The sequence below is a fragment of the Pristiophorus japonicus genome, unplaced genomic scaffold, assembly GCF_044704955.1.
Source record: "Pristiophorus japonicus isolate sPriJap1 unplaced genomic scaffold, sPriJap1.hap1 HAP1_SCAFFOLD_81, whole genome shotgun sequence".
Taxonomy (NCBI): domain Eukaryota; kingdom Metazoa; phylum Chordata; class Chondrichthyes; family Pristiophoridae; genus Pristiophorus; species Pristiophorus japonicus.
The window spans coordinates 2,622,159-2,694,247 of NW_027254729.1; the positions used below are offsets into that span (position 1 = coordinate 2,622,159).

At 43.7% G+C, this 72,089-nt stretch overlaps 4 non-coding genes across 4 annotated transcripts; all 4 read left to right on the forward strand.

Moving 5' to 3' along the window:
• Positions 1-17,240: 17,240 nt before the first annotated feature.
• Positions 17,241-17,323, forward strand: trnas-uga (transfer RNA serine (anticodon UGA)). The gene has a single exon. It is a non-coding gene; the product is annotated as a tRNA-Ser (tRNA).
• Positions 17,324-35,198: 17,875 nt separating this feature from the next.
• trnas-gcu (transfer RNA serine (anticodon GCU)) lies at positions 35,199-35,282 on the forward strand. Its single transcript has one exon. It is a non-coding gene; the product is annotated as a tRNA-Ser (tRNA).
• A 2,662-nt stretch (positions 35,283-37,944) lies between these two features.
• trnar-ucg (transfer RNA arginine (anticodon UCG)) lies at positions 37,945-38,033 on the forward strand. Its single transcript is given in 2 exon segments — positions 37,945-37,981; positions 37,998-38,033. It is a non-coding gene; the product is annotated as a tRNA-Arg (tRNA).
• A 245-nt stretch (positions 38,034-38,278) lies between these two features.
• trnas-gcu (transfer RNA serine (anticodon GCU)) lies at positions 38,279-38,362 on the forward strand. The gene has a single exon. It is a non-coding gene; the product is annotated as a tRNA-Ser (tRNA).
• The last annotated feature ends 33,727 nt before the right edge of the window (positions 38,363-72,089 follow it).

Below are 72,089 nucleotides of genomic sequence, written 5' to 3' on the forward strand. Positions count from 1 at the left end.
GAGCGGATACATTGTTGTTGATATATTTCCAGCGAATTGAGGTGCCTTCTGTGTATCGTGCATGCCTCAGACCCATACAGGATGGCGGATATTACTACAGCCCCATAAACCATGAGTTTGGTGGTAGATTTTAGGGCCTGGTCTTGAAACACTCTTTTCCGCAGGTGGCCAAAAGCTGCACTGGCGCACTGGAGGCAATGCTGAATCTCCGCATCAATGTCTGCCTTTGTTGATAAGAGGCTCCCGAGATATGGAAATTATCCACGTTATCCAAGGCCGTGCCTTGGACCTTGATGACTGGAGGGCAGTGCTGTGCTGTGATGACAGACGTTTGACTTACGGATGTTGAGCGTAAGGCGCATGCTTTCATATGCCTCCGTGAATACATTGATTATATCCTGGAGTTCAGCAAGTGAATGTGCACAGACGCAGGCATCGTCCACATAGAGCAATTCAATGACAGAGGTTGGGGTGAACTTGGACCTGCTCTGGAGGCGGCGTTGTTGAAACAGCTTCCGACTGGTTCTGTAGTGTAAGTGGGGAGCTTGTTGATTATGAGTTGGAGCATGGCGGCGAGGAAAATTGTGATACCCAAATGAGGGAGAAGGGAATAGAAAATCATGCTGATAGAGTTGACGAGGAAGGACAGGATAACAGCATTTTGATTCAAGATGTGTTTAATGAACTCAATTCATACTCCACAGCTGCCATGTTTGTATGTGTACACATGCCTCTGAATTACTGAACCAGTAACATAACCACTGTGCAACCCGAGTCTTAACTTCATCCTATACCTGTGCAACTGGATTAAGTGGATAAATAGCCTCATTCAACTCCTATGTTACAGGCTTGAGTGGCTGAATGGCCTGCTTCGTTTCCTAAATACAAGGGTCGAGGGCTTGAATCGCCTCCTCCTCGATTGACTGGTCTTATATTCATTTGGAATTTTGAAGAATGGGAGAGGATCTCATAGAAACATGTACAATTCTGACGGGATTGGACAGGTTAAATGCAGGAAGAATGATCCCGATATTGGGGAAATCCAGAACCAGGGGTCACAGTCTAAGGATAAAGGGTACTCCATTTAGGACCGAGATGAGGAGAAACTTCTTCACTCAGAGAATTGTGAGCCTGTGGCATTCTCTACCACAGAAAGTTGTTGTGACCAGTTCGTTAGATATATTCAAAAGAGAGTTCGCTGTGCCGCTTACAGCTAAAGGGATCAAGTGTTATGGAGAGAAAGTAGGAATTGTGTACTGATTTTGCATGATCAGCCGTCATCATATGAATGGTGGTGCAGACTCGAAGGGCCGAATGGCCGACTCCTGCACCTATTTTCTATATTTCTATGATTCTATGTATACTGTTGATGTCTTATAGGCTGAACGGGATTTAATCGGCCCCTTCTATTCCAATGTGTGTGTTTTAAGGGTCCGAATAGTTTGCTTCTGTGTAACAATTTATAGGGGCTGAATGACGTCCTCTTGTTCCACTGCTACAGGCTCGAAGGACGGAATCGCTTCTACCCGTTCCAGCGAAACAGGCTCAAGTGGCTGAATGCCCTCCTCCTGGTCTTGTGTAACAAGATTGAGGGAGTCAATTAACTCCTCCTGTTCCTGATTAACCAGCCTCTGTGGGTTAAATATTCTGCTCCTGTTCCGATGTAACCAGCTCGGGGGTTTGAATGTCCTGCTCCTTTTTTGGTCTATGAGCATCTATGGGCTTATTGGCATCCTCCTGTACCTATGCAACAGATTCGAGGGGCAGAATTGCCTTTTATTATTCCTATAAAGCTGTCTGGAAAGTGCTGAATGACCCGCCTCCAGTTCTTATGTAACATGTTTAAGGTGATGAATAGCCTGCTCCTGTGTAAAAGGTACAAGGTCCTGAAAGGCTTATTCCTGTGCAATAGCCTCACATCATCATCCCCATCAAATAGGCAGTCCCTCGGAATCGAGGAAGACTTGCTTCCACTCTTAGCGTGAGTTGGTAGGTGCCTGCACAATTTAATACGAGAACCACAGCCTCGGTCACAAGTGGGACAGGGAGTGGTTGAAGTAAAGGGTGGGCCGGGAGTCTGGTTTGCTGCACGCTATTTCTGCTGCCTGTGCTTGATGTCTGCATGCTCTCGGGGATGAGAATCGAGCAGCTCAGTGGCCTCTCGGATACAGTTCCTCCACTTAGGGTGGTCTTGGGCCAGGGATTCCAAAGTGTCAGTGGGAATGTCACACTTCATCAGGGAGGCTTTAGGGTGTCTTTGTAACGTTTCCATTGCCCACCTTTGGCTCGTTTGCCCTGGACGCGTTCCGAGTAGAGCGCTTGCTTTAGGTGTCTCGTATCTGGCATGCGAACTTTGTGGCCTGCCCAACGCAACTGATCATGTGTGGTCAGTGCTACAATGCTGGCTATGTTGGCCTGGGCGAGGATATTAAATTTGGTTTGTCTGTCCTCCCAAGGGATTTGTAGCATCTTTCGGACAAATCGTTGGTGGTATTTCTCCAGCGACTTGAAGTGTCTACTTTTCATGTTCCACATCTCTGAGCAGTACAGAAGGGCGGGTATTACTACGGCCTGTCAACCATGAGCTTGGTGAAAGTATTGAGGACCTGGTCTTCAAATACACTTTTCCACAGGTGGCCGAAGGCTGCACTGGCGAACTGGAGGTGTTGTTGGACCTTGTCGTCAATGCCAGCTCTTGTTGATGTGAGTATCCCGAAATAAGGGAAGTGGTCCACGTTGTCCAGGGCCGTACCATGGATTTTGATGACTGGGGACAGTGCCTTGCGGCGAGGACAGGTTAGTGGAGAATCGTAGTCTTACTGATGTTTAGCGCAAGCCCCATGCTTTCGCGCGTCTAGTTAAATACCTCGACTGTGTCCTGCAGTTGAGATTCTGTGTTTGCACAGACGCAGGCATCATACGCGTGCTGTAGCTCGCGACATAGGTTGGGATGGTGGAGCATAGCAGCGAGGAAGATTGAAATGATGGTTGGAGCGTTGACGCAGCCCTGCTTGATCCTGGTCGGGTAAGGATCACAGCCTGCATGTCGTTGTGGAGCAGGCGGAGGATGGTGAGGTACGTTTGGTGGCGTCCAAAAGAACACAAGAACATAAGAAATTAAGAACATAAGAATTAGGAACAGGAGTAGGTCATCTAGCCCTCCAGCCTGCTCCGCCATTCAATAAGATCATGGCTGATCTGGCCGTGGACTCAGCTCCACTTACCCGACCGCTCCCCATAACCCTTAATTCCCTGATTGGTTAAAAATATATCTATCTGTGATTTGAATACATTCAATGAGTTAGCCTCAACTGCTTCCTTGGGCAGAGCATTCCACTGATTCACAACCCTCTGGGAGAAGAAATTATTTCTCAAATCGGTTTTAAATTGGCTCCCCCGTATTTTGAGGCTGTGCCCCCTAGTTCTAGTCTCCCCGACCAGTGGAAACAACCTCTCTGCCTTTATCCTGTCTATCCCTTTCATAATTTTAAATGTTTCTATAAGATCACCCCTCATCCTTCTGAACTCCAACGAGTAAAGACCCAGTCTACTCAATCTATCATCATAAGGAAACCCCCTCATCTCCGGAATCAGCCGAGTGAATCGTCTCCGTACCCCCTCCAATGCCACGATATCCTTCCTTAAGTAAGGTGACCAAAACTGCACGCAATACTCCAGGTGCGGCGATAACAATACCATATACAGTTGCAGAAGGACCTCACTGCTTTTGTACTCCATCCCTCCGAAGTGGAGGATGACGCTCCTGAGGCTCTCGTGGTTGAGAGTGTGAAAGGCATTTGTTAGTTTAAGAAGGCCATGGTACCTGCATTTTTCCTGCAGCTGTCGCGCTGCAAAAAATCACGTCCGTTGTGCCCCGGAGGGGACGAAATCCGCTCTGCAAGCTGTAAGGAGCTCCTCGCCCACATGGAGAAGTCAGTTGAGGAAGAGGCCAGCGACGACTTTCCCAGTGGTTGATAGCAGGGGGATTTCCCTGTAGTTGCTGCAATCGGACTTACCGCCTTGTAAATGATGTTCACGATCACTGCCTCTCTAAGATCTCCCGGCATGCCCTCCTCCCTCCAAATGAGATAGAGGAGGTGATGTATTCGCCCCAGCAGTGCCTCACCGCCATACCTCAGTGCCTCAGCAAGGATTCCGTCCACCCTCGTAGCCTTGTTATTTTTTTAGCTTTCTTATTGCGTTTTCTACCTTGTGCAGTGTTGGGGTCTCATTGAGATGGTGGCGGGTAACATGCTGCGGAAGGAGTTAAGTGCACTCGTGTCAAACATCATTGGATTACATCGGATATACAGCACTGAAACAGGCCATTCGCCCCAGCAAGTCTTTTATGTTCCACTGGAGCCTCCACTCAACGTTCCTGAACAGCCTAATGCTCTATTCCCTTCTCTCTTATATGCCTGTCGAGCCCCTCCTTAAGTACTTCCATACTATTCGGTTCAACCAGTCTCTGTAATACCGAGTTCCACAATCTCACCACGCTTTCGGTAAATAAGTTTCTTCCGAATTCCCTATTTTGATTTCATGGTGACTATCTAACATTGATAGCGTCTAGATATTCTGTTCCCCGCAAGTTGAAACATTCTAACTATATCCACTCCATCAAATTCGATCATAACTTTAAATGTCTGTATCAGGTCACGCCTCAGCCTTCCTTTTTCAAGAGAAAAGAGACACTGCCTGTTCATCATTTCCTGATTTGTATATGCTGGCTGTTCTGGTATCATCCTTGTAAATCTTCTCTGCATCCTCTGAAATGCCTCTATGTACCTCGAACTTAAAGCGTGATCTAATGAAGGTTAAATAGAGGTTTAGCATAATGTCGCTGCTTTTCAATTCTGTATGTCTAGAAATAAATCAGCCTGTTTGGTTTGTTTTTTATGGCCTTGCTAATTTATGCCGTTATTTTTTAGAGTTTTTGTACTTGTACTCCGATATCCCTTTGTTCCTGTACACCACCCAGACTGGCAACTTCCAATAACATGTCTCCGACCGAAATGTAACACCTCACATTTATATGATTTGAAATTCATTTGCCAATTATATGTCCATTCTGCAAGTTTATTAATGTCCTCTGTTAAGTTGTTGCAGTGTTCCTCAGTATTGACTATCCCTCCTAATTTGGTGTCACCCGCACATTTAGAAATATTGTTTTTGATTCCTATGTCTAAATCTTTAATATAAATTGTGAACAAGAGTGGTCCCAGCACCGATCCTTGTGGAACACCACTACCCGCCTTCTGTGGCTAAGAAACGCTAACTTTTACACCTACTCTTTGATTTCTGTCTTGAAGCCAGCTAGCTAACCATTCTGCTAGTTGTCACCTGACTCCGCATTCTCTGACCTAGCTGGAGGCTCTTCTTGTTCCTATGTAACAATCTATTTTGTTTTATTTTATTCATTCAAGCATGTCGACATCGCTAGCAAGGGCCGGATTTGTTGCCCATCTCCATCTGCCCTTGTGAAGTTGGTCGTGAGTCACTTTACGCAACCGACTGGCTCGCCAGGCCTTTTCAGAGGTAAGTTAAGAACCAACGACATTGCTGTGGGTTTGGTGTCACATGTAGGCCCAGACCGGTAAGGACGGCAGAATTCTTTCCCGAAAGGAGACAAGTGAACCAGGTGAGGAGTTTGTTACAATGGTTATCATTATTGATACTTTTAAAATTCCACATTTACTTAATTGAATTTAAATTTCCCCACTCTCGTGGTGGGCTATGATTTCTTCTCTCTGGATTATTAGTCCAGTGACATAACCATCATGCTACTATGATTGACTTCCATCTGTGTAATGCGTTCAAGGGGCTAAATGACTCCTCCTATTCTTTTGCAACAGGTTGAGGGAAGGAATGGTGTGTCCTGTTCCTACGCAACAGGATCGGGAGATTGATTAGCCTCCTCCTGTTCCTGTATAACAGGTTCCTGAGTCGCAAATGCCTCATCCTCAGCCTTTCGAATGGCTAAATTGGACTTCTACTCTTCTTATAGATACGTCTCAAGGAGCTGAATGGCTTCCGCCAGTCGTCTGCCTCAGGCTCCAGGGGTTAATTGCCTTCCCCTGTCCTTCTGCAACAGACTGGAGAGGCTCAATGGCATCCTCCTATTTATGCTCAACAGCTTCGTTGGTTTGGCATTGCCTTCTGGTCAACTATGCGAAAGGTGCGAGCGACCGAATGGAGTTCGACATTTCTTGTAAAACAGGCGCACACAGCTGAATGGCTACCTCCTGCCCTTTGCAATGGGTTTGAGGGGTTAAGTGACTCATTGGCCTCCACCTGCCCCTGTGTAACAGGCTCGATTGCTTGCATCTGTTACTGTGCAAAATATTCAGAGGATAATTGGGAAGGACTGGAGCCACTGGCGCAACAGGAAGTGCAGGGACCACAGTTAGCCTTCTCTGAAGTATTGCTTTGATGCAAAGTTCAATGTGCGGCCCAGGCTCAAATCCTGACTCTGGTGGGAGTCGAGCCCAAAAACTTTGAATGTTTAATATGCCAAGAATTAGAAAAACAACGTGCTATCCATTGCATCGCAGAGTCGCCAAATTGTGCATCAATACAAAAGTAAAATAGTGTTGATGCGTAATCTGAGCTAAAAAAAAATCTGGAAACACTCAGCAGATGAGGCAGAATCTGCGTAGAGAGAAACAGAGTGAATGTTTCAAGTCAATGAACTTTCATCGCCACTGGATCAATATCCGCCGTCTAAAACGGATGCCCTGTCAGACCCGAATCTTCATGTTTCTGTTTGAAAGGGATGTTTTGTCATGAACTCGTAGAACCTTTCAGCACGGAAGGAGGCCACTTCGGCCCAGCGTGTCCGCACCGTCCGAAAATTGTTATTCCTCCTAATCCCACTTTCCAACTCTTCTTGCAACCATGAAAAAATCTATTTTTTTATTTTATTCATTCAAGCATGTTGACATCGCTAGCAAGCGATTAATGGCCTTCTCCTGTTCTTGTGTAACAGACTGGAGAGGCTCAATTGCCTTCTACTATTTCTGTGCAACAGGTTTTTTGGTTTGCCATTGCATTCTCCTCATCTATGCAACAGGTTCGCGCGACCGAATTTGTTGCAGTCATCCTCAGTATTGAATATCCAACTAATTTGGCGTCATCCGCAAATTAAGAAATTGTGTTTTTGATTCCCTGGTAGAAGTCATTAATATAAATTGTAAACAACAGTGGTCCCAGCACCGATCCTTGTGGAACAGCACGACCCACCTTCTGCCACTCTAGAAAGCTAACTTTTACCCCTACTCTCTGCTTTCTGTCTCAAAGCCAGCGAGCTATGCATTTATCTAGTTGTCACCAGACTCCACATTCTTTGACCTCTCTTGCGGTTCTTCTTTTTCCTGTGCAACAATCTAGAGATGCTTTTGTTTCTTTTATTCATTCTAGCATGTGGACAATGTTAGCAAGGGCAGCCTTTGTTGCACTTCCCTAATTGCCCTTGTGACGGTGATGGTAAGCAACCTTATGCAAATGAGTTTCTCGCTTGGCCTTTTTAGAGGGCCGTAAAGAGCCAACCACGTTGCTCTGGATCTGGAGCCACATTTGGGCCCAGACCAGTAAGGACTGCAGATTTCCTTAACTAAAGGAGATTATTGAACGAGATGGGTGTGTTGCATCAATGGTCAACATTATTAATACTTTTAAAATTCGAGATATATTTAATTGAATTTAAATTGTCCTTCTCTCTTGGTGGACTGTGATTTTCTCTCACTGGATTAATAGTCCAGTGCCACAGGCCTCCGGCTGTGTAATGTGCTAGAGGGGCTGAATGATTCCGGCTGTCCCTGTGCAAGAGTTTGAGGGACGGAATGTCATCCCCCGCGTCCTATGTAACAGGTTCTAGGGGTTGATTAGTCTCCACCTGTTTCTGTATAACAGGTCGGTGTGTCTGAAATGCCTCTTCCTAAACCTATGCAACTTCTTCTATTAAGGGGAGAGTGGTGTGGGGGAGGGGAGGCGGTGGGGTGTACGGTCGCATTTGCAGAGAAATCTAGAAAGCTAAAGAGAAATGAAAATGAAGCAATGCCGGAAAGTGATTGTTGTAATTTAACCACATTATGATCAAGAAGGGACAGAGTATACAAACAAAAGAGTGCACTAAAAAATAGCATCCTGATAAGAAAAAAAGCGATAAGATAAATCGAGCTATAGTGCAAAAAAATTTTATGATCTCTAATAATGTTAAAAAGACAAATCCAAAAGCATTGTATCTGAATGGACGAAGCATCTGTAATCATGTAGAAGAATTAACAGCACAAACAGATGTAAACAGATACAATATCATTGCAATTACAGATATATGGTTGCACGGTGACCTGGGTTGGGAACTGAATATCAAATGATATTCGGTATTTAGAAAGGACAGGCAAAAATGAAGAGCGGGTTGTGTTGCGTTGTTGGTAAAGGATGATATCAGCGCAATAATGAGAAAGTTATTCGGCTCAGAAAGACAAGATGTAGATTCAGTTCTATGGCGCTAAGGAGAAAGATGGACCAGAAAAGATTGGTGGGAGTTGTCCATTGACCTCCAAACAGTTGTGGTAGTGTAGAGGATAACATTAACAGGAAATTAGAGCTGCATGTAACAAGGGTACTACTATCATCGAAGGTGACTTTAAACTACATATAAATTAAAGTAATAATAATGTGGCCGATGAATTCATGGCGTTTGTACCAGTTGTTTTTTTAGTCCAGTATTTTGCGGAGCGTACTAGGGAACAGAATATCCTAGATTGGGTCTTGTGTCATGAGAAGGGGTTAATTAAAAGTCAAGTTGTCTGGGGTCCTTTAGCGAAGAGTGGCAATAACTCGATTAAACTCGTTATTAAGATGGAAAGTGAAGTAGCCCAATCCGAAACTATGGTCCTAAATCTAAGCAAAGGAAACTACGAATGCATGGGGAATAAATTGCATGGGGTATGATAGATTGGGAAGAATCAATAAACGTCATGTTGGTGGATGGGCAAGGAATAACATTTCAGGAACGATTGTATCAATTGCGGCATGTTATACTTTCCTTTCTGGTGTAAAAAAAAGGATGCTGGCCCAACCATGGTTAACAAAATAAATTAAGGATAGGATTAGATTCAAAGAAGAGTTACACAAAGTTGCCAGAAAAAGTAGCAAGCCTGAGGATGGGGAGCAATTTAGAATTCAGCAAAAATGTGCCAAGAGATTGATTGAGAGGCGAGAAATAGAGTATAAGAGTGAACTTGCAAGAACATAAAAACCGGCTGCAGTAGATTCTACAAGTTCGTAAAAAGGAAAAGATTAGTGAAGACAAACGTAGGCCCTTTACAGACAGAAACGCGGGAATTTATAATGTGGAACCTGGAAATGGCAGGACAATTAAATAAATACTTCGGTTCTGTCTTCAGGGAGGACATAAATAACATCCCAAAAATGCTTGTGAACTAAAGGTCTAGTGAGCAAGAGGAATTAACGGACATGATTATTTGTAAGAAAATAGTGCTGAGGAAACTAGTGGGAATGAAGGCCGATAAATCACCTGGGCCTGATGATCTGCATCCCAGAGTAATAAAAGAGGTTGCAACGGAAATAGTGCATGCATTGGTTGACAACTTCCAAACATCTATAGATTAAGGAACAGTTCCTGCAGTTTGCACGGTGGCAAATGTAACCCCACTGTTTAAAAATGGAGGGAGAGAGAAAACAAGGAACTACAGACCGGTTAGCCGAACACCAGTTGTAGGGAAAATGCGAGAATCTATAATAAAGGATATTATAACGGAACACTTAGAAAATAGCAAATGGATTAGACAAAGTCAACATGAATTCATGAAAAGAAAATCATGTTTGACAAACCTACTCGAGTTTTTGAGGATGTAACTGATAGAAAGGTTAAGGGAGAACCAGTGGATATAGTGTATACAAGGCCTTTGATAAAGTCCGACGTAAGATGTAGTGTGCAAAATTAAATCATATATGATTGGGGGTAATATACTAGCATGGATTAAAAAGTGGTTAATGGACAGGAAACAGGATCGATGGAAAGAGGGACGTGGTGTCCTTGTAAAATAGTCTATTGAAAGCATACATGCAGTGCAGCAAGCAGTTAGGAAGGCATATGGCATGTTGGCCTTCATTCCAAGAAGATGTGAGTAAATGAATAAAGATGTGTTACTACAGTTCTACAGGGCCTTGGTGATACCTCACCTGGAGTATTGTGTGCAGTTTTTGTTTCGTTACCAAAGAGATGATATACTTGCCATAGAGGGAGTGCAGCGAATGTTCACCACATTGATTATTGGGATGGCAGGACTGTCGTATGAGCAGAGATTGGGTCGACTCGGCCTGTATTCTGCAGAGTTTAGAAGAATGAGAGAGGATCTCATTGAAACGTATACCATTCTGAAAGGATTGAATAGACTGGATGCGGTGAAGATGATTCACCTGATTGGGAAGGTTATAACAAGGGTTCACAGTCTCAGAATACGAGGTAGGAAATTTCGGAAGGAGAAGGTGAGATTTTTTTTCATTCAGAGAATGGTGCAGCTGTGGAATTCCCTTCCACAGATGGCTGTGAATGCCGAGTCACTGAATATATTTAAGAGGGAGATAGATTTCTAGACACAAAAGACATCAAATCATATGGGTGGAAAGCGTGAATATGGTGTTGAGATAGAGGATTAGGAATGATCATATTAAATGGCGGTGCAGACTCGAAGGGCCGAATGGACTACTACTGCTCCCGTTTTCTATGTTTCTATGTTTTAGGATCTAAATGGACTTATACTCTTCTTGTAGAGCAAGCTCAAGGAACTGATCGGCTTCTGCCTCTCCGAAGGCTCAGATTTGAGGCGTTAATTGCCTCCTCCTTTCCCTGTGCAACAGTGCAGTGCGGCTGAATGGCCTCCATCTAATTCTGTGTAACAGGAAAGTGTGCCTACTCGTCATCTATGCAGCAGGTACGAGCGACCGAAGGCGTTCTGCTATTCTGGTTTAAAAAGCCCAAGGATCTGAATTACTTCCTCTTGTCCTTTGCAACTGGCTCGAGGGGCTTATGAAATTCTGCTGTCCTTCTGTGACAGGTTCGATGGCTTGCTCTTGTTCCTATGTAATAGACTCAGGACCTAAGAGAACTCAATGGAAAAGTGGATAGGATTGGAGCCACTTGTGCAGCAGGAATTGCAGGGAACGCAGTTTCCCTTCTCTGAAGTATTGATTTGCTGGAAAATGCACTGAGCTGCCGAAGAAACACCAGATCATGACCTAAATTCTGACTAAAATCCGACCTATCCAGACTAATGCCACTTTCCAGCTCTTGGTCCATAGCCTTTTAGGTTACTGGAATTGAAGTGCACATTCAAGGACATTTGTAAAAGTGGTGAGGACTTCTGCCTTTAAATCACTTTCAGGAGTGAGTTCCAGACTCTCACCACCCCTGGGTGAAAACAGTGTACCTCAAATTCCGGAAAACCTCCTACCAATTACTTTAAATCTATGACGCCTGGTTGTTGGCCATTATGCGAAGAGAAATAGATCCTTTCTATGCACTCGACCTCGGCCTTCATAATTTTATTCACTTCAATACGGACCCACTTAGCCTCCTCTGTTCCAAAGAAAACAAACCCAGCCGATGCAATATTTACTCAGAGCTAATTTCACCATCCGGCTAAATCTAACCTGTATGCTCACGAGTGCTGTCTGATCATTCCTGTAATGCGGTGACCATAGAAGCATGCAATAATCTAGCTGTGGCCCAACTAGAGTTTTATACATTTGAAGCATAATTTCCCCGATCTTATATTCTATGGCTCATCGAATGAAGGCAAGTATTCCGTATTGCTTCTCAACATAGAAACATCGAAAATAGATTCAGCAGTACGCCATTCGACACTTCGAGCCTGAACCACCATTCAATAAGATCATGGCTGATCATTCCCTCCGTAGCGCTTTCCTGATTCCTCCCTACCTCTTGATCCTTTTAGCCATAAGGGCCACAATAACTCCCTGTTGAATATATCCAATGAAATGGCATCAACAACTCTTTGCAGCAGGGAATTCCACAGGTTAACAACTCTCTGAGTGAAGAACTTTCTCCTCATCTTCGTTCGAAATGGTGTCCCCCTTATCCTAAGACTGTGTCCCCTGATTCTGGACTTTCCCAACATTTTGAACATTCTTCCCGCATCGAACCTGTCCAGTCCCGTCGGAATCTTACATGTTTCGACGAGATCCCCTCTCATCCTTCTAAACTCCAGTGTATAAAGACCCAGTCGATCCAGTCTCTTTTCATATGTCAGTCTAGCCATCCCTGGAATCAGTCTGGTGAAAATTCGCTGCACTCCCTCAAAAGCAAGAACTTCCTTCCTCAGATTAGGAGACCAAAACTGAACACAATATTACAAGTGAGGTCTCACCAATGCCCTTTACAACTGCAGTAAGACGACCCTGCTTCTATACTCTAATCCCCTAGCTATGAAGGCCAACATACCATTTGCCTTCTTCACAGCCTGCTGTACCTGCATGCCAAATTTCAATGACTGATGAACCATGACACCCAGGCCTCGTTACACCTCACCTTTTCCTAATCTGCCGCCATGGAGATAATATTCTGCCTTCGTTGTTTTGCCATCAAAGTGGATAACCGCACATTTATTAACATTATACTGCATCTGCCATGTATTTGCCCACTCACCTAATCTGTCCAAGTCAACCTGCAGGCTCTTAGCGTCCTCCTCACGGCTCACACCGCCAGCTAATTTATTTCCATCTGCAAACCTGCAGATATTACACTCAATTCCTTCATCTGAATCATTAATGTATTCTGTGAAGAGCTGGGGTCCCAGCACTGAGCCCTGAGGCACTCCATTAGTCAATGTCGGCCATTCTGAAAAGGACCCGTTTATCCCGACTCTCTGCTTCCTGTCTGCCAACCAGTTCTGAACACTTCGGTTCTGTCTTCACAAAGGAAGATACAGATCACCTTCCGAATGTACTAGGGGACAGTGGGTCTAGTGAGAATGAGGAACTGAAAGATATCCTTATAAGTTGGGAAATTGTGTTAGGGAAGTTGATGGGATTAAAGGCCGATAAATCCCGAGTCCGAATAGTCTGCATGTCAGAGTAATTAAGGAAGTGGCCCGAGAAATATTGGATGCATTGGTGATCATTTTCCAACAATCTATCGACTCTGGATCAGTTCCTATGGACTGGAGGGTAGCTAATGTAACGCCACTTTTTAAAAATGGAGGGAGAGATAAAGCGGCTAATTATAGAGCGGTTAGCCTGGCATCCGTAATGCGGAAAATGTTGGAATCAATCATTAAGGAGCCCATTTGGAAAGCAGTGACAGGATCGGACCGAGTCAGCATAGATTTATGAAAGGGAAATCGTGCTTGACGAACCTTCTAGAATTTTTTGAGGATGTAACTAGTAGAGTGCACAAGGAGAACCAATGGATGTGGTGTATTTGGGCTTTCAAAAAGCTTTTAACGAGGTCCAGCACAAGAGATTGGTATACAAAATCAAAGCGCATGGTATTGGTGGTAATGTACCGACGTGTATACAGATCTGGTTGGCAGACAGGAAGCAGAGAGTCGGGATAAACGGGCCCTTTTCAGAATGGCAGGCAGTGACTAGTAGAGTGCCGCAGGGCTCAGTGCTGGGACACCAGCTCTTTACAATATACATTAACGATTTGGAAAAAGGGATAGAGTGCAATATCTCCAAGTTTTTGGATGACACTAAACTGGGTGGCGGTGTGAGCTGTGAGGAGGACGCTAAGAGGCTGCAGGGTGAAGTGGACAGATTCGGTGAGTGGGTAAATACATGGCAGATGCAGTATAATTTGGATAAATGTGAGGTTATCCATTTTGGGGGCAAAAACACGAAGGCAGAATATTATTTGAATGGTGGCAGACTAGAAAAAGGGGAGGTGCAGCGAGACCTGGGTGTCATGGTTCATCAGTCACTGAATGTGGGCACGCAGGTACAGCAGGTGGTAAAGAAGGCAAATGGTATGTTGGCCTTCGTAGGTAGGGAATTTGAATATAGGAGCAGGGTAGTCTTACTGCAGTTGTACAGGGCTTAATGAGGCCTCACCTGGAATATTGTGTTCAGTTTTGGTCTGCTAGTCTGAGGAAGGACGTACTTGCTATTGAGGGAGTGCAGCGAAGGTTCACCAGAATGATTCCAGGGATGGCTGGCCTGTCATATGAGGAGGGACTGGATCAACTAGGCATTTATTCACTGGAGTTGATAAGGATGAGAGGGGATCTCATACAAACATGTAAGATTCTGATGGGACTGGACAGGTTAGATGCGGGAAGAATGTTCTTGATATTGGGGAAGTCCAGAACCAGGGGAGATAGTTTTAGGATAAGGGGCAGGCCATTTACGACTGAGATGAGGAGAAACTTCTTCACTCAGGAATTCCCTGCCGCAGAGAGTTGTTGATGCCAGTTCATTGGATATATTCAAGAGGGAGTTAGATATGGCCCTTACGGTTAAGGGGATCAAGGAGTCTCGAGAGACAGCAGGACAGCGGTATTGAAGGAATGGTCAGCCATGATCTGATTGAATGCCTGTGCAGGCTCGAATGGCCGACTGGCCTACTCCTGCACCTATTTTCTTTGTTTCTCTGTTTCTATCCACGTAAGTACATTACCCCCAATACCATGTGCTTTGATTTTGCACACAAATCTCTTGTGTGGGACCATATCTAAAGCCTTTTGAAAATCCAAATATACCACATCCATTGGTTCTCCCTTGTCCACTCCCTTGTCCATTCTCCATATTCAGAAAATTCTGGAAGATTCGTCAAGCTTGATTTTCCCTTCATAAATCCATGCTGACTTGGACCGACCCTGTCACTGTTTTCCAAATGCGCTGCGATTTCATCTTTAATAATTGATTCCCCATGACTGATGTCAGGCTAACCGATCTATAATTACCCATTTTCTCTCTCCGCCCTTTTTTAAAAAGTGATGTTACATTACCAACCATCCAGTTCATGGGACTGATCCAGAGTCGATAGACTGTTGGAAAATGATCACGAATGCATCCTCTATTTCTCGGGTCACTTCCTTAAGTACTCTGGGATGCAATCTATCAGGCCCCGGGGATTTATCGGCCTTCAATCCCATCAATTTCACCAACACAATTTCCCATTAATCAGCATATCCTTCAGTTCTTCCTTCGTACTAGACCCTCGGTCCCCTAGTACATCCAGAAGGTTATTTGTGTCTTCTGTCGAGAAGGCATAACCAAAGTATTTGTTCAATTATTCTGCCTTTTCTTTGTTCCCCATTATAAATTCACCTGAATCCGACTGCAAGGGACCTACGTTTGTCTTCACAAATCTTTTTATCTTCATATATACATGAAAGCTTTGGCAGTCATTTTTTATGCTTCCGGCACGCTTCATCTCGTACTCTTTTTTCCCCCTCTTAACGAAACCCTTTGTCCTCCTTGGCTGAATTCTAAATTTCTCCCAGTCCTCAGGTTTCCTGATTTTCTGGCCAATTTATATAACTCTTCCTTGGATTTAACACTATCCTTAATTTCCCTTGTTAGCCACGGTTGAGCCATCTTCCCCGTTGTATTTTTACTCCAGACAGGGATGTACAATTGTTGAAGTTCATCCATGTGGTCTTTAAATGTTTGCCATTGCCTATCCACCGTCAACCCTTTAAGTATCATTTGCCAGTCTTTTCTAGCCAATTCACGCCTCGTACCATCGAAATTACCTTTCCTAAAGTTCAGGTCCCTAGTTTCTGAATTAATTGTGTCACTCTCCATCTTATAAAGAATTCTACCATGTTATGGTCACTCTTCCCCAAAGGGCCTCGCACAACAAGATTGCCAATTAGTCCCTTCTCATTACACATCACCTAGTTCACGATGGCAGCTCTCTCGGTGGTTCCTCGACATATTGGGTTGGAAAACCATCCATAATTTACTCCAGGAAATCGTCCTCCACCGCATTGCTACCATTTTGGTCAGCCCAATCAATATATAGATTAAATTCGCACAAGGTAACTGCTGTACCTTTATTCCACACATCCCTTATTTCTTGTTTGATGCTGTCCCCAACCTCACTGCTACTGTTTGGAGGTCTGTACACAATTCCCAGTAGCGTTTTATGCCCTTTTGTATTTTGCAGCTCCCCCCATACCGCTTCCAAATCATCCAAGCTAATGTCCCTCATTATCATTGCATTAATTTCCTCTTTAACCAGCAACGCCACCCTGCCTCCTTTTCCTTTCTGCCTATCCTTCACAAGCATCTTATCTACCTGCCCTGCTACCGTCAAGGATTCTGTGGACATGCACTCCAAGGTCATTTGCACCTCTACACTCATCAGTGGCCTCACATTTAATGTGTATTCGCTTTCCCTATAAGCACTCCCCAAATGCACTATCGAAAACTTCTCCGGATTGAATTCCATTAAACCCCTGACCAGTTCTTTGATATCTACCTGCAATGTACAGCTTTCTTCCTCATTATCAAGCATACCTGGTTGACCAATCTTTTAGTCACCTGCGCTATTTTGTATTTAGTGGCTCGGTGCCAAATTTGTATCGCATAATACACTTGTGAAGCGCCTTGGACGTTTCGCTAATTTCAAGGTGCTAATTATATATAAGTTGTTGTTGTTTATAATGTGAGTTACATAACGTTATATAGAGATTGCATCACAGAAAGAGACAATTGCACCAACTGGTGTTGCTCGAGTTAATGCTGCACACTACCCTACTTCACTTGATCCTATCAGCATGTTGTTCTATTGCTTTCTCAGTCATGTGCTCAGGTAATTGCCTTTAAAATGAATCTGTGCTATTCGCCTCAACTACTGCTTATGTAGCATCTTCCACATTCTAACCACTCTTTGGTAAATAAGTTGCTTTTGAATTGTCGACTGAGTTTATCAGTGACCTCCCGTTCTGAACTCCTTCACAATAGCAAACATTTTCTCCACATCAACTCGATCAAATACCTTCATAATGTTAAAAATATATCTCACTTGTTTTTCGAGAAAGAAGCTCCCCAGACTGTTCAGTTTTTCCCGAAATGTAAATTCTTTCAGTTCTAACCGAAATTTTTCCTTCTTTGCTGTGAGATTCTGCGATTCTATGATTTAAATTTCACATCGTCTGAGAGATCCAATAGGACAAGCATGCAGGCGGTCTCTCTGATAAATTGTACCAACGATTCGACTATTAAAGCAGCTCTACATTGTAGCTGCGATGGCCGAGTGGTTAAGTCGTTGGACTTGAAATCCAATGGGGGCTTCCGTGCGCAGGTTCAAACCCTGCTCGCAGCGATTTTACAAGTACTCTTTTTTATCGACTCACGGGGATCTCATTGCAATCTGATCACAATTCCCTCCACTGCCCTTCATTACACTGATTGACGCGAAGCTGTTGTTCGAACTGGAATCAGTGATAGTTTATCGGTATTAATTGTTGGTTTGTTGGACACTATCTGCAAAAATCAGTGAGCAATATACACAGTATGAAAAAATGCCTTTTAATAAAGTCAAGTGCATTGTTTGGGAGGAACTCATTTTAGTTAATGAGTGCGAACGAGGTTTGGTTTTATAAAGATGAACAAATTTTGCCAAAATGACCAGGGCAGCGTTTGACGTTGCAATTTTCTGATAACATCAGTGTTTGCATCAAAGTTGATCCGTTATCCATTAAGCGATGTGGCCCCTGCAGTTTGCAGCAGACTAATGCACAGCAAAATTCTAATGGATCAAAGTGTAATAGAAAGGCAAGCATGAAATCTCGGTGCCGCAATGCAAGGAGTATTCGGAACCCAGGAGAGGGTTCTGAGCTAGTTAGAGTGGGGGAGAGCTCAGATCACAGGACCCCAAGAAAGAATGTAAAAGTCAGGAGGCAATAGAGCAGAGTAGCACTGGGGTAAGTGTAAACGACAAGGTGATAGGAAGGGACAATATGTATGAATATAAAGAGGCTGCAGGAGTGGTCAAAACTAAAAATCCTGGTTTAAAAACTAGTATTAAAACACTCTACCTAAACGCACGCAGCATTCGAAATAAAGTAAATGATTTGACGGCACAAATCATCATAAATGGGTATGATTTGGTGGCCAGTACAGAAACGTTGCAGGTTGGCCAGGACAGGGAATTAAACATACAGCGGTATCTAACAATTCGGAAAGATAGACAAGAAGGGAAAGGAGGTAGGGTAGCTCTGTTAATAAAGGATGATAACAGGGCAGGTGTGAGAGACGATATTGACTCTAATGAACAAAATGTTGAATCATTGTGGGTAGAGATAAGAGATTGTATGGGAAAAAAGTCACTGATGGGCGTTGTTAAAAGGCCCCCAAATAATAGCTTCACGGTGGGGCGGGAAATAACCAAGGGAATAATGGAGGCATGTGAAAAAGGAACGGCAGTAATCATGGGGGATTTTAACCTACATATCGATTGGTCAAATCAAATCGCACTGGGTAGCCTTGAGGAGGAATTCATAGAAGCATACGGGATTGTTTCTTCGAACAGTATGTTACAGAACATAAAAGGGAGCAAGCTATCGTAGATCCGGTCCTGTGTAATGAGATAGGAATAATAAACGATCTCCCAGTAAAAGATCCTCTCGGAATGAGTGATCACAGTATGGTTGAATTTGTAATACAGTTTCAGGCTGAGGAAGTAGTGTCTCAAACGAGCGTACTATGCTTAACCAAAAGTGACTATAATGGGATGAGGGCCGAGTTGGCTGAAATAGACTGGAAACACAGACCAAAGGATGGCACAATTGAGGAACAGTGGAGGACTTTTATGAAGCTCTTTCATAGTGCTCAACAAAATATATATTCCAGTGAAAAAGAAGGGCGGTAAGAGAAGGGATAACCCGCCGTGGATAACCAAGCAAATAAAGGAGAGTATCAAAATAAAAACCAATGCGTATAAGGTGGCCAAGGTTAGTGGGAAACTAGCAAATTGGGAAAATTTTAAACGACAGCAAAGAATGACGAAGAAAGCAATAAAGAAAGGAAAGATAGATTAAGAAGGTAAACTTGCACAAAACATAAAAATAGTTAGTAAAAGCTTTTACCGATATATAAAACGGAAAAGAGTGACTAAAGTAAATGTTGGTCCATTAGAAGATGAGAAGGGGGATTTAATAATGGGAAATGTGAAAATGGCTGAGACGTCAAACAATTATTTTGCTTCGGTCTTCACAGTGGAACACACAAAAACCATGCCAAAAATTGCTGGTCACAGGAATGTGGGAAGGAAGGACCTTGAGATAATCATTATCACTATGGGGCTAGTGCTGGACAGGCTACTAGGACTCAAGATAGACAAGCCCCCTGGTCCTGATGAAATGCATCCCAGGGTATTAAGAGATGGCGGACGTTCTAACAGATGCATTCGTTATAATCTACCAAAATTCTCTGGATTCTGGGGAGGTACCAGCGAATTAAAAAGCAGCAAATATAACGCCTCTGTTTAAAAAAGGGGGCAGACAAAAGGCAGGTTAGTTTAACATCTATAGAGGGGAAAATGCTTGAAGCTATCATTAAGGAAGAAATAGCGGGACACTAAATAGGAATAGTACAATCAAGCAGACGCTTCATGGATTCAGGAAGGGAAAAGCATGTTTAAATAATTTACTGGAATTCTTTGATGATATAACGAGCATGCTGGATAGAGGTGTACCGATGGATGTGGTGTATCTAGATTTCCAAAAGCCTTTTTATAAGGTGCCACGCAAATGGTTACTGCAAAAGATAAAGGTACGCGGAGGCATCGGAAATCTATTAGCATGGATGGAGAAATGGCTGGCTGACAGAAAGCAGAGAGTCGGGATAAATGGGTCATTTTCATGTTGGAAATCAGTGCTTAGTGATGTGCCAAAGGGATCGGTGCTGGGACCACAACTGTTTACAATATACATAGATGAACTGGAAGAGGGGACAAAGTGTAGTGCAACAAAATTTGCAGATGACCCAAAGATTACTGGGAACGCGGATTGTGTAGAAGACACAGAGAGGCTGCAAAGAGATTTAGACAGGTTAAGCGAATTGGCTAAGGTCTGGCAGATGGAATACAATGTCGGAAAATGTGAGGTCATCCATCTTGGGGAAAAAAACAGCAAAAAGGAATATTATTTGAATGGGGAGAAATTACAACATGCTGAGGTGCAGAGGGACCTGGGGGTCCTTGTGCATGAATCCCAAAATGTTAGTTTGCAGGTGCAGCAGGTAATCAGGAAGGCGAATGGAATCTTGGCCTTCATTGTGAGAGGGATGGAGTACAACATAGGGAGGTCCTGCTGCAATGGTACAGGGTATTGGTGAGGCCGCACCTGGAGTACTGCGTGCAGTTTTGATCACATTTCTTTGGGAAGGATATACTAGCTTTGAAGAGGGTACAGAGACGATTCACTAGGCTGATTCCGGAGAAGAGGGGGCCACCTCATTATGATAGATTGCGTACACTTTACTCGTTGCAGTTCAGAAGGATGAAGGGTGATCTAAAAGAAACATTTAAAATAATGAAAGGGATAGACAAGATAGAGGCAGAGAGTTTGTTTCCACTGGTCGGGGAGACTAGAACTAGGGGGCACAGCCTCAAAATACGGGGGAGCTTATTTTAAACCGAGTTGAGAAGGAATTTCTTCTCCCAGAGAGTTGTGAATCTGTGGAATTCTCTGCCCAAGGAAGCAGTTGAGGCTAGCTCATTGAATGTATTCAAATCACAGATCAATACATTTTTAACCAATAAAGGTATTAAGGGTTACGGGGAGCGGGCGGGTCAGTGGAGCTGAGTCCACGGCCAGATCAGCCATGATCTTGTTGAATGGCGGATCAGGCTCGAGGGGCTAGATGGCCCACTCCTGTTCCTAATTATTATGTTCTTATAATGAGGGATTACGCAGTGCAATTGTATGTAGATCAGTTCCATACTTTGCACTACAAACCAATTAGCGGCAGTGAGCCTTTCACTGATTGAAATACGAGAAGTCACAAATCCCCGGAGGAGATGGAATTGTTCATTTAATGCTGGAAACACTCCGCAGGGCCACCAGCTCTCGGCAGAACTAATGGTTTGCAGCATTGCTTCAGTTTTAGTGTGAGTTTCGTCCCTGAATGTTTAAGCTGCTCTAAAATACTTGCAGGCCAACCGCACCACCAAAAATAAAATAAATTGCCCGTAATGGGTTCGAACTCGCCAATTTGGCGTTAATAACACCAAACGCTAACCAAGTGAGGCAACCGGTCTTCATGCTATGTACTTTCTTATGGCACTTTTACATTAAAATGATAGCATTCCTATAGCGACTTTCACCTCAGCACTTCCCAAAGCAGTTCACAGCAAATTAATTACTTTTAAAATGTGGTCACTTTGCAGTGTAGGAAATGCAAAAATGTACATCATTTCAGCCAATAGTGCCCGAGGAGGCCGATCAAGAGCTTTCCAACCTAATTTCCACTTCCCAGCTCTAAGTCCGTCCTATGTGTTACAGCAATTTAAGTGGCATTCAAGTATTTTTAAAATGTGTGAGGTTTTCTGCCGCTACCACCCATTCAGGCTTTGAGTTCCCGACCACCATGACCCCCTGGGTAAAGACATTTATCCTCACAGCTCGTCTAACCCTCCCCCTAATTCATCATCATAGGTAGTCCCTCGGAATCGATGAAGACTTGCTTCCACTCTTAGCATGTGTTCTTAGATGGCTGTACAGTTCAATACGGGAACCACAGTCTCTGTCACAGGTCAGGCAGACCGTCGTTGAGGGAACGTATGGGCAGGGTGCCTGGTTTGCTGCACCCTCCTTCCGCTGCCTGCACCTGGTTTCTGCATGCTCTCGGCGACGATACTCGAGGAGCTCAGCACACTCCCACATGCACTTCCTCCACTTAGGGCGATCTATGGCCAAGGACTCCCAGGTCACAGTGGGGATGTCACACTTTATCAGGGAGGCTTTGAGGGTCTCTTTGTAACGTTTCCTCTGTCCGCCTTTGGCTCATTTGCCGTGGACGAGTTCCGAGAAGAGCGCTTGCTCTGGCAGTCTCGTGTGTGGCATATGGCCTGCCCAGCGGCGCTGATCAAGTGTGGTAAGTGGTGCAATGCTGGGGATCGTGTCTTGGACGAGGACGCGAATGTTTGCCCGTCTGTCCTGGCAGGGGATTTGCAGAATCTTGAGGAGACATCGCTGGTGGCATATCTACAGCGACTTGAGGTGTTTACTGTGCATGGTCCACGTCCCTGAGCCATACAGGAGGGCTGCTATTACTACAGCCTTGTAGACCATGAGCTTATTGAAAGTTTGGAGGGACTCATCTTTAAACACTCTTTTCCTCAGGCGGCCGAAGGCTGCACTGGCGTACTGCAGGCGGTGTTGGATCTCGTCATCAATGCCTGCTCTTGTTGATAGGAGGCGCCCGAGATAGGGGAACTGGTCCATCCCGAAATTAGTTTAAAACCATTCCCCCTGGTTGTTGACCACTCTGCAAAAGGAAACAGGACCTTCCTACCAACTCTGTCTAGGGCCCTCATGAAGTTATGCACCTCAACATAGTCGCCCCTCAGCCTCCTCTGCTCCAAAGAAAACAGACTCAGTATTTCGAATCTTTCCTCATCACCAAAATTCTCCAGTCAGACAAGTTTTTGTGTAAATCTCCTCAGTACCCTTTCCAGCACAATCACATCTTTTTTTTTAAATGTGGTGACCAGAACTGCACACAGTACTCCAGCAGCGGCCTAGCCAATGTTTTATACAGTCAAGTACAATGTCCTTGCTGTAACCAGAAGAGTTACGGACCGGGAGTTAGTAAGTGGAATTAGGTTGGATCACCATTTGTTGGCTGGCGCAGATACGATGGTAAGTACTGCAGGGATTCCAATACAACCAAGTTGATCTCTTGGACTAATTTTGATCGCGTAAATGTTGAGGAATTTTAACAGAATTCTTTCCCACAATTAGCCTTGGGGGTTTTTCTGCTTTTTTGCTTCTCCCATGCGTTCGCATGGCTCGGGCTGGGGTGGTGTGTATACTTTTTCGGTGCAAGGGGTGTAGAAGTTGTGTGGGGTGGACATATTGGGCTGGGCGTTCTTTATCTTTCCGTCATTGTCATACTTCACAGGTTCATGTATAGCCTTTAGGGCTGTTGATTCGAGGGCCTTGTGGCTCTTTGTCGGCGGGCATGTATACTCTGGGCCGAAGTGGCATCCTTCAGCGGTGTGGATTTCTAGATTTCTATTTACTTTCACAGCGCCAGGCTATTCCTTCACAGAGCCAGACAGCTGCAACACATATTCAGACATCTCTTTCACAGTCCCAGACTCTACCTTCACAGATTCACAATCTTCCGACACAGTACCACAATCTACCTTCAGAGATCCAGTCTTTTCATGCACCGACCCAGACAGCGGCTAAACAGACCCAGGCAGCTCCCGTACATAGGAGTACTGATTCTATACTGAGCCAGGCATTACTGCACAGATCCATGCACTCCTGTGCAGACAGGCAAAGCGCATACACAGCATCAAAATGCTTGTGTACAGACTCAGACAGTTCCTTTCACAGACCCAGCATCACCTACACAGGAGCAAACATGTCCTCATCAGCAGCAGACAACACCAACACATTTCTAGAGAGCTTCGACAGAGACACTGACATTTCCTTCGCGAAAGCAGGCAGCTCCTGTGCACAATCAGGCAGGTGCTACACTGAATCACGGATTAACAGCACAGGCACAAACTTGAATACACAAACCCATACAGCTCCGTTCAGAGACATTGGGACCTCTAAGACAGATTAATTCCCTCCTACATAGACATAGACAGCTCTACCCTGGCCAAAGCATCACCAACACAAATCCAAGAGCTCCTTCACAGAGATAAGCAGTTCTTACACGGGCGTAGTCTGTTCCGAGAAAGGCCCAGACTGCTCGTCCACCGAGCCACACAGCTCGCTTCGGAGATGCAGACATCTCATTTAAAGATCAATAAAGCACCGGTACTGAATCAAAAATCTCAATGCAGAAGCACACTGACCCAGGGAGATCAACCACAGACAGACACACTCCAACACAGACGCAGACTCTCCGGCACAAACAGAGACAACTCTTGCACAGAACCAGTCAGCTCCAAACCTGACACATGGAGCTGCAATACAAACCCCGACGCTCCTACACAAACCCGGACAACACTTAAACAGACACAGTCAGCTCAAAATCTGACACAGGCAGCTGCAACACAGACCCAGACAGCACCAAAAGAGAGTCAGAAACTATTACATAGAAACGGAAAGTTCTTACAGTGACCCAGACACTCCTACCGAAACTCAGAGAGCTTTTCATTGAGTCCAATGCATAATGCTGCAGATAACTGAATTAAATAGTTATACAAAGGACAGCATAGTGTATACTGCCTTTCTGGCTATTCTGACCATGCCAGCGTTTATGTTCCACTCGAATATTCTGGTGTCTTTCTTGATTTAAATCTATCAGCATAGCCGTCTATTCCTTTCGAGTGACTAGTGGGGTGCCGCAATGTTCTGTGCTGGGGCCCCGGCTGTTTACATTGTACATTAAAGATTTAGACGAGGGGATTAAATGCAGTATCTCCAAATTTGCGGATGACACTAAGTTGGGTGGTAGTGTGAGCTGCGAGGAGGATGCTATTAGACTGCAGAGTGACTTGGATAGGTTAGGTGAGTGGGCAAATGCATGGCAGATGAAGTATAATGTGGATAAATGTGAGGTTATCCACTTTGGTGGTAAAAACAGAGAGATAGACTATTATTTGAATGGTGACAGATTAGGAAAAGGGAAGGTGCAACGAGCCATGGGTGTCATGGTACATCAGTCATTGAAGGTTGGCATGCAGGTACAGAAGGCGGTTAAGAAAGCAAATGGCATGTTGGCCTTCATAGCGAGAGGATTTGAGTACAGGGGCAGGGAGGTGTTGCTACAGTTGTACAGGGCCTTGGTGAGGCCACACCTGGAGTATTGTGTACAGTTTTGGTCTCCTAACTTGAGGAGGGACATTCTTGCTATTGAGGGAGTGCAGCGAAGATTCACCAGACTGATTCCAGGGATGGTGGGACTGACCTATCAAGAAAGACTGGATCAACTGGGCTTGTATTCACTGGAGTTCAGAAGAATGAGAGGGGACCTCATGGAAACGTTTAAAATTCTGACGGGTTTAGACAGGTTAGATGCAGGAAGAATGTTCCCAATGTTGGGGAAGTCCAGAACCAGGGGTCACAGTCTGAGTATAAGGGGTAAGCCATTTAGGACCGAGATGAGGAGAAACTTCTTCACCCAGAAAGTGGTGAAAATGTGGAATTCTCTACCACAGAAAGTAGTTGAGGCCAATTCACTAAATATATTCAAAAGGGAGTTAGATGTGTCCGTACTACTCGGGGGATCAAGGGTTATGGCGAGAAAGTAGGAAGGGGGTACTGAAGTTTCATGTTCAGCCATGAACTCGTTGAATGGCGGTGCAGGCTAGAAGGGCTGAATGGCCTGCTCCTGCACCTATTTTCTATGTTTATATGTTTCTACCTCATATGGTTGTATAGCTTCTCCTTAAATGTATCTATACTATTCGCTTGAACCATTCCTATGCTTTTGAGTTCCACATTCTCATCACTCTTTCCAGAAATAAGTTGCTTCTGAATTCTCTATTTGATTTCTGGATTTCTTGATGACTATCTTGTATTGGTGGCCTCCAGTTATGCTCTTCCCCACATGTGAAAACATTCTCTTTGTAAACACTCGATCAAAATCTTTCATAATTTTAAATAAATCGATTAGGTCACCGCTATAGATCAATCTTCAAGAGAAAAGAGACACACCTTGTTCATTATTTCCACTTTTGAATAACCTTCCATTTCTGGTAGCATCCATGCAAATCTTCTCTGCACCCTCCCAAATGCCTCTATGTCATCTTTATAATAGGATGACCAGAACTGCATGCAGTGCTCTAAGTGTGGTCTCACCGATGTTCAATACAGGTTTAGCATAACCTTCCTATTTTGCAATTCTATACCACTAGAAATAACCTCCAATGCTTAGTTATCTTTATTTTGTCTTGGTAAACTTTCACAATTTTTATGATTTGTGTAGTTGTACTCAGAGATCCTATTGTTCCTCTACCCGACCTAGAGTCGTTTGTTCCAAGAAATAAGTGACCTCCATATTCTTCCTACCAAAATGTAATACCTCACATGTATGTGTGTGGAACTTAATTGAAAATTATATGCCCATTCTGCGTGTTTATTAATGTTGTCCTTAATTTGTTGCAGTCCTCCTCACTATAAATTTCCTCCAATTTGGTATCTTTGGAAAATTTGGAAATTCTGTTTTTAGTTCCAAATTCTAAATCGTTAATATAAATTGTGAACAATAGTGGTTCCGGCACTGATCCTTTTGGAACACCACGACCCATCTTCTGCCAATGTGAATTTCTGCCTTCTACCTCCAATCTCTGATTGCAGTCTTGAAGCTAGCTCGCTATGCATTCTGCTGCTTATACCCTGACGTTGCTCAGCAGGCTATTATTGGTATCATAGCGAGGGTCTTTTGAAAAGCTAGATACCTTACACTTATTGCATGATCAATGTCTACCCTCTCTATAACCTCTTCAAAAATTATGAGCTTGGGCCAGCAGTACTTTCCTTGTTAAAATCCATGCTGATCATTCATTTTTATACTTTTTGTTTCTAGATGTTCTTCTATTTTTTCCATTAGTAAGGGTTCCATTATTTTCCTATATAAGTGACAATCATACCCCTTGACCAACGGGCTGATTCGCTGAGACAAGCATGGAGTACATCATTTAATTCCCGCCGAAAGCGATTCAGCCATTCCCGCTTTCTATTGTGTCATATAGCGACATCAAGTTGTTGTACTGTCAGTCTCGGATCAGTCTTTATCTGTTTGAAAAGGTTGCGCTCTCAATGCTGCTTCATTCAGTATGTGTTTAAAAAAATGCGACGTGCTAGCTGCCGTGGCTGGGTGGTTAAATCGTTGGATTAGGAATGTAATCGAATTGCTTCTGCGTAAATTCGAGCCCTGTTCACAATGAATCAGTAGCTGTAGGCATTGGCACGTAATCCGCTCTGTTTGGAGGTCATTTGAGATGTAATTGTTCTGAATTATTTTGCAGCAACTTTTAGGACACCTGTTCCGTCACGCTCAGCCAATCATCCACTCGTGCGAGTCCAGAGGATTGGGACATTTTTATAATCCAGCAAAGAACGACTAAAAATATGATTAAAAGAGGGTAGATTATGAATGTTAACTTGAACGAAATATAAAAACAGATGGTAAGAGTTTCTACAGGTATGTAAAAAGGAAAAGAGTGGCTAAAGTAAATGTTCGTATCCTGGAGGATGAGACTGGGGAATTAATAATCGAGAACAGGGAAATGGCAGAGACTTAGAACACATATTTTGTTTCAGTTCTCACGGTAGAAGTCAGTAAAAACATCCAAATAGTGGATAATCCAAGGGCTATATGGTGGGAGGAACTTAATACTATCATTATCACGAATGAAGCAGTATGAGGTAAAATGATGGGACTAAAGGCAGACAAGTCCCCTGGACCTGATGGCTTATATCCTATGGATGCATTGGTTGTATCCACAGGATATATGCTATCAGGTCCAGGGGTCCTATGGAGGACTTGCTTCCACTCCCAAAGTGAATTCGTTGATGGCTGAGCAGTCCGATACGAGAGCCACAGACCCTTTCACAGGTGGGACAGACATTCGTCAGGGGAAGGGGTCGGTAGAGCTGGTTTGCCACACGCTCCTTCTGCTGCGTGCGCCTGGGCTCTTCATGTTCCTTGCATCGAGCCTCAAAGAGCTCAATGCCCTCCCGGATGGATTTTCTCCACCTCGGGCGATCTGCGGCCAGGGTCTCCCAGGTGTCAGTGGTGATGTCGCACTTTAGCAGCGAGGCTTTGAGGGTGTCCTTATAACGTTTACGCTGTCCTCCTTTGGCTCGTTTGCCATGAAGAAGCTTCGCATAAAGCATTGCTTAGGGAGTCTCACATCTGGCGTGCGTGCTATGTGGCCTGCCCAGCGAAGCTGATCGAGTGTGGTAACTGCTTCAATACTGGGGATGTTACCGTGGTCGAGGACACTGATGTGGATGCGCCTGTCCTGCCAGGAGATTTGTAGGATCTTGCGGAGACATCGTTAGTGATATACCTCCAGCGACCTGAGGTGCCTTCTGCACATCCTCCATGCCTCAGACCCAGGCAGGAGGGCGGGTACTATTACAGCCCTGTAGACCTTGAATTAGGTGGTAGATTTGAGGGCCTGGTCATCAAACAGTCTTTTCCGCAGGCGGCAGAAGGCTGCACTGGAGCACTTGAGGCGATGCTGAATCTCCACATCAATGTCTGCCTTTGTTGATAAGAGGCACCCCCTCATTTCCAATGGAATTCTTCCAGTCACACAGCCTTCGTTCAATCAAAAAATATCTAGATTATGAATCAATTATTTATTTATTTGAAACAAATCAAATTATTTTTTTTTAAATTAAAAATCAAATGTATTTATTTTCTTAAAATGTTTAATATATATATATTTGTAAATTGCCTTTCAGTCTGGGCTGGTTTTACGTCCCTCCCTCCTTCCTGCCTGTCTATCACCTGTGGCTTCAATAGCAGTCTCTGCCCAGCGTGGTCCTGAGCTCCACAGCACAATTGCCTTCCGGGATGATAGAAATCTCACTTTATTCTTTTAAAAGGGAACTGCGGTCAGTCAAGGATGATTCTGCATCTGGGTAAAAGGGATGTCCTTGCAGTCCCCGATCATTCTGTAACTGTTTAAAAGGGCTGGTTGTCAGTTCCGGTTCATAAGCTTTCCCTTTAAAACGGATTTTCTCATAAACCCGGGTTATCCTGTATAGTTTGAGAAGGAGTATGATTTCAGCTGCAATGACCGAATTGTTAAACTGTTGACTTCCAATTTACATTGGGGTTGCCTGCGCCGGGTGCGCACCCAGATCGCAGTGCATCTGTTCATTTACTCGAAATATGCTCATCTTTTCCTCAATCCACTCCTTGATTTTGCTCGCAATATACAAAACAACACATTGTGTGATGGTCGCAGCGGCCGCGTGATCTAATGGATACGGCGTCTGACTTCGATTATAACCGCGAACTTATCAAAACATTGAAGATTCGTATCTTGCCGCGGTCAATTAACTCGCTGCGTGAAATTTTATATTTGTTGCGATTCTGCAGAAAACCAACCATCTCTTCGAGTCACTCACCTGAAGTAAAGGATGGCTGTTTGCTTTAAGAATCTCATGGCACGTGTTCCTCATTGTCGATCTGCATGAACAGGCAGAGCAAGCTGGGAAGTGGACTTTCTTGCACGTTATTTCTGTTGGGATACAAAAAGCAGTAGATTGAAAGGCTGACGCGTGGCTGAATAAGAGAGGAGGTGGCCGAGAAGTTAAGGCGATGGGCTACTAATCAATGTTGTTTTGCATGCAGAGTTCGAATCCCATCCTCGTCGTATATGTGTTCAGCTTTGACTCACCTGGTCACTTTGGCAATCACATTAACCTCATCGCCGAATTTCCCTTTCACTGACAAGGATGCTGCACTTTGATCATGTCATGTCTCAAATTAATAATATATTCGTCAAAAGGACAACATTTGCAGGACTGCGGAGAGCGGGACTTATTCGATAGATCTCTGAGGGACAGCACAAGCACGATGGACCTAATATCTTTTCTCACGACCGTCAGAACCTGAGAGCTGCACTCTTCACTGTCGGCGGCTCGTTGGTCTCGGGGTATGATTCTCGCTTAGGAATGATCACATTTGAAATGCGAGAGGCCTCGGGCTAAATCGTGAACGAGCCCCGCCGATTTTTATTCAAAGTTCCGCTCCTCACAGCCGCTTGACATGTGGGAAAATGGACATATTTCACATTAAAACGTGTGATTTTGCGCTGATTGTTCCCACAGCGTCCAATCCCAGAGCAAAGTGAAACTCACACAACTGAGTAAAGTTAAAGTATCTCAGAGGTACTCGGCTCTGTGACTGGTTGGATAACCGAAGCCTTTGTTTGGTTCTGTCCAATACTTGACCAGTATATCTTCGTGTCTGTCCGCATCAGCTCTACTCAATGGGGATAAGCATACATTCAGCGTCAAACTCCACCTCTGCCCTGAATATGAATGCGTCTTGTTTCTCTAGACCTGAAAAAATGTAAGAAGCTAGCTTTAGAATTAGTCTCTTGGCTGCCGAATTCAGAGCGGACAGGAAATCAATCCGGGGTGGCCAAGCTGCCTGGTCTGATTAAAAGGCGGTGATACCCTATATTTAGGCATGTTCTCGTCTTCTGGCCTCAACATTATGTTCAACGTATCGGGGGATAAGCACCGCTCCCATTGTCTGGTAATGGTTCTGCTATTCCCACTTGCACGTCCTCTGGACCATCCTTTGTTATGTTATTGCCCGATTACCACCCACTTTGCCTTTCTCCATTGTTCCATGTATTATTTAATCACTCCTGCGTTCCACTCTATCACAGATGTTCCCATTCGCTGCGTATTATTTCCAGGCGCTATTTTTGTTGAAACATTTGTAATCTTTAAATTTTTCCTAAAATATCAGAAAGATTATCCGACAGAAAGTGAAACCGGATTCTTCATCCACAGAATCTGCACGACCTGCTTTGTTTTACATATTTATCTGCTTTTATTCATCCTGTTTCCGTTTCTCTTTTAAGGGGATGTGCTGTCTGTCTGGGATCATTCTCTGTCTATTTAAAATGGTGTGCTATCAGCTCTGTATCTGAAAGACAGCACATGCATGATGGGCCATAATAGCATTTCTCACCACCGTCAGAATCTGAGAGCTGCGCTTCTCACTGTCGGCGGCTCGTTGGTCCACGGTTATGATTATCGCTTCGGAATGATCACATTTGAAATGCGAGAGGTCACGGGCCAAATCCCGGACGAGCCCCGCCATGTTTTACTCAAATATCCGCTTCTAACAGCCGCACGACATAAGAGAAATCAGATATATTTCACGTTAAAACGTGTGATTTTACGCCGATGTTCCATAAGCATCCAAATCCCAGAGCAAAGTGAAACCCGCCAAAGTGAGTAAAGTTGAAATATCTCAGAGGTACTCGGCTCTGTGACTCGTTGGATAACCTAACCCCTTGTTTGGTTCCGGCCAATACTTGATCTGTGTATCTTCCTATCTGTACGCATAAGTTCACCTCAATTGGGATAAGCATACATTCAGCGTCAATCTCCACCTCCGCCCTGAATATGAGTGCGCCCTGTTTCTCTAGAGCTGAAAAGATGAGAGAAGCTGCCTTTTGAATTAGTCCCTTGGCTGCCGAATTCAAAGCGGACAGGATATCAATCCGGGCTGGCAAAGCTGCCTGGTCTGATTAAAAGGCGGTGACACCCTATATTGGAGGCATGTTGTCGTCTTCTGGCCTCAACATTATGTTCAACGTATCGGATCATAAGCATCGCTCCCATTTTCTGGTAATGGTTCTGCTATTCCCACTAACACCTCCTCTGGACCATCCTTTTTTACTTTATTGCCCGATTACCACCCACTTTGCCTTTCTCCATTGTTCCATTTATTATTTAATCACTCCTGCGTTCCACTGTATCCCAGATGTTCCCATTTGACCTTTCTCGCTGTGTATTTATTCCACGCGCTATTTTTGTTGAAAATATCTGTAATCTTTAACTTTTTCCTAAAATATCCGAATGATTATCCGACAGAACGTGAAACCGGATTCTTCCTCCACAAATTCTGCACGACCTGCTGAGTTTTACATATTTATCTGTTTTTATTCATTCTGTTTCCGTGTCCCTTTTAAGGGGATGTGCTGTCTGTCCGAGATCATTCTCTGTCTCTTTAAAATGGTGTGCTATCAGACCCTCATCATTCTGTGTCTGTTTAAAAGGGATGTGCTGTCTGTCCCGGATTTCCAATTTCAAATTTCAAAACCTGCCTTTGGAGGTTGAGGAATTTTACTTTGTTTGTGTGTTTGTGTAAGCTAGAGTGTGTGCAAACGTGCTGTGCGATCTTACTGTCATGTGAGAAAAATGCATTATATGTAACTTGAGACCGTACTGATTTGATTGAACACTCCTTCATGGACTCTCTGACGGTAGAAGAATCTGCTGTGGGATTTTGCTATTCCACATCTGAAAGAAGGGAAAATACACAAGTTAGAACTATAGCGATTTTGGCCGGGCTTGCGTGTGGGCTGTGTGACATGATGACATCCTCCACCCTTATTTTCAAATTCAAATCAAATCAAACCAAGACAAGACATGACTGACTGACTGACTTTGTTTATACATGTATATATATATGTGTATATTTATATATAATCCCAAATTTTTAACTTCCAAAATAATTATGCTTTTTCTGTTCTGCCTGCGCTGGGCTCTATTACATTTGACCTCTTTCACAGCACAAGCAGCTGCTGTCAGATCCAGCAGAAAGACACACGCGACTTTAAATATCGCCCTTGTAGCCCACATCTTCCCTCATGGCTTGTCTTCCACCAAGGGCTTACTGTGTTTGGGTATTTATTGACTGCACCCCTCATTTCCAATGGAATTCTTTTGTTACACAGCCTTCGTTAAATCAAAAAATACATAGATTATGAATCAATTATTTATTAATTTAAAAAAACTCAAATTCAATTTTTTTTAAATACAATTTAATGCATTTATTTTCTTAAAATGTTAAATATTTATATATTTCAGACTGGGCTGGTTTTACGTCCCTCCCTCCTTCCTTCCTGCCTGTCTATCACCTGTGGCTTCAATAACAGTCTCTGCGCCGCGTGGTCCTGAGCCCCACTGCACAATTGCCTTCCGGGATGATCGAAATCTCACTTTATTCTTTTAAAAGGGAACTGCTGTAAGTCAAGGGTCATTCTGTATCTGTGTTAAAGGGATGTCCTTGCAGTCCCGGATCATTTTGTGTCTGTTTAAGTGGGCTGGTTGTCAGTTCCGGTTCATAACCTTTCCCTTTCAAACGGATTTTCTCAAAAACCCGGGCCATCCTGTATTGTTTGAGAAGGAGTATGATTTCAGCTGCAATGACCGAATTGTTCAACTACAGTGTTCCAATTTACATTGGGCTTCCCTGCGCCGGTGCGCACCCAGATCGCAGTGCATCTGTTCATTGATTCGAAATATGCTCATCTTTTCATAAATCCACTCATTGATATTGCATTTGCCACGAATTTTCTCGCAATTTACACAACAACACAATGGTTGGCGCTGGCAGCGGCCCCGTGGCATAATGGATGAGGCGTCTGACTTCGATTATAACAGCAAAGTTATCAGAAGATTGCGCGTTTCAGTCCTGCCGCGCTCAACTTAGCTCGCTACGTGAAATGTTATATTCTTTGTTGTTATTCTGCCGAGAAACCAACCATCTCTTCCAGTCACTCATCTGAAGTAAAGGAAGGCTGTTTATTGAAAGAATCTAATGGCACGTTTTCATCATTGTCGATCTGCATGCACGGGCAGAGGAAGCTGTGAAGTGGACTTTCTTGCACGTTATTTCTATTTGGATACAATAAGTAGAAGATTGAAGGGCTGACGCGGCATTATCGAAGAGACGAACTGGCCGAGAGGCTAAGGCGTTGAACTGCTACTCCATTGTGCTCTGCACTTATGGGGTTCGAATCCCAGCCTCGTCGCCGTTGCCTGACAGCTTGACAACGTTTTGACATTCACATTTAACCTTATCGCCAAATTACTCTTTGACTTACAAGGATGCTTCACTTTCCTCATGTCATGTCTCAAATTAATAATACGATCGTCAAAAGGAGAACAGTTGCAGGACAATGGCGAGCGGCACTAATTAGATAGGTATCTGAGAGACAAGACATGACATGACTGCCTGACTTTGTTTATCCATGTATATATATATATGTGTATATTTATACATAACCCAAAATTTTTAACTTCCAAAATTAATATGCTTTTTCTGTTCTGCCTGCGCTGTGCTCTATTACATTTGACCTCTTTCACAGCACAAGAAACTGCAGTCAGATCCAGCAGAAAGACACACGCGACTTTAAAAGATCGCCCTTGTAGCCCACATCTTCCCTCATGGCTTGTCTTCCACCATGGGCTTACTGTGTTTGGGTATTTATTGACTGCACCGCTCATTTCCAATGGAATTCTTATAGTTAAACAGCCTTCGTTCAATAAAAAAATACATAGATTATGAATCAATTATTTATTTCATTAAAACAACTCAAATTCAATTTTTTTTTAATACAATTTAAATGCATTTATTTTCTTAAAATGTTAAATATTTATATATTTCAGACTGGGCTGGTTTTACGTCCCTCCCTCCTTCCTTCCTGCCTGTCTATCACCTGTGGCTTCAATAACAGTCTCTGCGCCGCGTGGTCCTGAGCCCCACTGCACAATTGCCTTCAGGGCTGATCGAAATCTCACTTTATTCTTTTAAAAGGGAACTGCTGTCAGTCAAGGATCATTCTGCATCTGGGTAAAAGGGATGTCCTTGCAATCCCGGATCATTCTGTGTCTGTTTAAATGGGCTGGTTGTCAGTTCCGTTTCATAATCTTTCCCTTTAAAACGTATTTTCTCATAAACCCGGGTCATCCTGTATTGTTTGAGAAGGAGTATGATTTCAGCTGCAATGACCGAATTGTTAAACTATAGTGTTCCAATTTACATTGGGTTGCCTGCGCCGGTGCGCACCCAGATCGCAGTGCATCTGTTCATTCACTCGAAATATGCTCATCTTTTCCGAAATTCACTCCTTGATACTGCAGTTGCCCCGAATTTGCTCGCAATATATGCAACAACACAATGACTGGTGCTGGCAGCGGCAGCGTGGCCTAATGGATAAGGCGTCTGACTTCGATTACAACCGCAAAGTTATGAGAATATTGCAGGTTTAAGTCCTGCCGTGGTCATTTTATATTCTTTGTTGTGATTCTGCCGAGAAACCAACCATCTCTTCCAGTCACACACCTGAAGTGAAGGAAGGCTATTTGCGAAAAGAATCTCATGGCAAGTTTTCATCATTGTCGATCTGCATGCACCGGCAGAGCAAGCTGTGAAGTGGACTTTCTTGCACATTATTTCTTTTTGGATACAAAAAGCAGGAGATTGAATGGCTGACGATGTTTTGTAGCTGAGACGAGGTGGCCGAGAGGTTAATGCGATGGACTGCTAATCCATTGTGCTCTGCACGCATGGGTTCGAATCCCATCTCGTCGTCGTTGGCTTGCAGCTTAACCACTTTTTGACATTCACATTTAAACTCATCGCCAAATTCCCCTTTTACTGACAGGGATGCTGCACTTTCCTCATGTCATGCCTCAAACTAATAATATATTCGTGAAAAGGAGAACAGTTGCAGTACAATGGCGAGGGGCACTAATTAGATAGGTATCTGAGAGACAGCACATTCACGATGGGCCATAATATCATTTCTCACAACCGTCAGAATCTGAGAGCTGCGCTTTTCACTGTCGGCGGCTCGTTGGTCCACGGTTATGATTCTCCCTTCGGAATGATGACATTTGAAATGCGAGAGGTCACGGGCCAAATCCCGGACGAGCCCCGCCATGTTTTACTCAAAGTTCCGCTTCTAACAGCCGCTCGACATGTGAGAAATCAGACGTATTTCACGTTAAAACGTGTGATTTTACGCCGATGTTTCCTTAGCATCCAAATCCCAGAGCAAAGTGAAACCCGCCAAACTGAGTAAAGTTAAAATATCTCAGAGGTACTCGGCACTGTGAATCGTTGGATAACCTAAAGCATTTTTTGGTTCCGGCCGATACTTGATCAGTATATCTTCCTGTCTGTACGCATAAGTTCACCTCAATTGGGATAAGCATACATTCAGCGTCAATCTCCACCTCTGCCCTGAATATGAGTGCGTCCTGTTTCTCTAGAGCTGAAAAGCTGAGAGAAGCTGCCTTTTGAATTCGTCCCTTGGCTGCCGAATTAAAAGCGGACAGGAAATCAATCCGGGCTGGCAAAGCTGCCTGGTCTGATTCAAAGGCGGTGATACCCTATATTGTAGGCATGTTCTCGTCTTCTGGCCTCAACATTAGGTTCAACGTATCGGATGATAAGCATCGCTCCCATTGTCTGGTAATAGTTCTGCTATTCCCACTAACACCTCCTGTGGACCATCCTTTGTTACGTTATTGCCCGATTACCACCCACTTTGCCTTTCTCCATTGTGCCATGTATTATTTAATCACTCCTGCGTTCCGCTGTATCACAGACATTCCCATTTGATCTTTCTCGCTGCGTATTTTTTCCAGGCGCTATCTTTGTTGAAAACATCTGTAATCTTTAACTTTTTCCTGAAATATCGGAATGATTATCCGACAGAACGTGAAACCGGATTCTTCCTCCACAAAACCTGCACGACCTGCCGAGTTTTACATCTTTATCTGTTTTTATTCATTCTATTTCCGTGTCTCTTTTCAGGGGATTTGCTGTCTGTCCGAGATCATTCTCTATCTCTTTAAAATGGTGTGCTATCAGATCCTCATCATTCTGTGTCTGTTTAAAAGGGATGTGCTGTCTGTCCCGGATTTCCAATTTCAAGTTTCAAAACCTGCCTTTGGAGGTTAAGGAATTTTAGTTTGTTTGTGTTTTTGTGTAAGCTAGAGTGTGTGCAAACGTGCTGTGCGATCTTACTGTCATGTGAGAAAAATGCATTACATGCAACTTGAAACCGTACTGATTTGATTGAACACTCCTTCGTGGACTATCTGACGGTAGAAGAATCTGCTGTGGGATTTTGCTATTCGACATCTGAAAGAATGGAAAATACACAAGTTAGAAATATAGCGATTTTAGGCAGGTCTTGCGTGTGGGCTGTGTGACATGACGACATCCTCCATCCTTATTTGCAAATTCAAATCAAATCAAACCAATACAAGACATGACTGACTGACTGACTTTGTTTATACATTTATATATATATGTGTATATTTATCTATAATCCCAAATTTTTAACTTCCAAAATAAATATGCATTTTCTGTTCTGCCTGCGCTGGGCTCTCTGACATTTGACCTCTTTCACAGCAGAAGCAGCTGCTGTCAGATCCAGCGGAAAGACACACTCGACTTTAAAAGATCGCCCTTGTAGCCCACATCTTCCCTCATGGCTTGTCTTCCACCATGGGCTTATTGTGTTTGGATAGTTGTTGACTGCACCTCTCATTTCCAATGGAATTCTTATAGTTACACAGCCTTCGTTCAATAAAAAAATACATAGATTATGTTTCAATTATTTGTTTCATTAAAACAACTCAAATTCAATTTTTATTTAATACAATTTAAATGCATTTATTTTCTTAAAATGTTAAATATTTATATATTTCAGACTGGGCTGGTTTTACGTCCCTCCCTCCTTCCTTCCTGCCTGTCTATCACCTGTGGCTTCAATAACAGTCTCTGCGCCGCGTGGTACTGAGCCCCACTGCACAATTGCCTTCAGGGATTATCGAAATCTCACTTTATTCTTTTAAAACGGAACTGCTGTCAGTCAAGGGTCATTCTGCATCTGGGTAAAAGCGATGTCCTTGCAATCCCGGATCATTCTGTTTCAGTTTAAATGGGCTGGTTGTCAGTTCCGGTTCATAATCTTTCCCTTTAAAACGGATTTTCTCATAAACCCGGGTCATCCTGTATTGTTTGAGAAGGAGTATGATTTCAGCTGCAATGACCGAATTGTTAAACTATAGTGTTCCAATTTACATTGGGGTTGCCTGCGCCGGTGCGCACCCAGATCGCAGTGCATCTGTTCATTCACTCGAAATATGCTCATCTTTTCCTAAATTCAATCCTTGATACTGCAGTTGCCCCGAATTTGCTCGCAATATACTCAACAACACAATGAATTGTGCTGGCAGCGGCCGCGTGGCCTAATGGATAAGGCGTCTGACTTCGATTACAACCGCAAAGTTATCAGGAGATTGCAGGTTCGAGTCCTGCCGCGGTCAACTTAGCTCGCTCCGTGAAATTTTATATTCTTTGTTTTGATTCTGCCGAGAAACCAACCATCTCTTCCAGTCACTCACCTGAAGTGAAGGAAGGCTGTTTGCTCAAAGAATCTCATGGCAAGTTTTCATCATTGTCGATCTGCATGCACGAGCAGAGCAAGCTGTGAGGTGGACTTTCTTGCACATTATTTCTGTTTGGATACAAAAAGCAGGAGATTGAATGGCTGACGATGTTTTATAGCAGAGACGAGGTGGCCGAGAGGTTAAGGCGATGGACTGCTAATCCATTGAGCTCTGCACGCAAGGGTTCGAATCCCATCTCGTCGTCGTTGGCTTGCAGCTCAGCCACTTTTTGACATTCACATTTAAACTCATCGCCAAATTCCTCTTTTACTTGCAGGGATGCTGTACTTTCCTCATGTCATGTCTCAAATTAATAATATATTCGTCAAAAGGAGAACAGTTGCAGTACAATGGCGAGGGGCACTAATTAGATAGGTATCTGAGAGACAGCACATGCACGATAGGCCATAATATCATTTCTCACCAACATCAGAATCTGAGAGCTGCGCTTTTCACTGTCGGCGGCTCGTTGGTCCACGGTTATGATTCTCGCTTCGGAATAATCACATTTGAAATGCGAGAGGTCACGGGCCAAATCCCGGACGAGCCCCGCCATGTTTTACTCAAATTTCCGCTTCTAACAGCCGCTCGACATGTGAGAAAACAGACGTATTTCACGTTAAAACGTGTGATTTTACGACGATGTTCCATCAGCATCCAAATCTCAGAGCAAAGTGAAACCCGCCAAAGTGAGTAGAGTTAAAATATCTCAGAGGTACTCGGCTCTGTGCCGCGTTGCATCACCTAAACCCTTGTTTGGTTCCGGCCAATACTTGAAGTACATCTTCCTGTCTGTACGCATAAATTCACCTCAATTGGGATAGCATACATTCAGCGTCAGTCTGCACCTCTGCCCTGAATATGAGTGCGTCCTGTTTCTCTCGAGCTGAAAAGATGAGAGAAGCTGCCTTATGAATTCGTCCCTTAGCTGCGGAATTCAAAGCGGACAGGAAATCAATCCGGGCTGGCAAAGCTGCCTGGTCTGATTAAAAGGCGGTGACACCCTTTCTTGTAGGCATGTTCTCGTCTTCTGGCCTCAACATTCGGTTCAACGTATCGGATGATAAGCACCGCTCCCATTTTCTGGTAATGGTTCTGCTGTTCCCACGAACACCTCCTCTGGACCATCCTTTCTTATGTTATTGCCCGATTACCACCCACTTTGCCTTTCTCCATTGTGCCATTTATTATTTAATCACTCCTGCGTTCCACTGTATCACAGACGTTCCCATTTGACCTTTCTCGCTGCGTATTTTTTCCAGGCGCTATTTTTGTTGAAAACATCTGTAATCTTTAACTTTTTTTGAAATATCGGAATGATTATCCGACAGATCGTGAAAACGGATTCTTCCTCCACGAAATCTGCACGACCTGCCGAGGTTAAAATATTTATCTGTTTTTATTCATTCTATTTCCGTGTCACTTTTAAGGGGATGTGCTCTCTGTCCGAGACCATTCTCTGTCTCTTTAAAATGGTGTGCTATCAGACCCTCATCATTCTGTGTCTGTTTAAAAGGGATGTGCTGTCTGTCCCGAATTTCCAATTTCAAATTTCAAAACCTGCCTTTGGAGATTAAGGAATTTTATTTTGTTTGTTTGTTTGTGTAAGCTGGAGTGTGTGCAAACGTGCTGTGCGATCTTACTGTCATGTGAAAAAAATGCATTACATGCAACTTGAAACCATACTGATTTGATTGACCACTCCTTCGCTGACTCTCTGACATTAGATGAAACTGCTGTGGGATTTTGCTATTCCACATCTGAAAGAATGGAAAATACACAAGTTAGAAATATAGCGATTTTAGGCAGGGCTTGCGTGTGGGCTGTGTGACATGATGACATCCTCCATCCTTATTTTCAATTTCAAATTAAATCAATCCAAGACAAGACATGTCTGAGTGACTGACTTTGTTTATACATGTATATATATATGTGCATATTTATATATAATCCCAAATTTTTAACTTATAAAATAAATATGCTTTTTCTGTTCTGCCTGCGCTGGGCTCTATTACATTTGACCTCTTTCACAGCACAAGCAGCTGCTGTCAGATCCAGCAGAAAGATACACGCGACTTTAAAACATCGCCCTTGTAGCCCACATCTTCCCTCATGGCTTGTCTTCCACCATGGGCTTAATGTGTTTGGGTAGTAATTGACTGCACCCCTCATTTCCAATGGAATTCTGGAGTGCATAAGGGATGGTTTTTTATACCAATATGTCGATGAACCAACCAGGGGGAGGCCATCTTAGACTGGGTGTTATGTGATGAGAGAGGATTAATTAGCAATCTCGTTGTGCGAGGCCCCTTGGGGAAGAGTGACCATAATATGGTGGAATTCTGCATTGGGATGGAGAATGAAACAGTTAATTCAGAGACCATGGTCCAGAACTTAAAGAAGGCTAACTTTGAAGGTATGAAGCGTGAATTGGTTGGGATGGATTGGCGAATGATACTTAAGGGGTTGACTGTGGATTGGCAATGGCAGACATTTAGAGACCGCATGGATGAACTTCAACAATTGTACATTCCTGTCTGGCATAAAAATAAAAAAGGGAAGGTGGCTCAACCGTGGCTATCAAGGGAAATCAGGGATAGTATTAAAGCCAAGGAAGAGGCATACAAATTGGCCAGAAATAGCAGCGAACCTGGGGACTGGGAGAAATTTAGAACTCAGCAGAGGAGGACAAAGGGTTTGATTAGGGCAGGGCAAATGGAGTATGAGAAGAAGCTTGCAGGGAATATTAAGACGGATTGCAAAAGTTTCTGTAGATATGTAAAGAGAAAAAGATTAGTAAAGACAAACGTCGGTCCCCTGCAGTCAGAATCAGGGGAAGTCATAACGGGGAACAAAGAAATGGCGGACCAATTGAACAAGTACTTTGGTTCGGTATTCACGAAGGAGGACACGAACAACCTTCCAGTTATAAAAGGGGTCGGGGGGTCTAGTAAGGAGGAGTAATTGAGGGAAATCCTTATTAGCCGGGAAATTGTGTTGGGGAAATTGATTGAAGGCCGATAAATCCCCAGGTCCTGATGGACTGCATCCCAGAGTACTTAAGGAGGTGGCATTGGAAATAGTGGATGCGTTGACAGTCATTTTCCAACATTCCATTGACTCTGGATCAGTTCCTCTGGAGTGGAGGGTAGCCAATGTAACCCCACTTTTTAAAAAAGGAGGGAGAGAGAAAACAGGGAATTATAGACCGGTCAGCCTGACATCGGTAGTGGGTAAAATGATGGAATCAATTATTAAGGATGTCATAGCAGTGCATTTGGAAAGAGGTGACATGATAGGTCCAAGTCAGCATGGATTTGTGAAAGGGAAATCATGCTTGACAAATCTTCTGGAATTTATTGAGGATGTTTCCAGTAGAGTGGATAAGGGAGAACCAGTTGATGTGGTATATTTGGATTTCAGAAGGCGTTCGACAAGGTCCGACACAAGAGATTGATGTGCAAAATTAGAGCACATGGGATTGGGGGTAGTGTACTGACATGGATTGAGAACTGGTTGTCAGACAGGAAGCAAAGAGTAGGAGTAAATGGGGACTTTTCAGAATGGCAGGCAGTGACTAGTGGGGCACCGCAAGGTTCTGTGCTGGGGCTCCAGCTGTTTACACTGTACATTAATGATTTAGATGAGGGGATTAAATGTAGTATCTCCAAATTTGCGGATGACACTAAGTTGGGTGGCAGTGTGAGCTGCGAGGAGGAAGCTGTGAGGCTGCAGAGCGACTTGGATAGGTTAGGTGAGTGGGCAAATGCATGGCAGATGAAGTATAATGTGGATAAATGTGAGGTTATCCACTTTGGTGGTAAAAACAGAGAGACAGACTATTATCTGAATGGTGACAGATTAGGAAAAGGGGAGGTGCAAAGAGATCTGGGTGTCATGGTACATCAGTCATTGAAGGTTGGCATGCAGGTGCAGCAGGCGGTTAAGAAAGCAAATGGCATGTTGGCCTTCATAGCAAGGGGATTTGAGTACAGTGGCAGGGAGGTGTTGCTACAGTTGTACAGGGCATTGGTGAGGCCACACCTGGAGTATTGTGTACAGTTTTGGTCTCCTAACCTGAGGAAGGACATTCTTGCTGTTGAGGGAGTGCAGCGAAGGTTCACCAGACTGATTCCCGGGATGGCGGGACTGACCTATCAAGAAAGACTGGATCAACTGTGCTTGTATTCACTGGAGTTCAGAAGAATGAGAGGTGACCTCATAGAAACATTTAAAATTCTGACGGGGTTAGACAGGTTAGATGCAGGAAGAATGTTCCCAATGTTGGGGAAGTCCAAAACCAGAGGTCACAGTCTAAGGATAAGGGGTAAGCCATTTAGGACCGAGATGCGGAGGAACGTCTTCACCCAGAGAGTGGTGAACCTGTGGAATTCTCTACCACAGAAAGTTGTTGAGGCCAATTCACTAAATATATTCAAAAAGGAGTTATATGAGGTCCTTACTACTAGGGGGATCAAGGGGTATGGCGAGAAAGCAGGAATGGGGTACTGACGTTGAATGTTCAGCCATGAACTCATTGAATGGCGGTGCAGGCTAGAAGGGCCGAATGGCCTACTCCTGCACCTATTTTCTATGTTTCTATGTTTCTAGTCACACAGCCTTCGTTCAATCAAAAAATGCATAGATTATGAATCAATTATTTATTTATTTAAAGCAACTCAAATTCAATTTTTTTAAAATACAATTTAAATGCATTTATTTTCTTAAAATGTTAAATATTTATGTATTTCAGACTGGGCTGGTTTTACGACCCTCACTCCTTCCTGCCTGTCTACCACCTGTGGCTTCAATAACAGTCTCTGCCCCGCGTGGTCCTGAGCCCCGATGCACAATTGCCTTCAGGGATGATCGAAATCTCACTTTATTCTTGAAAAAAAGGGAACAGCTGTCAGTCAAGGGTTATTCTGCATCTGGGTCAAAGGGATGTCCTTGCAGTCCCGGATCATTCTGTGTCTGTTTAAATGGGGTTGTTGTCAGTTCCGGTTCATAATCTTTCCCGTTATAACGGATTTTCTCAAAAACCCGGGTCATCCTGCATAGTTTGAGAAGGAGTATGATTTCAGCTGCAATAACAGAATTGTTAAACTGTTGTGTTCCAATTTATATTGGGCTTGCCTGCGCCGGTGCGCACCCAGATCGCAGTGCATCTGTTCATTGACTCGAAATATGCTCATCTTTTCCAAAATCCACTCCTTGATATTGCAGTTGCCCCGAATTTGCTGGCAATATGCACAACAACACAAGAGCTGGTGCTGGCAACGGCCGCGTGGCCTACTGACCCCTTGACTATCCATTGTTGGAAAATTATTCGTGTCCTCTCACGTAAAGATTAATACAAAATATTTTTTCAGAGCTTCTGCCATCTCCATGTTTCCCATTATTAACTCCCTGGTCTCGTCCTATTAGGGACCAAGATTTAAACTAGCCACGATTTTAATGTTTATATAGCGACAGAAACTCTTGCTATCTGTTTTTATATTTCGTGCATCTCGTCTATGTTCCCATTCTTAATCATTTTTTGTCAACCATTGTTGGCTTTTAAACGCTTCCCAATCTTCAGCCTCCCACCAGTTTTGGCCACATTGTCTGTCCTTGTTTTTAATTGGATTCCGTCCTTTATTTCTTTTGTTATCCACGGAAGGCCATCTTTTCTCTTTCGCCGTTTCTTCCTCAGTGGAATATATTTTTGTGGAGATTCGTGAAATATCACCTTTTATATACACCGCTGTTCGCCAACTGTTCATCAAGCTAATGATTGGACATGATGTTTAGTTTTATAAAGTTAAAATAGAATTAACAAGTGTTTCATGCATCCAGGGCAAGACTCGAACCTGCAAACTTCCGATAACATTCTGATTTATAGAAGAATCACACACCTTATTATTTAAGTCACATCGCATCTGCACTTAACATTCATGTAATGAGAGATTAAAGCCCTGATAATATTTATATCACTTCCATTATTTACACCCCAACAGCGGATGTGAACCATTCACTTTTTGAAATATGAGAAGTCCGGGAGACCAAACACAATGCAAGCGTTTCCTCTCGTCCTCCTTTCCAGCTTTTCTGCTGCACTCAGGTACCTTCGTTGCCTCTTGTCCTCCACAGAAAAGCTCATAATTCCATTAAATTAAACTATAGCTGAGGCTCTTAATCTATGCCGTTGACTGCATTTCACCAACTCCCTCCCACTTCGGTGCCAAACTTTTGCTCGCGAGCTGTCTCCTTGAGGAGTGTCCCCCATTCGCTATTTCGACCGCCACTGCCGTTGCCTTCATCAATCGGCTGCTGAAATCCTGGCCATGCCTTCGTTATCTTACTTGTCTACTCCAACGCTCTCCTTACTGGCCTCCCACGATTTACCCTACGTAAACTTGAGGTCATTCCAAAACTCTCTGGCTGTATCCAAATTCGCATCAATCCCATTTACCCTGCACCCTGATGCTCGCTTACCGATATTGGCTCGCGCTGAAGCAATTCTTGGATTTCAAAATTGGCATTGTTGTTTTCACATCTCCGTTATGACCCCGCCCCTCCCAATGCCATTAATCTCCTCCATCCGCATAACCACTGGAGATATAGGAACTCTTCTAATTCAGCCATCTTGAATATCCCTGATTATAATCGTTCAACAATCGCTGGACATTCCTTTAGCTGCCTTAACCCTCATCTCTGCAATTCCTTCTCAAACCTCTCCTCCTCTCCCCACGACTTTAGGACGCTTTGTAACCTAGCTCTGTGACCAAGCTTTTGCTCATCTACTCTAATTTCTCTTTCTGTGGTTTGGTATCAAATTATCGTTTTATTTGATAAGAACATGAAACCATAAAAAATAAGAGAAGTAAGCCATTTGGCTGCTCGAGCTCACTCTGTCATTGTATTTGGTAACGGCTCATCTGATCATGGACGAAGCTCTTCTTCCCATCCCGCACACCATAACCCTTATTGTTCAAAAATATGTCCATCCCCACCTTAAATATATTTGATGACCCAACCTTCAAAGTTCTCTAGAACAGAGAATTCCATACATTTACAACCCTCTCAGTGAAATACATTATAATCTCAGTTTTAAATGGGCGGCTCTTTATTCTGAGACTATGTCCCCTCGTTTTAATTTCTCCTATGAGTGGAAATATCCTCTGTACATCCACCTTTTCGAGCCCCCTCCTTATCTCACAAGTTTCGATATCATCACCGCTCATTCCCCTGAAACTGCAATGAATATTGGCCCACACCTACCCAACCTATCTGCATAGGTCAACCTTCTCATCTCCGAAATCATTCTAGTGAGCCTTCTCTGAACAGACTCCAATGCAACTATATCCTCATAACTACAGATACCAAAACTGCATGCAGTACTCCTGGTGAAGCCTCACTAATAACCTGTAAATTTGTAGCGGGACTTCTCTGCTTTTACACTCTATCCCCCTTGCAATAAAGGCCAATATTCCATTTTTGCTCCTGATTAATTGAAGTACCTGCATACGAATATTTTTTTTGCTTCATGCACAAGGCTCCCCAACTCTTTCTGTACTGCAGCATTCGCAACTTCTCTCAATTTAAAATTTAATTTGGTTTCCTATTTTTTCTGCCAAAGTGGACAACCTCACAATATCGCACATGATTCGCCGTCTGCCAAATGTTTACCCACTCATTAGCCTGTCTATCTCACCTTGCAGATGTTTTATGTCCTCCTCACAATGTGCTTTTCCATCTATCTTTGTATATTCACACATTTGGCTAAATTACACTCGGTCCTTTCATCCAAGACATTAATACAGATTGTAAATAGTGGAGGACCCAAAAGCCCAGATCCTGCGGCACCCCACGAGTGAGCTTTGCCAACTCCACAATGCCCCATTTATTCCGACTCTCTGTTTTTTGTTATTTAGCCAATGTTAATACATTACTCCCAACCCTATGAGCTTCTATCTTTTGCAGTAACCTATTATGTGGCAATTTATCGAATGCCTTCTCGAAGTCTAATTACACCACATGCACTGCTTCCTCCTTATCCACCTGCTCGTTACATCCTCAAAGCACTCCAGCAAATTTGTCAGGCATGATTTCCCTTTCAGAAAACAATGCCGATTCTGCTTTATTGCATCACGCTATTCCACATATCCCACAATGTGGGAACAGCCGGCTCAAGGGGAGAAAAATAGAATGGAGACAGGGATTCATCAGTTCCGTGGGGCACGAAAAAGATTGAAACGATGGTTTTACTTGGCTCTGCGGGCTTGGGGAACAATGCGGTTGGCGGCCGTGTGGGACGATCCGCAGAGGAGGGTAAGATCAGTGACAGTCTTGGAATCGGTGGGCTGATGTTCGCTGATGGTCCAGGGTGAGCTAGGATGAGGTTTGGGTCTAAGGGCAACTATTAATGATGAAACACCGTGATAGTTTTTATTTCTGTTTCTTTCAAAAAGACATAAGTATTAGAAGCAGGATTTGCCATTCGGCCCCTCGAGCTTGCTGCGCCATTCAATGAGGTCATGGCTGATTTTCTACCACAACCCTACTTTCCTGCTTTGTCCCATATCCCTTGATGCCCTTAATATCCCAAAATCTATCGATCGTTGTCATGAATATATTCAAATACTGAGCCTCCACAGCCCTCTGGTGTATCTAATTCAAAAAGTTTCAGCACACTCTGAGTGAAAATGTTTCTCCTCGTTTCAGTCCGAAAGAGCAGATCTTTTATTCTGAGACAGTGTCCTCTGGTTCTAGACTCCCAAGACAGAATAAACCTCCTGTCTGCATTTATGCTGTCAAGCACTGTCAGAATGTTGTCTATTTCAATGAGTTGCCTTCTCATTTTTCTAAACTTGAGCGAATATATTCCTAGTCTACTCAATCTCTCCTCATCGAACAATCCCAACATCGCAGGAATCAGTCTGGTGAACTTTCATTGCTCCCTCTCTATGCTTCCTGAGCTTACCAGACCAAAACTGGACACATTCATTGCACTCCAAACAAATTAATGGCTGTGAACCTTTCACTGATTGAGAAATTAAATTCCAAAGTTAATCTACATTGCGTACCCTTCCTCTGCTGCCGTCAGGAAGTGTCTTGGCTTTTTGACTTCCTTCCAAATCCTCCTCAATCCCATAACTTAAACAACAGTCCATTAAACTAAACGGCTGACTGCATGCAATCAAACCCTTCCTCACAGGCAGCCAACCTTTTACCTCTGAGCTATGGAGTATCCCACGTGCGTCACATCAGCCATCTCAACACATGCCTCTGCGCAGCTACTGCTGAAATCCTTATCCATGCATTTGTTGCCTTTGGACTGGAATATTCCAATGCACTCCTGGCTGGCCACCCACGTTCTACGCTATGTAAACTTGTGCTCTTCCAAAAAATTGACTGCCTGTCTCCTAACTGGCACCAAGCCCGTTCACCCATCGCCCCTGTGCTCGCTGACCTACATTGGCTCCCGGTTAAGTAACTCATAGGATTATAAAATCTCATCCTTGCTTCGAAATCGCTCCATGACCTCGCCCCTCCCTATCTGTCATCTCCTCCAGCTCCATAACCCCGTGACATATCTTCACTCCTCCAATCCTGTCTCGTTGTGCATCCCTGATAATAATCACGCAACCATTCGCTGCCATACCTTCAGCTTCCTGGGCCCTTTTCTCTGGAATTCCATTACGAGATCTCTGAATCCCTCTAACTCTTTCTCGTCATAGAATAATCGAACTAATACGACACCGGGGGAAGCCATTTGTGCCATTGTGTCTCTGCCCGCTGACAAATAGCTAACCAGCCGAATCCAACACCCAACACGAGGTCCGTAGCCCTGTAGGATACGGTTCTTTAAGTGCACATCCAAGAACCTCATAAATACTCGTGGTGGTTTCTGCGTCTCCATCCCTTCAGCAAGTGAGTTCCAGACACCCATCATCATCTGGATAAATGTATTCCCCACAACTCCTCTCTAATCATGATACCAACTACTTTGCTTCGATGCGCCTGGTTTTTGAGCCCTCTGCTAAGGCAAACGTGCTTTCTAATATCCTTGCTACCCATTCTATCTAGGGCCCTCATATTTCATGCACTTCAATTCAATCTTTCATCAGCCTCCCCAGTTCCAAACAAAGTAAAACACAGTTCATCCAATCTTTCCTCATAGCTTCAATTTTGCAGTCGATGCAATATCCTCCTAATATCCTCTGTAGCCTCTCGAGTGCTATCAAATATTTCCTGTAATGTAGTGACCAACACTGGAGCAGCACTCTAGCTGTGCCCTAACTGTTGTTTTGCAGTTGTACCGCAACTTTCCTGCGCTTACATTATATCGCTTGTATAAAAAGTAAAGGATTCCATATGCCATTTGTACTAATAAATCGACCTGTTCTCTAACTTTAAGGATCTGAGGGCATACACTCGAAGGTTCCCCTGTTCCTCCACACCGCTCAGTATCCTGCTATTTTGTGAATCTTGTTGTACCTCCCCAATTGTATTAGCTCACACTTCTCTGGATTGATTGCCATTTTCCTCTTTTCGACCTAACTGACTGGCCAATCGATATCTTCCTGCAGTCTAAACTTCCCACTTCATTGTCGAACACAAAGACAATTTTTGTTTCATTTGTAAATTTCTTAATTTGCTCCCTACATTTATATCTAAATCATTAATATAAACTCAGAAAACAAGGGACTGAGCACTGAACCCTACGAACCCCATTGTAAACATTCTTTTATTCGTAAAAAACATTTTCTTCCTGCACTGAGCCAATTTTCGAACCGATTTGCAACACTCCCTTAAATACCATGGGCTATTACTTTTTTGATCAGCCTGCGATGTGAGACTTTGTCAAAAGTCTTGTTAAAATTCATGTGGATCACGTCAAATGCACTTCCCGTAACTCACCTCTTAGCTACCTCATCAAAAAATTCAATCAAGTAAGTCAGACATGAACTTCCCTTAACAAATCGATGCGGACTGTTTTTTTGAATTAATTGCCTTTCTAAATGAAGGTTTATTCTGTCCCTCTGCGTTGATTACAATAATTTTCCTGTTACCAGGTTTAAACTAATTGTCTGTAATTATTCGGTGCTTCACTTTGTCCATTTTTAAATAATGGTACAACGTTAGCATTTAGGCAATGTTTTGGTACCTCTCCTGCAGCGAGGGAGATTTCTCAAATGATGGTCAGAGCCTCCGCAATTTCCACACCTACTTCTTTTAATAGCCTGGGATATATTTCATTGCGTCCAGGAGATTTATTTACATTATAAGATGCCAAACCTCTTAATCATTGCTCCCTTGCTATGTTTATCCAAGCCAATATTACATTCTCTTTTTCCTCAACGTTAACGCTGGCGTCGTCGCCCTCCTTTATTAAACTGCTGCAAAGCTTTCATTTAGTACCTTACTTACATACTCCACCTCCACACATTGGTTACAATTTTGGTCGCCCTATACTGCCCTTCGTTATCCTCTTGTTCTTTGTGTAATTGTGAAATATCTTTCGATTTTCTTTGATTCAACGTGCCAGTATTTTCATGCTTTCACTTTTATTTGCAACTTTCCTTTTTAATTTCACCACCAGGCTTTCTGCACAACTGGGCTCGAGATTGTTGATAAAAGCTTCCTGTGTTTGCATTATCTTTCCCTGTATGCACGTTGTCATCCAGGCGGCTCTAGATTTGGCACAGTTGCCGTTTTTCTTTCTAGGAACATGTTGACACTGAACTTGTATCTCCTTCTTGAATGCCTCCCACTGTTCTGACACTGATTTACCTTCAATGACCTGTTTCACGTCCACATTTTCTATTCATCGAATCATGGAATCACGGAATTATACAGCTCAGAAGGAGGCTATTTCTGCCCGTCGCGTTTGCACCGTCCAATAAAGAGCTATCAAGCCTAATCCCAATTTCTCCCTCTTGATCCACAGCCCTGTAGGTTACGGCACTTCAGATACACACCGGAATACTTTCGAAATGTGGTGACCGTTTTTTCACCTCCCACTCTTTCAGGCAGTGCGATCCAGGACAATCCCTCTCTCACGCCCCCTCCCTAATCAGCAAACAATAATCTGGGTGAAGAAATTTCCTCTCACTCCCCACTAAACCACCTAGAAGTTACTTTAAAGCTATGCCTTCTCCTTGTTGACCGCCTCTGCTGAGGGAAAAAGGTCCTTCCTATCCACTTTATCGAGGCAGCTCCAAATTAAACATCTTAATAAATTCTCCCCTCAGCCTCCTATGTTCTAGAGAAAATAAAACCAGCCTGTTTATTCTTTCCCCACATCTAAAATTCCCCATTCCAAGCCACATCCTGGTAAATCTCCTATGTACTCTGTCTCGTGCAATCACGTGTTTCCTGCAATATGGCGACCAGAACTTCACGCAGTACTCCAGCTGTAGCCTAACTGTTGATTTATTTCCAGCATAACCTACCTGCTCTTATATTCTATGCCTCGTCATTTACGGAAAGTATTCCGGATGCCTTCTTCACGCACTTTTCTGCCTGTGCTGCTACATTCATGTGTATGTGGACATGCATTAAACATTCCCTTTGTTAGTGTACACTTCTCAGTGCCCTACCATTTAATGTTTATTCCTTTGCATTGTTAGCCATCCCCTAATACGTTACCAAATATTTCTCCGCAGTGAATTCCATTCACCACGATTCTGCCCACGTGACCACTTAATTGAAACTGAGCGACATTCAAGAACGTTCTTCTTCATTATCATCCACACAGCCAATGGTTGTGTCATCTGGAAACGTTTTAATCATACCCCCTTCATTCACATCTAATTCATTGATGTATACTTTAAAAAGCAAGGAGCCATGAGGAGCCCCACTCGAACAGCCTTCCAGTTGTGAAAACACCTATTACTCTTTGCTTGCTGCCTCCAGGAACATTTTGGATTCAACTTGCCACGTTGCATTGGATTTCATGGGATTTTACTTTCCTGAGCAGTCTGCCATATATAACCTTGTCGATAGCCTTGTTAAGATCCAGATACACTACATTAAATGCGCTACCCTTGTGGACAATCCTTGTCAGAAAATGTAATCAATTTAGTCATACAGGACCTTCCTTGAAAACATCTATGCTGACTGTCCTTGACCAAACCTAGACTTTCTCAAAATTATTCATCCTTTTCCTCAGAATTTTTTCCAATAATCTTTCCACAACCGAGGTTAGGCTGATGGGTCTGTAATTGATCATCGATCTCTTTCACCTTTTTAAACAAAGATACGACATTAGCAGTCCTCCAGTCCTCTGGCTCCATAAATGTAGCCAGAGAGTATTATTATGGTCAGACCCTATGCTATTTCCTCTTTTGTTTCTCTTAAAAGCCTAGGTACATTTCACGTGGCCCTGTGAATTTTTCCACTTTCAAAGCTGTTGAACTGCATAAGACTTCCTCTCTTACTGTGTTTATTTCATTTAATATTTTACGTACCTTCCCCCCGCCCCCGATTGAAACATCTGCATCGCCGCTCTCTTTTATGAAAACAAATGCAAGGTATTCATTAAGAACCGTAAACAAATATTCCACCTCCGCACACAGATTACTTTACGGTCTCTAATGAGCCCTACTCTTTCTTTAGCTATCGTCTTGCTTTTAATGTATTTATAAAATTTGGGTTTTCGTTGATTTTACTTGCCAAAATATTTTCATGCACTCACTTTGCTTTCCTAATTTCATTTTTAATTTCACGTTTGCACTTCCTATAATCTTCGAGTGTTTCTGATGCATTGATGCATCGCTATGGCATAAGCCCCTATATTTTCCTTTATTCTACCCTGTAAACCCCTTGGTTTCCAGGGGGCTCTGGATTTGCTAGTCGCACCCTCTTTCTTTGAGGGAACGTACTTGCTCGGAACCCTGAGGATCTGCTCCTTGAATGCCTCCCAATACTCTGACACAATTTTGGCTTCAAATATCTGTTTTCAGTCAACGTTGCCTAAATCCTATCTCTGCTTTGCAGAATTGGCTTTTCCGCAATTGAGTTTATTTATTCCTGTCTAATCTTGTATTTTTCCACAACTACACTAAATGTAACTGAATTACGATCTCTATTACCAAAATGATCTCCGACTGATAGCTCTTCCACCCGCTCAGCTTCATTAACTAAAACTAAGTCAGAAACGCCCCTCCGTTCTTTGGCCTGCTATATAATGGCTAATAAAGATCTCCTGAATGCATTTTATGAATGATGCCAAAATATGTAATCCGCACTAATTCTATCCAAGTTAAGATTTGTATCGTTGCAACCGACTTCTATTCCTCCTCTATAACTTTGCCAAAAATTTTGCTCTTCTCTCTCATTCTGACTGCTAGCGGTCGAAAATACACGCCCAGAAGTGTGGTTGCCGCGGTTATGTTGTTCCATTGATCCCATATATCTAGAATTGATGATCCATCAAGCAGATTATCTCTCCTCAGCTGCAATTGTTTCTTTAATCAACACTGCGACGTATCCTCTCACCTCGTTTTTATCCCACTCTCTCTCCCGCCTAAAAATCATTTCAGCAGAAATGTTCACCGAACATACCTGCCCTTATTTCAGCCATGTCTCCGCAATAGATATAAAATCATACTCATCACTGGCACGTGGCGTTGGGAGTATTCCGGCAATTACTACTTTTATGGTCCTTCTTTTTAATCTCTCTCCTGGCTCCATACAATATAGCTGCAGTGCCTGATCCATCTTTATTCCTATATCATTGATACAATAATGGACCACAGCCTATGGTTGTTCACTCACTCTCCACAACATCCCCTGCAGCCGCTCAGTTCAAAACTTGACCCTGCACCATGGAGGCAACGTACCTGACTGGAATGTGATCTGCCGGCAGTCTGCTCCACTAACAATCGACTGTTTTACCATTATTGCTCTTCCACGCTTCTCCCTCAACCCCCGCGCCGCTGTGCAGCTGTGCCAGCAGTGCACCGTGGAATTAGTTCTCACTGCATTCCCGGATGAGCCATCGCCCCACCAGTACTGAGAATAGAATGCTGTTAGCGGAGCAATATGCAGTCAGGGGACTTCTACAATACTGCTCCTCCCCTTCTGTCTGACGACCACACATCCATTCCCTTCCTGCACTCTCTTAAGCTGCCGGGAGATCATCTCAGGAAACGTGCTATACATGAAGCTCTCGCTCTTGCGGAGTCACGGCAGTGATTCTCCCATTGATGCCCCTTCCACCTGCCTAGCTTAGTTGCATAAAACGAAGAAAAGAACCGCCCTCGCCCAAATTGGTCTTGCTAAATACAGGCTGAAAAAAAGTTATCCTGAATGCGACTTTAGAATTCTATGCTGGCTATATATTTTACAGTGATTGTATCCCAATTAATATTACAGTAAATGAAATCACCCAATATTACTGCAATATGTTCATGAATCTGTCAGACATTTGCCAACACATTGCTTTTTTGGGGCCCTACAATACTCTCCCAGTAATGTAGTTGTTCCTATTTGTCATTTAGCCTCATTTGAAGATCATTCGAACATATCACACCTTCTCACAGCTGCAATACTGTTGGTAATCAACATTGCCACTCCTTCCTTCTTAATCCTGTCTCTATCTTGTTTGAAATACCTGTAATCATGAATGTTGAGTTGCAAATCCTTCCCCTCTTTATGCTGTGTTTCAGTGATTGCTAAGATATCATGCTCAGCATAATAATCTGTACCGTCAGCTCCGCTGCTATATTCACCATACTCCTTGCATTTAGGAATATGTCAGATCGCACAGCTAAACTCATTTATTTTCTATTTTCCAATCTTTATTTGCTCTGTCGTCTGAACTGCCATACTAATCTTCGACCTTCCAGCTCTAACTGTGCTTTATCTTTTCAGATTCTATGCTCATCTTCTAACGAATAAGTTACTGAAGGTTGTTTTCATGGGGTTTCGCAGGTCTCAGTAGTCGGTACCTTGCGTTCAGTGGTATATATCAATGCTTGAGACATAAATGTCGATGATATGAAAAAGACGTTTTTAGATTGTACTAAAATCGGCTGTTTGTTTGATGATGAAGAGGAAAGCCAGAGACTGTTGGGCAGAACAATGGAAACATGTATTCATTCATGGGAAGTCTGAGGTAATTTACTTTGCGGGGGCTATCAAGGCAAGGGAATTCACCCTCAATGATAGGACACTGAGATGTATAAGGTAACAGGGGGTCCTTGGAGTGAAGTTTCACAGATCCATGAAGGTGGAACGATAGTTGATTAAGAAGGCATACGGAATACATATTTATTAGGTGAGGCCTCGTCTATAAGAGCAGGGAGGTTATGCTTCAACGCCAGAAAACAACATTTGCGCCACAGCCAGAGTACTACTTGCATTTCTGTCCATCACATTACAGGAAAGATGTGATTGTATGAGAGAGGATACAGCACAGATTGATGAAAAGGTGTGCATCCTACTGCTGAAGCACCAATGTTCGGATATATATTTAATTTAACATTCCAAACTCTACAACTTATATGCAATAATTTTATTTCATATTTGATAGGGGGACACATCACCAACATAAAATGTAATGTGCAGCAGATGCTGTGTGGAATTGTTCAATAAATACTGGAAACACTCAGCAGGTCAGGGAACATCGTTGGTGAGAGAAATACTGGGTTAACGTCTCAGGCCCATGAGCTCTCGGCAGATCGAACGTTTTGCTGCATTAAATCAAAGTATTGTGTGAGTATCCTTACAAACAATAATCAACTTAAAAGCAACACGAATAATATACTAGCAAACCCACAAAAAATTCTATCACCCATATGGTTTCCGTGCCCGCGAACATGGCGTTAGCAGCATCACGCTGTAACCAACGGTGGCAAACGTCAGTACTGTAAGCAGCTAAATTCAACATACATTTGTGTCCTCGGCTGAATTTCCGCGACAACTTCAATTCCTAGAACTATCCTTCAAGTACCTGCACGAATCTCTCCGCATCCATCCTGTAATTATCAATCATTCACTATCCTATCGGCAACTATGGTGCATATGTTGCTGTGTGCCACAAATAACCACATCCAGCAGATTATGCAATTCGCGTCACACAAGTGCCAGGCAAAGACGATCACCAGCAACCAAGGCTCAAACCAGCACCACTTGACTGCCAACGTTATGACTGTGAAGTTTTGAATAACTCCACGAGGCTGTGTTGTGGACTTAATTCATTGTTCCAAGGTGAGGCAGCAACATGGTGGCCTGCCTTTTATACCTGCTTGCTCCAAGTTATTCACAGGTGAGCCATAGGTCTCCCACACGTGTGCCCTCTGGAGGCAAGTCTTACAAACAAGTAAGGTTCACAAACGTTATGTAATTTCCCCCAAAAAACTTGAGTACAGTTTACTTATAGATTGAGGCGATCTGGCAGTCTGTGTTCCCTGATCGATGGCCTGAGTTGACATCCTTGCATTTGTGAGTTTATCGTGTCATCGCTGCATGGAAGCTCAGCTGGTCTGGTTGGACTGTCGGGCAAGCTGGATTCATGATCGTGGTTGACTTGATAACACTTGCCGATTGGTTATGTGTGGTTGATCGTCGATGGTGGGGTGTTCCTCAAATTGTTCTTGGTAGCCCGTGAGTTGCAGTTCGTACGATAGAGGTGTTTGTTACACGTTTACCCATTCAACAATTTCAGAACAATGACTCTATTCCCTTCCTTGGCAAATCCTGTGCTATCAATCCACTTGGGACCGTGCACATAATTTAGAACAAACACCTTGTCATTGACTTCAGTGTGATATGAGACCGCCGTGCGATCATGGCACACATTCTGCCTCTGCTGACGGTTTTCGATGTTATCATTGAGGTCCGGCTGGACGAAGGAGAGCCTGATATTGATTACTCTCTTTATTAGCAATTGTGCAGTGCGAAAAACGTGAGGGAGTGGGGGCGCGTCCGCTAGCTGAGAAGGAACCTGCATAACAAGGTCTGCAAGGAGCTGTCAGTTAAACGTCTCAAGCTTTGCTTGATGGTTTGGACTGTCAACCGCTAGGCCATTGGTGGCGGGTTTAAATGGAGCAGACCTGACCTGCTTGATACCATAGCGTGTGTTGAATCGTTGAATTCAGAGGTGGTGAAACATGGACAATTGTCGCTGACAAGGACGTTGGTTAACCCATTGGTGGCGAACCTGGCCTTGAGGCTTTCAATGGTGGCAGTGGATATCCATGATGAATTGTTATACGTTCAATCCATTTTGAGGAAGCGTCCACTGCTGTTCGAAATATCTTCCCGAGGAAGGGGCCAGTGAACTTTACGTGGACACTGGACTATGATTTGAAGGACCATGATCACAGACTCAGTGGACATCCGTGGGTGCATTGCTCAGCTGTGAGCGTATGTCGCATTCGTGTCCGGATGACGCTAATTCGAAGTCGATGTAGGACCACCATACGTGCAACCGGGCTAGAGCCCTCATCATGACTCTGCCTTCGTGGGCACTGTGTAGGCCACGTATAAGCGTTCCCCTGCTCTTTTTGAGCAAAATAACGCGATTCCTCCATGGGATACAATTCGACAGGACTAACAATTCGTCCTTGCATCAGTGAAAAGGCTTAGAGAAAACAGGGACTTATAGACCTGTCAGCCTGACATCGGTAGTGCGCAAATGATGGAATCAATTATTAAGGATTTCACAGCAGAGAATTTGGAAAGAGGTGACAGGATAGGTCCAAGTCAGCATCGATATCTGAAGGGGAAAATCATGCTTGACAAATCTTCTGGAATTTTTTCAGGATATTTCCAGTAGAGTGGTAAGGGAGAACCAATTGATGTGGTCTATTTGGACATTCAGAAGGCTTTCGAAAAGGTCGCACACAAGAGATTAATGTGCAAAGTTGATGCACATGGGATTGGGGTTAGTGTGCTGACGTGGAGTGAGAGTTGGTTGGCAGACAGGAAGTAAAGAATAGGAGTAAATGGGTTCTTTTCAAAATGGCAGGCAGTGACTAGTGGGGTACCGCAAGGTTCTGTGCTGGGGCCCCAGCTGTTTACATTGTACATTAATGATTTAGACGAGGGGACTAAATGTCGTATCTCCAAATTTGCGGATGGCACTCAGTTGGGAGTCAGTGTAAGCTGCGAGGAGGATGCTATGATGTGACATGGATAGGTCAGGTGAGTGGGCAAATGCATGGCAGATGAAGTATAATGTGGATAAATTTGAGGTTATCCAATTTGGTGGTGAAAACAGAGAGACAGACTATTATCTGAATGGTGACAGATTAGGAAAAGGGGAGGTACAACGAGACCGGGGTGTCATGGTACATCAGTCATTGAAGGTTGGCATGCAGGTACAACAGGCAGTTGAGAAAGCAAATGGAATGTTGGCCTTAATAGCTAGTAGATTTGAGTCCATGGGCATGGAGGTGTTACGACAGATGTACAGGGCCTTGGTGAGGCCACACCTGGAGTATTTTGTACAATTTTGGTCTCCTAACGTTCGGAAGGACAGTTTTGCTATTTTGGGAGTGCAGCGAAGGTTCAGCATACTGATTCCCAGGATGGCAGGTCTGAGATATCAAGGAAGACTGGATCAAAAGGGCTTGTATTCACTGGAGTTCAGAAGAATGAGAAGGGATCTCATAGAAACGTTTAACATTCTGACGGGTTTACACAGGTAAGATGCAGGAAGAAAGTTCACAATGTTGGGGAAGTCCAGAACCAGGGGTCACAGTCTAAGGAAAATAGTTAAGCCATTTAGGACCGAGATGAGAATAAAGTTCTTCACCCAGTGAGTGGTGAACTTGTGGAAATGTCGACCACAGAAAGTTGTTGAGGCCAATTTACGAAATAGATTCAAAAAGATTTAGTTGTAATCCTAATTACAAGGGTGATCAAGCAGTATGGCGAGAAAGCAGGAAGGGGGCATTGAAGTTGCATTGACAGCCATAAACTCATTTAATGGCGGTGCAGTCTCGAAGGGCCAAATGGTCTGCTCCTGCACCTATTTTTTATTTCCTCTTGCATTTCTCAGGGAACCACCGACCCGCTCCCATTGAGGATGCATCCATTTTACTGGTGATAACAGGGGGTCCTGCCTGATCCAGGCCCAGATCTGGCGATCCGTGACTGCCGACCCCTCGCTCTCAAAAGCATCCAATCCCAGAAGCAAGTCTGCAGGTTGCACCATTTCCACACCGGCAGTGGGCAATAGCAACCGAGGCAGGGTCTCAGCGCAGTTCTCTGTGCCTGGTCTGTCGCGGATTAGCTCGTCATATGCAGACAACGTTCGTGCCCATCTTTGGATGTGAGACGAAGCATTGGTGTTGATACCTTTGCGTTCTGAGAGGTGTGATCTGAGAGGTTTCAGGTCTGTTCCGATCTTGAACCGGAGACCAAATAGTTATTTGTGCATTTTCTTAACCCCGTATACACAAGCCAGCGCTTCTTTCTCCACCATACTATAGTCTTTTTCATCCTTGGACAAATTTCTGGAAGCATATGCAACTGGTTGCAATTTGCCTGATATATTTGCTTGTTGTAACACATACCCGACCCTGTACGACTACACATCACTTGCTGGTGTCTGGCCTTGTGAAAGGCTGTTTCTTGAGATTCACCCCAAACCCAGTCGTTACCCTTACGTAGCATGTAATGCAAAGGTTCCAGCAAAGTACTCAACCCCGGTAGAAAGTTAACAAAGTAGTTGAGGAGTCCCAGGAACGAAGGCAGCTCCGTCACGTTTTGTGGTCTGGGTGCATACTCGAAGGCCTCCGTCTTGGAGTCCGTGAAACTGATGCCGTCCACCGCAATTTCTTTCCCCAGAAATTCGACCTCTTGCTCCAGGAAAACATACTTGAAGCGTTTCAGTCTGAGTCCCACTCGATCCAGTCGCTTTAGAACCTCGTCCAGGTTTTGCAATTGACCAGTGATCAAGATGTCGTCCTCGTACACCACTGTGAAAGAACCGATATCAGCAGAATCTCCTTTTTCCTCTGGAAGATGGCCGCTGCCAAGCAAATCTCAAAGGGGCATCTGTGCTTCACGGACAGTCCTTTGTGCATGTTGATGCACGTCAACTTCTTTGACGGTTCAGCCAGCTCCTGCTTGAAGTAAGCAGTGGTGAGGTCCAGCTTGGGGAACAACTTTCCCACTGCGAGCGTTGCGAATAAATCCTTCGCTTTGGGTAGTGAATAGTGATTTTGTAACGAGACTCGGTTGATTATCATCTTGCAGTCGCCGCAGATTTTGACCGTCCCATCGCTCTTCAGCACCGGCATGATTGGACTGGCCGACTCGTTGAACACGACTTGAGATATGATTCCCTCTTGTTGAAATCTGTCCATCACAATTTCGACTTTCTCTCGCATCATATGTGGGACTGCACGGGGCTTGTCATGAACGGGCCATGCCCCAGGAAAAAAGGTTGGTCTTCACTGTGAATTTGCCGATGCCTGGCTCAAATAGTGCCGGGAAATTGTTGGGCATGTGGGTGCACGGACCGTCATCTGCTTGGGACACGGCTTTGATGTCATCCCAGTACCACTGGAACTTGCCGAGCCAGCTCCTGCCGAACCGCGTAGGGCCATCGCCTGGTACAGTCCATAGTGGTAAATCATGCACCATTCCTTCATACGCTACTTTCACTACCGCACTGCCAATGACAGGTATGAGTTATTTGGTGTAAATGCAAAGTGTAGTGTGAACGGCGCTCAGGTTTGGCCTCCATGCCTTGTTACTGCACCGTTTGTCAAAGGCCTTGTGGCTGAATATCGATTGGCTTGCTCCCCTACCCCGTTCCATGGAGACTGGAATGCTACTAAGTTTGACTTTTATCATTATTGGAGGGCTTTTGTTGGTGAAGATGTATACCCTATGCACTTCCTTCTCATCCTCCAGCTGAGTTGCCTCTCCTGCTCGTTCAGCGTGGTCTGCGCTGGATCCGTCGCTCTCTGCTGATTGTGCCACATTGTGAGTCCGAGGTCGCTTGCACAATCGCTGATGGTGCCCCATTGCCCCACAGCCCCTGTACACACAGTGCTCAAAGCGACATTGATAGGCTCTGTGACTGTCCCCGTAGCACGAGCATGGCGTCAATGGATTCACATTAGCACTCCCAAGCGGCCTCTGAGTCACCCTCGCCCAATCGTGTACAGTCCTGCCTGCTGAAGACATTATTTTACGTCTAGTAATTGCCGGTGTGCCTCGATTCTGTGAATATATCTGCTTCGTGTTGTCGCTCATGGATATGAAGACCTGGCCTATCGTGGTGGCCGAGCTCAGATACAGGGATTCGGCAGATAGCAGCTTGTGAAGGATGACTTCGTTTCAAATTCCAAGCACGAAAAGTACCTGCAACATTTTCCCCAAGGACCTGCAAAGTCGCTCTGCCCCGCAAGGCGTTTAACGCCGGCGATGAAACTCACCACGGTCTGGCCCTCGGAGCGACAATGTGTCTAACAACCGTACCTGGCCATCAGAATGCTCTCCTTGGGCTTGAGGCAATCCTTAGCAAGCGTGCACAGCACCGTGTACGATTTGTCCGTTAGTTTGGTCACTGCCAACCAGTTGTTTCCTCGGCCATATACCGATGACCCACATATGGTGAGGAGAATCTGCGCTGAATCTGTTTCAGGTGTGACCAATTTGTTCGCCACAATGTACCGGTCGAGGCGCACATCGAAGGCGTCCCAATCATCATCCTCAATAAATCTGTCAAGTATACCAAAGGCAACCAATTCCGCGTGAAAATTCATGGTCTGTAACTCGTCGCCAGTGGTTATGTTGAGAATAAATCTAAGAGGTTGTGTTGTAGACTTAAGTGTGACCTTGGATCATTTAATATAACTTTAAGGTGAGGCAGCAACGTGGTGGACTGCCTTTTATACCTGTTTGCACCAGGGTACCCACAGGCGACCCATATATCTCCCACAGGTGTGCCCACTTGTGGCAAGTCTTACACACAGGTAAGGTTCACAAACATAGAAACTTAGAAACGTAGAAAATAGGTTGTGGAGTAGGCCATTCAGCCCTTCGAGCCAGCACCGCCATTCAATGAGTTCATGGCTGAACATGCAACTTCAGGACCCGATTCCTGCTTTCTCACCATACACCTTAACCCCCGAGTAGTAAGGACAACATCTAACTCCTTTTTGAACATAATTAGTGAATTGGCCTCAACAACTTCCTGTGGCAGAGAATTCCACAGCTTCATGACTGTTTGAATGAAGAAGTTTCTCCTCATCTCGGTCCTAAGTGGCTTACCTCTTATCATTAGACTGTGACCCCTGGTTCTGGACTTCCCCAACATTGGGAACATTCTTCCTGCATCTAACCTATCAAAACACATCAGAATTTTAAACCTTTCTATTAAACCACCTCTCATTCTTCTGAACGCCAGTGATAATTCACGATATCATCACACATTCCTCCACCAACAAAATCGTGGGGGTTAACATTCAGCACAAATTAACTGCACAATCATCATCATAGTCAATCCCACGAAATTCGAGGCAGACTTGCTTGCACTCTAACAGAGAGTTCTTCGGTGACTGAACAGTCCAATAATGGAATTACAGTCTGTCTCACAGGTGTTACATACCTTCGTTGAATGAAAAGATGAGTGTGGAATCTCGTTTGCCGCAAGTTCCTTCCACTGCCTGCACTTGCTTTCTGCTTGCACTCGGGGACTTGGCTCGTGGTGCTCAGCGCACTCCAGGATGCTCTTCCTCCAATTGAGGCGGTCTGTGGCCATGGACTGCCAGTTTTCGCTGGGGATTTTGCATTTTATCAAACGGCTTTGAGGGTGTCCTTGAAACGTTTCCTTTGTCTACCTGGGGCTCGCTTGCTGTGAATGATTTCTGAGCAGAGCATATGCTTTGGGAATCTTGCATCAGGCATGTGAACAATGCGGCCCGCTCAATGGAGCTGGTCGAATGTGGTCAGTGCTTAGATGTTGGGGATGTCGGCCTGATGGCAGATACTCATATTGATGCGACTGTCATCCTAGGCCATTTGGAGCATCTTGCAGACACATCGTTGGTGGTATTTATTCGCGATTTGTGCCGTAAAATGTAACTATTCACAGTGGCAGAAGCTGTTCCAGGAGGCTGAAGTGGGGCATGAATGCCGGCATGGACTGCTTGGGCGAAATGGCTTATTTCTGTGTCATTGATAATGAAGAAGGAAGCTGCAAACTGCAGGAAGATACCAATGCACTGGGCAGGTAGGCAGAACAGTGGCAAATGGAATTCAATTTGGATAATTGTGAGGTAATATATTTGGGGAGGTCTAACATCGCAAGGGAATAAACATTAATTGGTACGACGCTGAAATGTGTAGTAGACTAATGGGACCGAGCAGTGCCAGTCCACAGATCCCTGAAGGTAGCAGGCCAGGTAGATATTGTGGTTCAGAAGGCATGGAAGGTAGCAGGCCAGGTAGATAATGTGGTTCAGAAGGCATGCGGAATGCTTGCCTAAAATTCTCGCGGCATTGATTACAAGATCTCGGAGGTTATACTTCAACTGCATAAAACACTGGTTCGGCTGAAGCTGGACTACTGTGTTCAGTTATGGTCACCACATTTCAGGAAAGATGTGATTGCACTGGAAAGGGTGCAGAGGAGATTGCAAGAATGTTGCCTGGACTGGGCTTTTTTTAAAGAAAGATTGGAAATGCTGTTCTTTTTCTATGGCACAGAGGACGCTGAGGCGAGACCATATTGAGGTGTATAAAATTATCAGAGGCCAAGATAGAGTGGGTAGGAAGGAATTGTTGCCTTTGGCAGAGTGGTTAACAACCACGGGGAGCATATTAATGTTATTGGGGAAGTACGGCTGTTTCGACAAGCTATGAGTTGGTCGTGGGAGTCTGGAACTCACTGCCTGATTGGCTGGTAGCGGCAGAAACCATCATACAATTTAAAAATACTTGCATGAGCATTTAAAATTGCAGTAACCTTCAGAGCGGACATCGAGCTGGAAAGTAGGATTTAGGCTGGGAAGTTCTTGGTCGGCCGGCATCTACACGATGAGCTCAAATGTCCTCCTTCCATACTGTCAATTTTTGCAATTTCTACATTACAACAATAATCACAATTTAGAAGTACTTAATTTGCTGCGAACTGCTTTGGGAAGTCCTGAGGTGATAGTCGCCGTAGAAATTATAGTTTTTTTCTTTCACAGCATCTGGAAAAAGTGCATAGCAATAAGGCCGGTTATCTCTTTTTAGAGCCTGATGCGAATAACGCCAAAGTAGCGGGATTTATTCACGTATTGGCTATTTATTTTATTATTGGTGGTAGTGTGAAAATATTTTAGAGCAGCTTTAACATTTAGGAAAGGAACTCACAATGGACCTGCAATGCTTTAAAGCAATGCTGCAAAATATTATTTCTTCAGCATTTAATGAACATTGGCATATTTTCCGCGGCTTTGCTACGTCTTGTATTTCAATCACAGAATGGATTACTCCCGCAGATTGGTCTGCAGTGGAAGATATCAAACAGAAATAAATACAATTCCGGTGTGCAATCCTTCATTCTCACCATCAAGCTGCATTGCACTACAGCGGACGCTTGGCCATTTGGCTAAGGCATCTCACTTTGGTTCAAAACCTAATGTTATCAGAAAATGGCAGATTCTAGGCTTGCGGTGGCGCTTTTGTCAAATCTTGTTCCACTTTTAAAGTCAAACCACGTTCACATTCATTTGCTGAAAGTGATGTCCTTCCAAACATTGCAGGGACTCATTATTAAAAGGCATTTTTTCATTCTGTTTCCTGTGTATATTTCTCACTGATCTTTGCAAATCGTTTCCAACAAACCAACCATCATTAATTAATGCCTCTAAATTAATCGTGTTTACAATTCCAACATCTGGTTCACATCAATCAGGGCAATAAAGAGAAATGTGATGAGGTTCAAGCGCTATCCACACGGACACAATTCAAAGAAGGAAACACTTCCCATAGAATCGCTGCAAGCAGAGTTCGAACCTGTGTGGGAAAACTCCATTAGATTTCAAATCCAACGCCTTAACCACTCGGCCTCCGCAGCTTCATTAGCAATATATTTAACAGTCCAATGATCGGTTGAACATATCAGACAAATAGACTTTTAGTTAATGTAATATAAGGTATTCAGAAATTGTGGGTTTGAATCCCACCAGAGAGGGATTTTAGGTCAGGATTTTATGTTTCCTGGTACGCACAATCAATTTTGCAGCAAATCAAAACTTCAGAGATATGAAACTGCAGCCCATCTCTTGCTGTTATACAAAAGACAGAATTATCCTTTGAAATCTCTGGGCGCCGTTAGTCATTTGCGCAGTAACAGGAGCAAGACATCGAACCTGTGACAGGCGGAGTCCATTAACCCCTCAAATCAGTTGCAAAGGACATGAGGAAGAACAAAGAACCATATTCTGTTGCGCGAACCTGAAGCACAGATGACGAGAAGGCAATGCCAAACCCACGAACATGTTGCACAGAAATAGGATGAGGCCAGTCAACACCTCGAGCCTATTACATAGGACCAGGGGGTTGCCATTCCAACACTCAACATGATGAACAGGGTAATAAATTTATGTTTAGGTTAACTGACACCAGAGTGCGCCACTGTCGGATGTCATTTAGGCAATACAGAAAGTCGGATCTTTTTCTTAACCGAAGTGGGAATCAAATAAATCGGGTGCACACCCGAGGCAGTTTACAATAAAGGACTTTTCTATTATTACACACAGGGACAGGGGGAGTAATTCGGACCCTCGAGGACATTAAACAGACGGAGACCAATAATAGTGACATGATAATTCTCTCACCGTCCAGGGGGTTGCCATTCCTTACCTCCAACTGTTGCCCAGAAACTGGAGAAGTCATTCAACCCCTCGAGCACATTACACTGGCGGCCAATCATAGTAGCATGGCTGTTATTTCACTGGACTATTAATCCAGAGACAGAAAATTACAGCCCACCACGAGAGTACGGTAATTTAAATTTAATGAAATAAACCTGGAATTTAAAAGTACCAGTAATGGTGACCATTATCGTAACAAAACAATCTGATTGACTAGTATCCTTTAGGGAAGGATATCTGCCGACGTTAGCAGTCTGGACCGATATGTGACACTAGACCCACTTAACTGCCCGCTGAAATGGACTGGCGAGACATTCAGTAGCATCTGGTTGCTCACCAACACCTTAACAAGGGTAATTAGAGATGGGCAACAAATGCTGCCCTTGCTAGCGAAGTCCACATGCTTGACTTAATCAAATAAAACACTGGGACCTCTAGATTCTTGCACAGGAACAAGAAGACCCTCAAGCGCAGGTTAGAGAATGCTGAATCAGGAGACAACTGGAAGAATGGATAGCTCGCTGGTTCCAAGACGTAAAGCAGAGAGTAGTGTTAAAATAGAGCTTTTCATATTGGCAGAAGGTGGGTAGTGGTGTTCCACAAGGACCTGTGTTGGGACCATTCTTGTTCAAAAGTTATATTGAAAATTTGACCGAGGAAGCAAAAATATAATTTCGAAATTTGCAAGTGATATCTAATTAGGGGGGGGGGGGGTCAAAAGTGAGGAGGACTGCAACAAATTACAGGAGGTCATGAAAAATTTGCATTTGAATTTCAAACCATATAAATGTGAGGTGTTATATTTTTTTCTGAAAATAGGCTGGTTATATTTTATTTGAGGATGCCAATCTGGGTGGCGTAGAGGAAAGCGATCACGGAAGAAAAATGCACAAAACACAAAAAGTTAAGACACAGGTTATCAAGGCTATAAAAAGGCAAAGAAAACGAGATTATTTTATTCTACACGTACTGAATATAACAGTAGTGACATTATTCTAAACCTGTATTTAACCTTTGTTAGACCACACAGAGTGCTGCTTACAGTTCCATTCGCCATGTTATAAAAAGCATATAGAGGCATTGACAGGATGCAGAGAAGATTTAGAAGGATGATACATGAACAGCCAGTGTACACATATCAGGAAATGTTGAACATGCTGGGTCTACTTTCTCTTGGAAAAAGAGGATGAGGCGCTACCCAGGCTTTTGTACACTGTTTACAAGGTCACGGTAGAGTGAGGTATATGTTTGGACATGAGGTTACAGATTGTGTGGAATAATATTCTGCTGCTGCTAATGTCCTACAGCACCTCAAGGATGCCAAGCTTTGAGCTGCTAGATCTCTTCAGAATCTATAACATTTAGCACGGTGGTAGTGCCAGACAACACGATGCAGATCGTCCTTCGTGTGAAGACAGGACTTGGTATCAACAAGGTTTGTCCAGTGTTGACTACTACCAATATTGCCATGGACAGTTGCATCTGCGACAGACAGATTGGTGAGGAGGAGGTCAAGTAGTTTTTTTTAAAATGTCGGAGCGACAGTAGTGATGCAGCACTGCACTTTCGGAGTTGCTGACTTTCGGTTGAGATCTTAAACCGAGACCCTCTCTGCCCTCCGAGCTGGAATTAAAAGATCCCACGCCCACTATTCGGAAGGAGAGCAGAAGAGTTCACTCCGGTGTCATGGAGCCAATGTACATCCTTCAACCCACATCTGTTCACTATAACAGCGTGGGTTCTTGCTGTTGCAAATCTTCTATTGCATTTCCTACCTTACAAAAGTGACCACACTGTAAAACTACTTAACTGGCTGTGAATCGCTTAGGGAAGTACTGAGGTGAACGACGCTGCAGAAAAGCTCGTTTTATTCTTTTAGATTATCCGCTAAAAGTACACGATAGTAGGGCCGGTTAATTCAGATGGTTCATGCATGGTGCTGTGAACGTGAAGGCCGCGGGTTCTATCACCATACTGGACATTTTATTTTTGCGTGGGGGAGGGCGGCGTTGCGAGTACTTTAGTAGCTTTGCTATTCTAGAGAAGCTTTAACATTTAGGAACGAAACTCACAAGAGCCCTGCAAAACATTGAATCAATGATGCAAAATCTTAGTTCTGATAAGAGCTCGTGGAACGACGGATTGTTTCCAGCATTTAATGAAAAATTCGCTTATCTCCGAGAATTTGGAACTTATCGTACTTCAATCAGTTAATGGCCCACTGCCGCTGATTGGTTTGGGTTCTTAGTATGGAACTGAAATAAATACAATTCCCGTGAATCATCGCTCATTCTCAATTTTAGTCTGCTGTGTACTGCAGGATCAGCGTGGTTTAATGGAGAAAGAGTCTGACTTCGATGCAAACACTGATGTTATCTGAAGATTGTAGATTTGAGTACTGCCTCAACGTGTTCAGCTCATCAGCTGACTGTGGTTTCCTGCAGGGCTCTTTAAAAAATGCACTTTTTAATGCTGTTTTCTGTGTATATTTCTCACTGCTCTTTGCAAAAGTATCGAACATACAAACAATCACTTTTTGATTCTAGTAAATTATTCGTGTTTCAAATTCGAATAATAAGTTTGCATCAATCAATTTAACAAAAGGCAGTTGAGGGAATTCGGTTCAGTCATCTCATCAGGGAATCTCTGCAAACAGGATTCGAACCACCGCGGGAAACCTAGTGGATGTCAAGTCGAATGCCTTAACCACTCGGCTCTCACATCGACATTTTGCAATTATTTTAATAATCTAATGGTCGTTTGAAAAATTAAGACAATTGGTCGGCATGCTTGCCCTCTTGTATCTCCCAGTCGATGTGAAAACTAAATCGTAGAATCATTGAATCTCACAGCACAACAGGCAGCAATTCGGACAGAACTGGAAGAATTTACTTATCGTGAAAAACTGAACAGATTGGGGAGGTTTTCTCTGCAAAAGTCAAGGCAGATATTTTCTTTAATATTATGAAATGATATGATAGCGTCGATGTGGAGAAAATATATGCTATTGTGCAGGAGTTCAGAATTCCATGTCATCAATGTAAGACAGACACCGATGAATTCAGTAGGCAATTCAAGAGTAATTTCTTCACCAAAGATTGATCAGAATGTGGAAGGTGCTAACACGAGCACGAGTTGAGGCGAATAACACAGCTGCATTACAGAGAGAGCAAACTAAGCACACGAGTGTGAAAGTAATAGAAGGTTATGCGAATAGGATGAGTTGAAGTAGGATCGAAGTGATCCGGGCCTGGAGACTTATCTACTTTCAAACATGCTAAAAAACCTGAATGCTTCCTCTCTCTCTATGTTTAGTTCATCCAGAATATCACACACCTCCTCGATGGCAGTATCTGCATTGACCCTTTCTTTTGTGAAAACAGATGCAAAGTATTCATTAAGAACCTCAGCAAAATCTTGCGCCTCCACACAACGATTACTCCCATGGTCTCGAAGAGGTCCTGTCCATTCTTTAGTTACCATCTTACTCTTAATATATTTGTAGAACATGTTTGGGTTTTCCTTACATTTACGAGCAAATAATTTTTCATGCTCTCTCTCAGAATTCCTAACATCATTTTTAAGATAGTCTCTTAACTTTCTATATTCCTCCAAACATTCATCAGTATTTAGCCGTTGGTATCTGAAAAAGCGTTCTTTGTTTACTTAATCCTCCCCTGTAAGTCCCTAGACATCCAGGCGCAGCTCGACTTTTTTTTCCCAGCTTTATACTTTCAGCGCACATGCTTGGCCTTAAACTTCCTGATCTCCTCCTTGAAGGCCTCGCACTGTTCCGAAAATGATTTACCTACAATTAGCTGTTTCCTGTCCACTGTGGGCAAAACACTCCTCAACTTGGCAGAATTAGCTTTTTCCAATTTGGGACTTTTATTCCAGCCCATCATTTTCCTTATCTGCAGCAACCTTGAATCTGACTGAATTACGGTCATTCGCACCCAATTTATCTCCCACTGATAACCCTTTAACCTGCCCAGTTTCATTTCCCAAAACAAAATCCAAAACCGCCACATCTCCTCTTGGACTTGTTACATACTGAGTGAAATAAATTATCTTGAATACATTTTAAGAATTCTACACTCTCTCCCCGTTACACTATATGTTTACCAATATTTGGAGAGCTAAAATCCCCGACGATTACTATCCTATGGTTTCTGCCCCACAGCAATTTGCCTACATATTTTATCTGCCATCTCCCTCCCACAGCTTTGTGGTCCATAATGCACACGCAGCAGTGTGATCGCCCATTTTTTATTCATCAATTTGACCCATATGACACATTTGATTATCTCTCTAACATAAAATCCCTCTTGTATTCTATACCTCGGCAAATTAAGGAACGCATTCCGTATGCCTTCTGCACGATATTTTGTGCCTGTCCTGCAACATTCACGGATTTGTGGACATGCATTCAAAGTTCCCTTTGTTCCACTACACTTCTCAGTGTCATGCCATCTAACGTGCGTCCCTTTGCCTTGTTCGCCGACCTCAAATGTATTACGTCACGTTTCTACATATTGGTTTCCATAAGCCACGATTCTGCCCAGCTGACCATTTAATTGATATCTTCCTGCATTCAACAACGTTATTTTTAATTATCTACCACTCAGCCAATTTTTGATTCATCTGCAAACGTTTTAATCATATGCCCTTCATTCAAATCTAAATCATTGATACATACCACAAAGAAAAAGGATCCTCCTACGGAGTCCTGCGAATCCTCCCTCGAACAGCTTTTCAGTTCCAAAAACACGTTTTGGTCTTTGCTTCCTGCCTCCGAGACAATTTTGGATTCAACTTTGCCACTTTGCCTTGGATCCCATGGGCTTTTACTTTCGGGAGCAGTCTGTCATATGGGAACTTGTCATAAGCCATGCGAAAATCCACCTGCATTACAAAAAATGCACTTGTTACCCCATCAGAAAATGAAATCTATTTACGCAGACGCGATCTTCCCTTAACATATCCATGCGATTGTCCTTGACTAATCTGTATCTTTCCGAATGAATATTTATCCTGTTCCTCAGAATCTTTGCAAATAATGTTCCCACAACCGAGGTAAGGCTGACTGGTCTTTAAATGTTAATCGATCCATTTTTAAACAAATGTACGACATTAGCAGTCCTCCAGTCCTTTGGCACGACACCTGTAGTCAGAGAGTATTATAATGATCAGACCTTGTACTATTTCCTCTTTTCCTTCTCTCGGCCCAGTGGAGTTTTCCACATTCAAAGCTATTAAATCCCTCAATACTACCTTTCTCACCATGATTATTTAAACTATGAGAATTTAAACTGATATGGCAGGGGGTGGGAACCAATGCAGGGAGACAGAGGGAAACAAAAAGGAGGCAAAATCAAAAGACAGAAAGGAGATGAGGAAAAGTGGAGGGCAGAGAAACCCAAGGCAAAGAACAAAAAGGGCAACTGTACAGCAAAATTCTAAAAGGACAAAGGTTGTTAAAAGAACAAGCCTGAAGGCTTTGTGTCTTAATGCAAGGAGTATCCGCAATAAAGTGGATGAATTAACTGTGCAAATAGATGTTAACAAATATGATGTGATTGGGATTACGGAGACGTGGCTCCAGGATTATCAGGGCTGGGAACTCAACATCCAGGGGTATTCAACATTCAGGAAAGATAGAATAAAAGGAAAAGGAGGTGGGGTAGCATTGCTGGTTAAGGAGCAAATTAAGGCAATAGTTCGGAAGGACATTAGCTTGGATGATGTGGAATATATATGGGTAGAGCTGCAGAATACCAAAGGACAAAAAACGTTAGTGGGAGTTGTGTACAGACCTCCAAACAGTAGTAGTGATGTTGCGGAGGGCATCAAACATGAAATTAGGGGTGCGTGCAATAAAGGTGCAGCAGTTATAATGGGTGACTTTAATATGCACATAGATTGGGTTAACCAAACTGGAAGCAATACGGTAGAGGAGGATTTCCTGGAGTGCACAAGGGATGGTTTTTTAGACCAATATGTCGAGGAACCAACTAGGGGGGATGCCATCTTAGACTGGGTGTTGTGTAATGAGAGAGAATTAATTAGCAATCTCGTTGTGCGAGGCCCCTTGGGGAAGAGTGACCATAATATGGTGGAATTCTGCATTAGGATGGAGAATGAAACAGTTAATTCAGAAACCATGGTGCAGAACTTAAAGAAGGGTAACTTTGAAGGTATGAGGCGTGAATTGGCTAGGATAGATTGGCGAATGATACATAAGGGGTTGACTGTGGATGGGCAATGGCAGACATTTAGAGACCGCATGGATGAACTACAACAATTGTACATTCCTGTCTGTCGTAAAAATAAAAAAGGGAAGGTGGCTCAACCGTGGCTATCAAGGGAAATCAGGGAAGGCATTAAAGCCAAGGAAGTGGCATACAAATTGGCCAGAAATAGCAGAGAACCCGGGGACTGGGAGAAATTTAGAACTCAGCAGAGGATGACAATGGGTTTGATTAGGGCAGGGAAAATGGAGTACGAGAAGAAGCTTGCAGGGAACATTAAGACGGATTGCAAAAGTTTCTATCGATATGTAAAGAGAAAAAGGGTAGTAAAGACAAACGTTGGTCCCCTGCAGTCAGAATCCGGGGAAGTCATAACGGGGAACAAAGAAATGGCGGACCAATTGAACAAGTACTTTGGTTCGGTATTCACTGAGGAGGACACAAACAACCTTCCGGATATAAAAGGGGTCGGGGGGTCTAGTAAGGAGGAGGAACTGAGGGAAATCCTTATTAGTCGGGAAATTGTGTTGGGGAAATTGATGGGATTGAAGGCCGATAAATCCCCAGGGCCTGATGGACTGCATCCCAGAGTACTTAAGGAGGTGACCTTCGAAATAGTGGATGCATTGACAGTCATTTTCAAACATTCCATTGATTCTGGATCAGTTCCTATGGAGTGGAGGGTAGCCAATGTAACCCCACTTTTTAAAAAAGGAGGGAGAGAGAAAACAGGGAATTACAGACCGGTCAGCCTGACATCGGTAGTGGGTAAAATGATGGAATCAATTATTAAGGATGTCATCGCAGTGCTTTTGGAAAGAGGTAATATGATAGGTCCAAGTCAGCATGGATTTGTGAAA